Below are 71,773 nucleotides of genomic sequence, written 5' to 3'. Positions count from 1 at the left end.
TTTTCCGCGCGAAAAATTCCTTCATAGAAACATTCCAGATATCCCACGTGAAACTGAGGGTAACAGTTTTGCCTCGTTTTGTTTGCTGGTCCAACATGATTGCGGAAATATCACTTTCGTCCTAAACATGAGCGGTACTAGCGATGTCTGGCATGCTGGCGCCTCTATACAGAAATACTTGGTCATAATTTCGCGGTCATGCGGGTTATATCGGAAATGAAATACTTCTATCTACTGAGAACGAATTATTTACGAGCCTTATTGAAAGACAGAGGATGTCATTGAGGATGCTGAAGCTCCGAATTCACAAGAAATACAATTTCTCCATCCACGACTTAAATACGGCTCACACATAGGATACAGCTGTCTTAGTGAAAACAAATACTACTATGAAGATAATCAACTTATTTATAATAAAAAGCAATATTGCGAATCCTCGAAGTGCCATTAGATGCTTTGTTCTCTTACCATCTCAGAGGAGAGACAAAGTGTGCAATGGTAACACCAACAGGCGCATTTTAAGGATTAGTGGCCATATTCAGATATATCGTTTCCTTTGGTTATTGTCGCCGTGAACAAATACGGATACGTTTGGCTGCTGCTCATAATTAGGTCAATGCAATGTAGATAATACAATCTATCTCGCAAATAGAGCTGACAACTTGCGTGGGCCGTGCGAATTATTCGACCGTTAGCAAGCACTATATTTTTTGGGCTCAGATCTAGCTGGATGGGGCAGGCGTGGTTTATCCAAACTTTTTTCATCATAAGAATCCAGTTTAAGTTATTGGAAATTGGCTAACTTCTTGTTGAAAGCTACGCGGGAACTTGAGTGGCAAGCCAGTACGGCAAAGGCGCCACAGACGCGATTAAAGCGATTAAAACATGATAAATCTGTAAACAAAGCGTATTTACCTTCGCGTATAGCGGCTAACGTTGAAAAAACATCAACAGCATCAAGGTAAAGTTTATCCTTTCGCGGTTAACGGCTGTTGCGCCTCTCATGTAAGTTTGGGATGACTAATTTAAAACAACATAAATATTGGCCATATGAATGGATAGCTTTCGAACGGGTCGCTATTCAATTTATCCGACGCCAACTGGCCCGTTCAATCGATCCATAATTTCACGGTCGATAAACTCTCTGTTGCTTTTTAATAAGTGATAAAGGGGACGAGATCTTCGACTCTTTCATATCCACACATATAAAAAATACATCTTTTTACATAAATATATGTATATTAAACAACTTCCCAATGAACGAATGTTTAAAAAAAACCTTGTATTTATAAAAGAAAGAAGAACTGTTTCTTACGAGTCTGTTCTACATTTTATAATTTAACATTTTAATAGCTCAATTACTCGAATATGGGAATTATAAATAAAGGTTGACATGAATCCTATGTATTTCCATGTTATTCAACCTCATCATCTCGGGTCCTGTAACTTTCTGTTTGTCGCTTACTCAGACTATATAAATAAAATTTATCCGTACAATATTTAGTATAAAAGTTCATTTAATTCCAGTCACGCTTCAGACAACTCTGACGTAGCATGGTATTACTAAAAGTAGATTTCTTTTTGTGAGGAAAACTTAATCCTTTGATTGGTATACGTGTAACTAAGTAACAATGACATAATGCAATTGATCGTCCATTTCAGGAAGTCTGTGGACCGTATGTATGGACCTGTATGAGCACGGCGAGTCTTTAAGCAGCGATTTAGCATTCCCCGTTTATAATGACCTCTTCCGAAGTTTCTATCCGCTGTATTCTTGGGCATACTGATGATGCTTTTCGACCACAAAGTCGCGGTCTTATATATATATATATATATATATGTGTTTTATTTGAATTTTGCTTTCTCGTATTATATTTTAAAAAATAAATATATTTTTATAACTTTCTTGAGTAGTCGTAGTTGTGCTTTTTGTCGATAAAGTCGAAAGCGTAAATTCGAGACTCTTATTTACGCTGCTTTGTGAAACTTATGCTGATGTTATAACTCAACTTACGGAAAATTGAAAAAGCTTTTAGCGGTAACATTGGTCTCGCGCATTTATATACTTGCGCCATGCATACTGCTGCTCTGTAGTGCTACGAGACATAACATCGAACCACTTATTCGAAAGTTTTATAAAAAAAAAAAATAACAAAGATAACGACGTGCATTAAAATTGATGTGTTTATGATGATAGATAGATAGATTTGGTCATCTTATCTTCGGCTTATCGCGCAATCCTAAGCTGGCTATTTTGAAAAAAAAAAACCCTGAAGAAATCTCGTCTTCTTCTTTCTAGCATGCAAATAACTTTATTTTAACGTTTTCACTTCATTTTTTTTTGATAATTCATTACTGTTATTAATGTCTATTTTGTTTGTTCGTAAGCTGTCTGAACAGTTTTTTTTTTCACACTGTGCACGTGATCATATTAATCTGATTTTATCGTCATTGTATTTGCTATCAGTCTCTTCCAGTGCTTTCTGGCTGTTTCTTTTCTATTTGCCGCCTCCGTTACTCTTCATTGTTATTTGATTATACCGAAAATAATGCGGCCGCTCCGATCACAGATATCGTTGCTCTATTTCGCAACGATTACTCGTTATTGATAAATACGCTAGACATCGGTAAACATTGCGATTCATCTACAGTAAAGAACACAATAGCACAATTTAGGCACAGCACGGTCACCACTCGTTCCAGATCTTTAGCAGACAGTTTCGTTACGCTATGAATGGATGAATTTTACTTCGTTGCCATATATGATGATGATCTTGATTTTGCATGTGCAAAATCGAACACGAACAATCGCTTCATTGAGATCGCCTTGGATAGGTAGACGCAGCCAGTTCTCCCTCTTTAGTGGCTCGAACCAAAATATCTCGTTGAAGTCATTCAGCGCTGGTTTTGTCGAACGCGTTGAGCGCCTCACATTTTCGACGCTCTCGAGTCTCGCTGGATACTACTTGAAAACGCAAGCTCCATATGTCTAATGCTAAAATCAGCGGGCAAGGTCAGATTGATATAGAAGCAATGGTCGACCCAGTCAGTAATCATTTTTTCAACTGGACGATTTTTCGCATAGTTAAGTTCTCTATCAGCACAGCATCAACAACTGAGACTTTGTTATATCGTACTAGCTTCACCTAATTCGATTATATTTGCTACAGCATAGTAGCTTTATAACTTTACTTATTCTGACATGTGATCATTTATCATACGTATCCTTCTATCCCTGTATCGTTGATCTAACCAGTCCTGTTTCGTATACTTTTTTTCGTTTGCTTGTTTATGTCTGCGTTCCTTATCTATGCTAGGTTGTTGTCCATGTTATTGTTGTGGGTGTTGTTTAATGGCGGTGTTATTTCCTACATCATATCACTGTGCTTCATTGTTTCAACTCAGTCTATCAAACAGATACTTTATTTGGCTTGTTAATACACATTCTGTAGTTGGTCTGCTATCAGCCGTACGTGCTATAGTGTTATTACTTGCACAGTAATTAGATGATGCTCTGTGCGGACAGGAGTGTTCTAGATCATTATCATTTATTAGTCATCGGCGTATCATTCATTCGATCAGCCGGACCTTTGTTTGTTTGCCCTCACAGCTTATTATTGATGAGGAGTCCAACGATGTCTACGTATGCCCAGTATAGATGAGAGTAACCCATCATTGAACCCACACCAGTGGGTTCAATGATGGGTTACTTCTCTGTACCTTCTACCTTCTTCTGTACCTGGGTACCTTCTCTGTACAATAAGTACTATGCTACCATAACAATCAATTAAAATTGCCTAATGGTAAACGACACTTCCACAATGATCATTCAAGGTGCCTAACGTTGAGAAGAACAATAAAGTGATAATTTTAATAACATTTTCTTCTTTTTTCCGTAGTTTCTAATAGGAGGGGGTCGTAGACGAAACATGTTCAAGTGATGTAAAATAGCTTATTTCTGGATTGACCATGAGACTTACAATAACGCTGCGGTATTTTTAGTTTAGAACAACAACAACAGCAGCAGCAGCAACAACAACAACAACAACAACAACAATGATAATAGTAATAATAATAGAATAAAGCAGATATGATCATCTACACCATTGAAAGGCCTCTATTAATTAAATGTTGAATCGCTTCTGAATTGTTGGCTTAAGTTTATACAAAAAAACAAAAGCTAAAGTAATTCACAATCTAAACCGTCGATAGATATGTATGTCGGCGTGCGGCGGGAACAAAAAACAGCTCACTTCAACCGTGCTTTTACCTAATAGTAATTAGTGTTACTATTATTAATGAGTGGCGGTATTAAACAATGCCGAACTAATGAATTTTGAATTTAATATTGACGCACACCCCTCTATATCTAATGTGGTCATGTAAGCAACATGACGGCCTGATAAGTACGTGACGTCCGCTGTTCTTCTTATACCATTTACCCGAAGTTCGTACGTTTCACGTCTTCTGCTTGACAGTCTAATTAGCAACCGGTGGCTTTCCCGTGTTCGTTACTCTAAAACAACTCTTCGTAGGTGGAGCACTATATTCTTCACGTGAAACTCAATGACTGTTCACATTTATCGTCGTCTCTCCTCAGTTGAACCTATCCAAAAACGCTTACCTCGTGCACCCACGAAGCCAGGAACTCCGCCCTTTTTACCACGAGCCCCTGCACAAGTAGATCAGCACAGAAGTCATATAAGTACAGTTAGATATGACATTCAAATATATGTAGGCTAAAATTGATTACGATTGTTGTTACTATAATTAGTGTCGTATATTACAATATTCGTCAGAATAAAAAACGGCACTCATGAGGACAACGCTTGCTAAAAGATTATTTCACGGCTGAGAACTAGTTCCATTTGAGGCCTTCTGATATACGTAGAAAGGCAAAAAGCATTCCATAGCCAGCACTCAGAAGGATAAGTCCTTGCAACAAAAAACCTCTTCATCTTTCCGAGCATTTGGAAGGTTATGAGAAAGTGTTGAAAGTTTGCCTGGCTCCTAGATAAAGTTCTTAACGAGACAGGAAATCGATTTTGAACAGGAGTGCTCGACCTAAAATTGTAAAGCTAATTTTCATTGTGCTAGCGAATAGCCAGTATCGCTTTCAGATTGACGTTTTTATTACATATGGTGTAGAAAGTGTTTCTTTCAGGTATTACACGGCATGACGGTCTGAGGAAAATGCCGAACTTGTGATTGATATGGAGGAGCACGGGAAGACGTCAGATCTACGCGAAAATCATAATTCTCAATGAGTCAGGTAATCTACATCGTACCGCTGTGCATCATCATTGTCATTGTTAGTAGTTTCTATGGTTATTTTGTATATTGGATACGACAAGAACAAAGTCATACGATTATGCCGAAGATCTAAACTCTATTAATGTTATTATATTTCACGAAAACGCAGACCGTGCCAGTTGGTGGCCTGTGAAGCTGTGCTCGAAATGTACACTCAAATCAACGAAAACAGTATCGCTTTCAGCGTTATTTCCTTTAGCGTACTAAGGCCGGCAGCGCTCTAGGTATAACTGAGACGAAGAATCATTTTCACATACACTGATTTTTTGTGTGTCAATAAGTTTTTAGTCCTCCATAAGTAACGAGCATCAACGCCACTAGATAAGTAGCAGAACTTCGCCTGATTATTGAAAAGAGAAGCTCCTAATCCGGGGCTATGTTTTTAAAAATCGGGGCTCTAGGTCATATATTCTGGAACAGTAGAACCTCCACACTCACCCACAAATCCAGGTGCAGGGCCGCCGATTGACCTTTTTGCGCCTCCGTACAGCAAATCATCGTAAAGGTATCGAGCCTGTTGAGATGAAGGAAAAATTCTCGACAAGATGTTCAATAATTTTGTCTAAAAAGAGAAAACAAAAAATACTAACCTTATTTTTCCTCCTCATTCGATGTATTCGTCAGCAACACAAGCCTGACAACGATTCATTTGGTTAGGGAATAAAGATAATATCAGTGAGGCTACGTAACCCTTCGATCGAAAGATACAGCGGGCATATCATAGCATCTGGAAAGTTAGTTAATTTTCTTAACTAAACTGAAAATAACCCGGCAAGGCTGGCGATTGATTACGTAAAAGAGGTTAGCCTTACCTTAAGTCATAATTTTACTGATTGACTTTATCTATTAAAATAAAATTAAAAATTTCACAATACTGTTTTTCAGATCGTTAATTCCTGTTCCTGCCTGATTGAAACAGTTAGCTTTGTCTAGCTTCGATACAATTGTCCCGATGATGTCGTAGTGAATAACGTGCTTGACTGTCAAGCTTGGTAAGTTTGAATTCTAACATATACACATCTCGCTTCGTGCTGGACACCAGTCGTCTGTCTGAAAGAACGCCTAATGGCGGTACGGGACATAAAACTAGAAACATTTAAAGATATTAAACACAATTAGAATACGATAAGGGACTCGTATAGTTGGCCGCCCTCAAGACTATCTTTTTGGCTGAAGTTTCTGTACGAAGATACGTAGAGAAATTCAAATCGGGAAAATTATAGGGCACAATGGGAGCGCTTGGCCCTGATTTACTTGTAAGGCTGAACGTCTTTTACCTCTGTTAGGCGTTCCGGAGAAAGAGTTAAGTCATATATGTAGGTTATGCACAGAAGGGTGTATTTACTGCTATTGTTGCTATTATGTAAAAACGTATGTCGTAGTTTTAGCCGAAGTTTGATCACTTCCTCACCGCCGAAGATTTGTCTAGTAGTTGTGTACGTTAAAAATAACCATCCCGCGTCGAAATAAAAAGATCCTGTAGTTAAAAATAGTGCTCACAACTGTATGTAATTCTTAGCTTGCCTCAGCTGTGAGTACCGCTGCAAACAATGCAAATTTGTTACTTTCCTATTCAACCTATTAATGGGTGGCTAGGGAGAGGTAGCGCTTGGACGCGAATAACTGTCATTCTCGCCAGATAAAACAGAAACGTGGTTCCCTTTATCTGAATTTCAAGCATGACCTTTTTGAACACGAAAGTGAGTATAAATAGTTAACCAATCAATAATAAATTAATGCTATGTCGTCGAATAAAATGTATTTATTCCCAAAAAAGTGTCATATATATATATATATATATATATATATATATATATACAGGATAAGGCGAAAGTCCCTTGAATCTTTATTTGAAATATATGCGATATATAGAGATACAACGCATATCTATCAAGTGGTTTTGGCCTTACCTGATGTATATATTAAATCATTTTTCACCATTATAATATTAAGACCCGGTTTCTGTAGTGGATAGTATTAGGCACAATGGTTATGTCGAATTTACTTTTTGCTTTTCCAACCTCAACCTATTTTCAACGAATACTTTTCCTGAAAGCTATGTGTAAATGTAATACTGTATACATGTTTTTGCGTAACCTTATCGTTTAATCAACTCGGATAATAGGATAGATAAAAGGGTTATTTTGGCCTTCAGCAAAATCACAGTCGGTATAGTGGAGGTCCACGATATATACACGGCACAATAGTACGAACCGACCTTCACAATTAATGTTAGCAGAGTCCCGCGACCAATTGCTCTACCATGTGTAAATCTGCAGAGGAGGTTTAACAGTAAGGGTGACCTCCTTGAAAGGCCCTGAAGCGTTTGTCATATTTGCTCCTTTACAATTATAAGTTCGCGGACCTCGAATGACTAGTTACTCAAAGAAGTGGAAGGTAAACTTGTTAGTCTAGTGCAGTATATGTTCAAACTGGTTTTTGGTCGTGACAGAAAGATTTATTTGGCAATGATCATATCATGTAGTTGGTATCATGTGCATGGGTTACGTCTAGCATACGTATTAACGCCAAATGGACAACGGCTACAAGGATATCAAACAACAATTCGATGCTGACTTACTTTTTCTTATCCCTAAGAAGTTTTAGCTATGTATATCTGAATATACTTCATACTTGAATACAAGAATATATGTAATTGCACAGGCCGTGAAAAAAGGAACCGTATATTTATGGCAACACCTGTTCTAGCTCTTCGTTGTAATGGGGCTGTTCGGTATGCGCGTGCATGCTCATGCGATGAGCAGACCTTGATAAGCAACCCTGGCACATGGGTGTATACATTATTCCGGCTTTTGAAAAAAGTGTACGAAGGCGGCAAACAGAGGTCCAAAGGAATTTCTGGGGTATAATGGCATAATCTGTTCCACGTTTGTCAAAGTCTGACGGGCAGACTGACTATCTAGTCACTTGGACATTTCGAAAAATTAACCGATTTCAGAAATCCGGAAATGAGCGTTGAAAAAAATAATTATTTTTTGTTTTACAATACAATGATTCATTCGATGTCATTTTAGCGATGTTCTTTTCAAGTTCACTTTTTGCGTCATGACTTATTTGGAACACGTGTAATCAGGCAATAGAAATCAGCTTATATTAACTGATAACAGAAGATTACAAAGAGAAAAAATATTCTATTATCACAGTAACACAGATGCAGTAAACGTTAGTATACTAAGGACAACTTGGTAAGCTGAGTGACTCTATCTAAATGTGGAAATCTACTGGATTGTAAAGAAAAGTACGCTTACTCGCAGGCGGTGTTTCTCAGTGGCTACAAAAAGCGGTTTAGTCTATTTTTTGTCTAAAGTTTATTTGTTTTTCGTTGGAAACCGCCATTAGCGCTTTGCCAGTATCATAACCTATATGTTTTCTGAAACTGAAAATTGTGACTTTTTATTAGACTTTTATAGACGGATTTATGTGACAAACATATAATGTGAGGTTGGTTTTTACGCCTCAGTGCCATGAGCAGATGTATGCGAAATTTCTGCAAGCCTCTTTGTACTTTCAGCGCCCGTACGACGAAACAGTCATCGGCTCGAATGTAAGAACAATTTCGTGCTACGTACCGTGCTAAACGTCATCCTTACCAGTCGACGTGTATATGAGCGTAAGCGTTTTGTCGATGACACAAAGAGCGCGTGCATCACCTACCTAACTATTTCGGTGGTAATTTGCCGCCCTAGTTTCGCCTTTCTTATGGTTCGTCGTCTCCGACTTGGGACAACGTCTTTAGTGCCGCTGTCAGTTTGAATCTAATGTTGTTTACAGTTAAAATTAATGGGGCTCGCATATGGTGAGTGCGTCATCCAGAACTTATATTTCGTTGCACATTTCTACTCATACTACTAGGAAATATCGTAAACTGGTCCTGATTTCGAGTAAGTCAGGACTTTCGACTACATAAATAAGGTTTGGCGACGACATCTTTCGCGTTACAATGCTTTAAGGATAGGCTCCCCACATTTCATGACGCAATTAAGATTATTAAGACTGGCTACAGTATTAGCAGAGTTCATAATCTGGCTATAACTTAAGCATGTTTTAAATTCGCACATTTGCATTGAAAAAAGTCAAGACGTACTAAAAGATGGTTGGGGATGAGTATAAATTGCATTAACTATAATTGTATTGTTCAGCCATGAAAGTCACTTGAGCAGTTCTTTCATTTTCAAACAACTAGTTTTTTCACGGCAGCCTTAGTATTTTATGAGTTCGTAGACGGCCTTGTTAGCGCACTGACCACAAACAATCTGAGACACATGCAGACTTCGTTTTTTTTGTGTTTTAGTAATAATGTCTTTATTAATTTATGAAAACTCACTATTACAACCTTATTATTTATTAAGCCTTATTTTTATAATAAAGCTTATTATACTTAGGAGGTGAATAATCCTTCATTTATCAGTTCTAATATCAAATGGCAGTAATCAAGCCGATAAACAACGATCAGTCTTTTCTTGAAAGCATTTTTAGTTGTGATTTTTTATCGAGTTCGCTAATTCTATCCTCCAACGAAATCAACGAGGCTTTGTTCCTTATACGCGCTACATATTTTCATCCGGTGTTACGCACAAATTAATAAGTTTTTCCTTCAAATGATATTAAACTTCTTATATTTCATAGAAATTATCTTGTAATAAGCCTCTGAACAAACTCTGTGGAATGAGAGATAAGAAATTGGTGTCGGGTGGCGTCGCACAAGCGACTAACGACATCGGTCATCGTTGTCTTTCCATCTCTCAGGTTTGAAAGTTTTACTTTTTCAGAATCCTCTTCTATAATAGCCGTTTCTACCCGTCACTGTTTCAAATTTAACGCGCGGGAGTGACTTTTTACATAGACCCAGCAGATGGGAAATACTATGTATAGATTCTGTTGAGTGGAAGCGCTAAAGCATTATTTGTTTAAAGCTCATCCAAGGCACAGACGACAACAAAGGAGTATGCACCAGGTACTGAGAATCGCCTACTGCGATAAAAAAAAAAATGCGCGACGTTACCAATATGAATTGTGCTACTAAGTTAAGTTGTAAGCTTTAATTTCCCCTAAAAGGAGATGACGTATTACCGTGTAGGTTACGTATACTTCTTATATTCTCCAGAAAATGTTATAAAATGCCTGTACAGCGTGAGTGTTTGATAGAGTTCTGTTAAAAATGAAATGTCTATATACGTAATAGGCTATAAAAGTAACACATAAAAGTAAACACTCAGTATGTTGATATTATGAACGTTCTGATAGTTTCAATGCCACATATATGTCTACTCTAAGATTATAAGGAAATAGAATAAAAAAATGACAGTTTAAAGTATATCTAATTATCCGGATATTAACCAGACGAGAATTGCTGAGTCACATCGTTACGAAATCCATATTACTTTTGAATGAATAAGCTTTATATTGCTACATTCAGTAATGTCACCTACACTTTGGCGGTGCACATCAGCGTACTAGAAACAACCAAGTAAAATGATTTACCGACGCCTTTGCACCTAGAAACCTAGGTTAAACTTAGGGCGTCATCTGACAACATAAAGCTAGCCTAACAAAGCATTACGGCTATCTGGTATAGCTGCCGCTGTGCGCGACACCGCTCCATTGTCTCCAATTGCACCATAGTCCATCATCTCCAATTTTTTTGTTAGAACGTTTGGTAGCGTCATCATTTTACGTTTAAAGTGGATGTTTCCTGGGAGGAGCTGGAGTGAGAATAGAGAGTGACTAGGAAGCAGTAAGAACGCAGCGAATATACGGAAGTATTCCGGTACTAATAGTGACAAAAAACGACAACAAGCGAGCGATCTTGCTTTTTACTAAAATCTAGGTGCTGTCTGCTGTTGACTCGCGCGTGCATACCCTAAAGATTACCGCACCTTAGAATTCTAATAACAGTTATGAACTAGGATGCAATAGTAAAACACATTTATTTCTCGCAGGCCGCCTTTTAGACAAACGCAGACTCGAACCCGCCTTCGATTCTTTCTGCCTGGACGTACCGTTCAAAACTCACTGGAGTCCTTCGACTTTAACTAAGGTGTAACATCGCTAATTTCGCGTGGCTAGAATATACGGCAGACATAGTTTTCAGGCTACTTTGCTTGCTCGACGGTCAGATCTATGTCTACAGCTGAAGTAGCAAACGTGAGGTAGAACAACGGCGGAATTGGGGAGGACTGGGTCGATGCAGGCTAACGGGTGTGAAACGCAAGCAACTTCTGGGGTAATCGAATTGAGTCAATGAAAAACTCTCTAAGATAATTCAGAACAGAATCAATCTAGCGGGAGATAATATTGTGGCTTGTGTACGTATAGATATGCAGATCTCTAACTATGGGTGGCGTTCTCAGCGCAAACATGGCACAAAGAACACAATTAGCAAAGTATAAGTGGTAATTTAAGTATAAGAATTGAGTCGGCAAGGTTATAAATGAAACTAGACGACGTAATTAAAGCTCAATGATTTCTTCGAACTCGTACGATTTTAGGGCATATTTTTTTAGAGGAGTTCTGGAGGATGAAGTTATTCACTGACAATTACCAGGAGGACATCTTGCCTAGAAGACTGGGATAGCATGAGTGTCACACTTTGCAAAAGAAAGACTTTCTTCACGAATGACGTTTTTCGCGTAAATACTTTTAGAAGCTGTTGAAAGAGCCGTGACCTTTATTCACTGTAGATATTACTACGTCCCCTTCCATGACACATTAAAAAAAAATAGGTACCACAGCTAATGTTGTTCATTGAGCCTATTGAGCCTATTGTTGCCTATTGAGAAAATTCTAGTTGTAGAAGGTATGAATCTTAACAAAAAAGAAAAGTTAGAATGTATTCTCAATGTGCGAATGATAGACAGAATGTGGAGCTCCCAGATCATCTTTGTCAACCTTTATGCGGAATGCAAAAAAACGTTCGTGTTTTACCGGCCGCATTACGTCAGCAGAAGACGTGTTCTGAGGGATGTTATTAATTAACAAATTGGAAAGGACGGCATTCAGAGGATGAGTGTTGCGTCAGACACGACTAGCTCTTTGGACATAGCCGTTACAGGTGGCACAAAGTTTTCCTAGTAAGGTAAAATATGGCTTCTAAGAGGTACATGTTTAAGAACAGCCACAGTAAACATTGCTAATGGCCTGGTTAGATATGCAAGCGTGGAAGCAGCGTTTACTTATAATAAGTAAATGCTTGTTTATGACAGGTCGCAGTATATGTAGAATACAAGCCAAATATCATGTTTGCAATTACAGCAGGAAAATAATAACAAAAGGTAAACAAATATTTATAGCCTTGCGTATTGAATAACGTTTATGTATCACTCAAGTTTCTTAGCTCTGGCTAAGCCTGACAGAATCAACGGTTAGAATATTTCTACACGAGAAGAGGGGGCTTCGATGGAGCGACGTCCTTAGTAGATTGTCAACATAAGTGGGGCAAATTGTCGCGGGCACGTACATCACCGATTTAATAACAGCGTTCGCCAGCTGTTGCTCGGGAAGTTACGAGAGGTTAAGTATATAAGATATACAATAGTAGCCATTTGCAACTTAAACTTCTGAACGAATTATAAAGTAAACAAAGTGATTAATTAGTCAGTTAACGATGAGTTTTCGCTCTAGTTTAGATCAACTTAGCATTTTCCATCATATTCAGATAATTTAGCTATTGATTTAGATGTTTAGTCAACCATTTAGTATAGTAGCTATGATGTAATAGTATATCAAATATACATGTATAAACTTGTGTTCAATAATTTGACCTTGCACAGCTGAGAACAACAGATGTGGGCGCGCTATTTCGATACGATTTCACCCTGATGCGCCAGTTTCTGTTTTGCCAAACAAACGAGTGGTTTCAATGTACGACGTAGGTATGCGTACTCCAGAAAATACACTCAGCCGTTAGTGCCATTTGATACATTATCGTATTAGCAGTCGTTTCATTTTTATATTTACGTAAGGTTTTCAGCCTTTCAGCAAGAACGGACAGCATTAATCTACGAAGAGCCTACGATGTTTAACCGCGGGTATGGTGTCGCTTCGTTAGTGATGGCTACACGCGTCTATGTGGCAATCCATGTCGGTAGTCTTTTTAAATACTGAGGCCGGTTTTTCATAAATTAAGGTGAACCAATCCCAAAAGTTGAACTTGATTAACCTCTAATGAAAAGAAGGCATGTATGTGACCTCTGGATGCTGAGTAAGCTTTAGTATTATAGCGCTACATACATAAATTCGGGGGCAACACGAATAGACTGAACAGCCTCTATGAACAGGCAGCATTGTTATTTTCTATTCAGAACGGGTCATCAACACAATTCTAACGATTTAATAATCGTTATAATAAAAATATAATAAATTTAAAAATCGCTGAATATTTCGAGAATTGCGCATCGAAGTCTTCTCAGTTTATATGCGATGAAAAAAAACTAGCTGAATATTAATAACTTATTTTTAAATCGTTTATATTATATATTTCGTGTGGTTATTAATGCCCATTTCTGAATATTCAACTATGTCCGCGTCAAGCATTTGTTCGTTTACTAAGCAATGCAAGTATATTTATATGACTAGGCGCGACGTAAGTGATGAATGATTTTTTTTTGGAACAGAACGTTCCAGAGCATGCGTGAGCGGTGCAAGGCAAAGAGAAATTTGCGTAACGCCAAAAGTAAAACATTACAATGAATTTTGTCCGGATCGGTACGAGTGGCGTGAATTATATATATTTGTTTTGATTTAGGTCTAATCGTTGGGTTGCTTCGTATCCATTGTATTTCGACTCCTCATTGGGATCAACTTGCTGGGTTTGCCCGGCACGTCATTCCTCCCATAGGGCTCCTCCTGAGTCATCGTAAATGATGTATTGCTCGCAAGCTAGAACAGCCATACTTCAGCATTACTAAAGCAAACCTGCGGCCATATCAGAGTTTTATTAAAATCAGGTTACACTCACAAGCTCGTACATGCACGGCATGTACTTTTGCTTTTGTAGCTTTCGTTCAACCACCTATTTCACAGTAAATAAAGCACTGCTTTAATTAATTAGGTGATATGAAGTGGTTTACCACAAAAGTTGCTGCAAAAGTTTATTCGAACGTGGCTCCGCCTACATAACCGTAATTCGAACCCGCCAATGCATAGCTTTTATAGAGTCAGAAACGGCGCCATCAGCGGCATATCTGCTTCACTGAACGTTACCACCATGGACCCTAGGTTACCATTTTGTAGTCCAGCATCATATCCTTCGCTACAAACTAACACATACTCTCTATATTTGACTGAATACCAGACCTGCTGTCTTATCAGAAATGTTCTCGCGACGTTTTAAACGGCACCATCATTTTCACATTCTTTGTCTTTCCTGCTAGTCGCTAAAGTGTTTGCCTTCTTATCTCTAGTCTCGACAGAAGACCAACTCTGCTAAGGCCCTGAACGTGCACCGACACCATTGGTGTTAATGTCACGGGACAGACCTCGAGGCCGTCCGGTCGTGGGCCCGAAAACAACAGGCCTGTAACGCAAAAATGAACGGGGCCTAAACACGGAGAGTAAGTTGCATAGTCATGTGTTTCTTACGCAGTCTCTGGAGCCAAAGCGTAGCGACCCACTTCATGCATCTACAGGTCATTTCAAATGAACGAGAGCTGAATTTTACGTTTACTCCAGCAACTTGTGAGTGATTCATAAGATATTATGTGTGGCCCGTGGGATTAGTGAATGTACGCGTATGGATGATCTTCAACTGTAAATCGGATGTCGATGAAGAAAAATTTAACTAAACAATTTTATTAACTATTGGAAGATAACTATTGTGTTCAATATCCATTGCGCGCTATAGTCTTTTGTCCTAATTTTTAAGTGTACTTCAAGTTGCAATGACAAATATTTACGAGTCGGAGAAGGTGTTTCAGTTTAAACAATTAAAATTTGCTATATTTTTTAGCTTTACTTTATATACAGGAATGGTGCATAGCATTAGCAAAATATATGCATGCACCATAAACTTGCACATTTCATTGACTTCCATTCATCGCCGTCCAATCCAGTCCTGTGTATAATGTCACGCAATCGTAAGAGATCTGCCGACTATAGGCTTCTAGATTCCTTAAAATGACCTTTTGAAATCCTACCGGAAAGCTTCGAAGTGCATCATACTTCGATGAAGCTTATTACAACCGCAGAAACTATATCACTATTTCAGACTATTAAGAACAAAGAGAAATTCTTTAAAAAAAAATTAATAAAATTCCAATGCGTATACTTTTTATATAAAAAATGACTAGAAACCAACATGGAGTGGAATAAAAGTATTTTGATTGTTTGGAAAAGTCGCTCTATATATATATATATATAAAACAAGTGGCAATGTAGCATTTCATACCTTTCCAGCCGTAGACAGGTGAGTTTACGATGACGACATGCTAAATAACGACTAAGCTTAACTTGCCGCATTTATATATGTGTTGTATATATATTGTAGTACCTCTGAATATAGCTGATACTGTAGCAACAGTTTTTAGCAAACAAATGCATACGTTTTTAATAGAAGCACACATCTAAAATAAATGAAATCAATATTTCTTTTATTTAAGCATCAATCGAAAGCCATAATAACATACAAAAAAAAAGCCAGTGATTTCACCAGCCCCTTTTAAACTTATAGTTGTAACACCACTCGTTGTAGGCCCTGATCGTCGGGCACAGGAGGTAGGCTCCGGATGAAAGACGATAAACGTGAAAAATGCGGTACAGAATATTAACATAACTTTTGATTATGGAGTTTTTTGTTTACTGGATCAAAAAGGACCATAAATAGAAACTACAAAATCGCACTACAGAGGCCACGATTATTGTGACAGTAAATCGTACATGCTTGCATGTTACGAACAAATTTAGCAGTACCAATGATTTAACGCGCGGCGTTCCTATATCAGCCAGTTTCCTGGGAGATATCAGATCACGAGTCTTTAAAATAACAAACGGCCGTGGACTATAAGCAATTTTTTTTGTTTTTCTGTTGTGTTCCATTTACTTTGCACAAATCTCAAGCATTTTACACAATAACTGCCAAAGTATAAGATTGTGTTCGAAACACATTATCCTATGTCTCGATCCTCTGCGTTCACTTCAGAATAGACAAACAATAATTTGGTGCAATATGTTCTATTTTCTCTGTGTTGGTTATTCTGTATACACTCGTAAAGATGCCATATCTATTACGTGCCGCAACAGATGAGTGGAGCTCGTTGATAAGCGTAAGCTTATTTCTCTTACAAAGTTAGCTGTAATGAGTGCCGGCCTACGTAAAGGCCTCCAGAGGCAAGAGATCTATCCGATTGTACGTCGTTTGTCATCGATAGCCCTTCCAGTTAAATGCAAGCCAGTCAAACACCCATATGAAGCTCATCATTCGGCGCGCAAGTCTCTGTTAGTGCGTGTACGCGCGGCCACGTTTTCTCAGTACCCATCAAAGTAATGCGGTAAACGACTGCGCGGTGCAAGGCAATGCTAATGAATGGAACTAAAGAGAAAAATGTTTCATTACGAGCGCTGAAGGAAACATACTCTTGACTACTCCCTGTTATTGATTGTGGCAGTCAGACACTTGGTAGCTTTTAAAGAAAACTATCCTTAAAGGCCTACCTTTCGAATTTGAATGTCATCTACGAAAGATGAAGAAGTGAAAAAAGGTTTCTGAAATACGCCTATATTTTACATACAAATGCGTTAATTCGATGCCTGTGTATCAAATTCAAGATGGCGGGCGGTGGTGTTAAGTCGATTGACAACTTATTTATGTGGCGGGAAAACACATATAAATCCTTTAAGAACAAATTAACAAGTTGATGAATGTTTAAAACACACAATGACAAAACATGCCTAAACATAAGCCGTGTCGTTCGCGACGAACATGCAGTATGTATTACATGTAACTTCAGAAACGTTGTAAGAAACCATCAGCAGAGACTATGTGGATCCTCTATAATAGTGCTGTTCCTATGGGCTAGCTACAGTGTGTCACCATTGTCTCAAGCGAATATCGTGAAAGGGAAATTCGTCTATTTTGATCGACCATATCATTTGGTGAAGCCCTAAAATGACCTGTTTTCAGTGGAACGTTGTTCAAGGTTCGGAGTACGGTTAACGAGTAGCTACAGATGTCCTCTCGTGTAGACCGCCATATTGTACAGTATCACTACTGCAGCCTTTTATCAAAATTTAATGGGCAACAATGTCGCGCGTTGCGTCTCGTGTAACCTGTCCTTTCCTATAGCTATATTAGGTTAGATTTTTGGCAGGTGGATGTTTTCAAAACAGGGGACCAAAAAAAGCTAGCCATGTCAAGTCGTAATTCGCACATGTGAATTTGTATAAAAAAAAGTGTTTTTTTTTACTGAGAAAGCTCCTTTAGAGGATAGTTTTTGAGATGTTCAAATGGTTTTTCTAAGGAATCGGAAGCGTTCCTTCACTGTTCCATTACATGTGTTGTAAAATCCACTGGACAAAGAACTTAACGGTTCTTAGGGTTTAAGTTAGTAATTATGTGAAAATCAATAGGCTTATCGTTACTGCAAAGATGCCACAATACTGGAATAATAATAGGAAAAAATGTTGTTCTACTCTTGTTTCTGTCTAGTGTCCTTCCAGTGTTGTGGACGGGTCGCAGTGATCAGAGTTCTTAGCTATACCTTCAATTAATTATTAGAAAACTTCCTGAATGCATCAAGCGCTTAAATTTAAAAAACCCGCACACCCCGTATATAGGTGACGAAAATATTATATCTAAAGATAAAGCGGTTCATTATGCTGGACGATTTCGCGGTCTTGCGCTTCCTTTTCGTGTTGTCATTGACTTACTTATCCCTAGTTATCCAGACTTCGGCTAAAAATCATACAAGTGATCTGTTCCGGTATTTACTAGTTATGAAAATCGGGATCTTTTCAATTGAACGTTATCGTATTAAATTCAAGCCTCTGAAAAATACGAATATCAGTACTTTGATAACGGGGGCACACTCTATGAAGCGTTACATCGATATGGTCTGTATTAAAGATTAAGTAGAAATAACACACTTAAGCTCCATTTCAAAACAAAGTTTGAAAGAAGACAAACTGTTCGTCAAACTTTTGTTCCAACTAATCATCGCTTGCAGTAATTAGCTGAATTATACTTAGTAGGATGAAAGTGCAGTATTTTCAATGCACTAGGCTATTTTTACAATTTAGTATTCGTTATTACTTCCTTTATTATGACACCGTTTGCGGCCATAGTCATTACTTATTGACGTCTTCCCACTTAAGCCCGTTTTGTCTGGACAGCTAACCCATTTTTAATGTCTTTCGGTTACAGTTTGAGAAGAAGACTTGATCCTTAATGGGTGTCTTTTCCTATTCCACTCGCGCTTCAGACTGTTATTCCTCTTTCTTATACATAACTGTACATACATCGCTGTTAATCTCAGTATATAATTTACGCATGCAGTTATGGAGCTGGTTTCTATCCAGCAATTGGTTATAGATACATAATGAGAAAATGCGACTTGCGCTTTTCTTTCACTATACGCAGTGATACCCTAAGATGGTTAGGTTGTACGGTGAACCCAGAAGCGGCCTGACGGGCCATTCGTTTTCAAAACGACTGTTCAATAAGATATCATCGAAAACACATTTGTTCACCGTTGTTTTCCCCGTTTTGTTCTGTTAATGGCTTTTGCAGTAATAATTTCGTCATATTGGTCGAGTATGGATTCTGCGGACAACAGTTGTTGGCAAAAAAGGAAAAAGCTATTACAAAAATTCAACAGTATACAGTGACAGAGCATAATGTTTATACGAACGCGAATGGGTGTTTGTGTGTAAGTTATATGTTATCCCTAATTGTTGTTTTATTATTCTAGTGGAACTGAGACTCTCTAGGCTCCTTGATACAGAGGTTTTGACTCTATATAAATACAGCACATTTTCTCTGGCCGGGCGAAGGGGCAACTCTTAGTTAAATCGAATACGGCTTCTTTTTCGTACATCCACAACAATTGAATTGCTATAGATAAATATGAGGAAGCTTCGACTGTCAAATAACATTACAGCATTGATATAGCAACTGATATACAAAAGATAGGCTAGAATTTTCCTGAGAATTTGAAAACAATGCCTAAAAAACTGTATAGTTGTAGCCAATTGTCCAGAAGCTCTTTTCAAATAGCCACTTAGGTACTGGCTGCAACAAGTAGCGAATATCTTTTATAACATATATATATATATATAACGATTTTTGTTTGTGTAACCTGCGTACCTCTCGGCTTTTGCGGTCACATGATCGACATAAGGATGACACAAACACGACTAGTGAAATTGTTTTTCTATATACCGTTATTTCGTTCGTAGATTTTGCGATAAATACTTCAGTTGAGACAAGTTTGCCGGTGGCAGACTCTTGCCACGATTAGTGGACACTGGGATAGAAAACTCGTGTCTGTGGAGAATTCAAGATTGCCTAGGCACGTGCCGAAGCGTAATAATTCGACATGCGGATTGCGTTATCACCAGGACCCTGTTAACTATATCTTTCAAGATAATAGTACGATAGAAATTATGCTTTCACGTCTAGTGAAAAAAAAAACCCTAAAAAAGTAACCATCGTCAGCGAATACGAGCTTTAAAAGAGAACACATCTTGTAAATTACCATTTATCAAAATTTACCGTCTACCCTCGTTTCAAATTTAAGTGTTTAACACAATATTTGAAAGACAGCAACGATCTATTTTCTTAAGAGGAAACAATCAAGGAGTTAGTTGTGTGCGATAATTTACTGAAAAGAACAAAACTAAGCTTGTCGAGCACCCCCCCCCCCCCTTGATGTATTAAATGTTTGGGGTGTAACCAAGACAAGGATACAGGCTAGACAGGGATTGTCAGCTTATCGTGAAATTGGATAATTAGACCTATCGATAAAAGCAACTGTACCAAGTCCCAACATTCAGGACGTTATCATGTGCTGCTATACGATTCCAGAACGTGTTCGCGCCAAAGTTTAAAACGACAGCATTGTATCTGCCAACTCTCGCCTTAGGCACATACAAAGAGTTTGTACAGAGTCGTTAATACAATAGCCGACGAGATGTAAGGGAATCAGAACACATCCGTTCGACGTCAATTGCGATAGCTAAACTTGACGTACGGTACTGCCTGATGTGTACATTTGCACGCAGATTTTAATGTTTCAATCTGTAAGAGTCAGCTAGTGGTACAGCTCAAGCGTGCGGGTCATGCAAAACATCATTTAGTTGTTGCAGACTAGCCGAAGGGCACCTGCAATACGGTCGTAAATTTGTATCCAACCATAAATCTTCGCACTGATCTGCATTTGCAATTTCCTCGACCAGTAAGGAGAAAAACTGTCGCACATGGATATACCATAATCCAGATTCATCGATTCCCGATATATCAGTTTCGAACTATGTTGAATGATATTACCTTTTCGAGCAAATAATATTCCAGAAGTAATGATTGGGGTTATATTTTACATATTATATTGTTCCGGCAATCGCATTATGATTTCTCGAAAAGTTTAAATATACACCAATCATTTTCGACAACCTTTTTTTTATATTCAGTGGACACAATCGCCAACTTCGCAATTGTAAGACGCCAAATCCTTTAAAGTTTGCTCTTGAAAGAACACTCTAAATAAAATAGAGCAGCGCTAATTCTGATGAACAGGACAACCGTGGCACCACTGCCGCGAGGAAGTTCCCGCCAAACTACTCCTTGAATAACTTGAGCATTCCGAACGCGCACGAACACGTAGCATTTGGGACTTAGGAATCTCATTAGGACAACGATTGCTCAAATACCGTAGAAAGTTCTTTAACATTTTTCTGTAATGAAACGCTGTAATAGTAAAGTACGTCCGTTGACGCCTTTTTCACACTATCGCTTATTCAAGCTCCATAAAACGTTCAATAAGTACATAAATAAGCAGCTTCTCGACTTTTTACTTATGGCGTACTCAAATTAACGCGTACTGCCTGACGGTTTTTCATCAATCTTTTTGCCCCCTAAGTAAGACTTACAGTTTTACGATTAGCTAATCGATTAATTTTATAACTACAAGACGCTAAAGGTGAAAATTCCAATGGAGGAACTTTCATATTCTTAGTACCTCGTGTATAGGACAGAGTTTTCGAAGCAAATTTCAATGACAACAGAGTAAGGGTTTTTTAATTCGTGCTCGAGTCTCTGTTTTTTTATCTTGGTATTTGCGTATGTTAATGTTTGTTCGCTACGATGCACAAAATTTTGTCTTGCCCCGTCCTGTTAGTCTCCTCAACGTGTACTACTTTAACTTCACGAATAGGAAGAACATATTTAATAGACTTGAGAACACATGAAAGGCCCTTCGATGACATCGGCTGGAGTCCTAATAAAGAGCAATTTGCTAAACATTTAGTTTTATAATTTCGTTTAAAACGTGGCGAAATGGCAATATGAATATTCAATATTCTGTTGGATCGCGCTCAGTACGCCATTGCAGAAGAAGTGAAACTTGCTTGTGCTCGTACGAAGATATCTTCACGCAGGCTAAATTACATACGCTACAAAATAGATATTCTACAGTCGTTACTTACTACCGTCTGTGCTATAGAGGTAGTTTCGTACTTAACCAACCTGAAGATGCGCTCGTCGCAAGGCCTTTTGTTGGAACCACCACGGGACATTCTAGCCCCATCTTTGCCTAGCATCCGATGAACTGTTTCTATTATTATTAGGAAGCATCTTATTAAGATGCTAGCTAGACACATTAAAGAAGTTAATGATTATGTTGGATTCCATTTGACTGTATATAATATCAGGGTCTACCGCTACCTGTATCCTAGTAAGTGTTACAGACATAATAAAAAAAATGAAAAGTGATGAAAATAAAAAATAACGTAGTCCAAAATAAGTCTTAAAACTATTCCTTTTATTATCCTTACCAGGTTATGTTTCAACTCCAGCTAAATTTGCTACAATGAGAACTCTATTCTAGTGTAGGATAAAAATGGTAAAACAAATAGAACAGTAATTCATACCAAATAAAAGGAATGCAGCTGAATTTTCATGTGCAAAAAAAAACATTTTACTATAAGTTGTCTACGCTTTCGGTTGAGTATGGACGGTTAAGTTCAATTTCTTTTTTACTCGCACTCAACTCAGATCGGCTCGAAGTTCTTCGCGTCCATTGAACTAACTTTATTAAGGCTTTAAAGTAAAACTAAAATCGCTCATATATGAATACCAGTATCACTAGGTGAGGAACAGTTCAGCTATCTGAGCTACGTTGGTGTCTAAGACATCTACACACACATACACGCAGAGGCACATTTTGTAAGCACATACCCAATCTAATTTACACAGCACAACCTATAATTACACAAAAGAAACACCCACTTGCAAAATTGCCCAACTGCCACATAAAGGTTACAAAAAAGTACAGAAACTTGTTTAACAAGGACTTGCAAAAGAGCAACTTATCCAATGACATTTTTAAAATTTGAAAAAGCACCTTGTTCAAGTTGTGCGTCTAACTTACCTTTTCAAAGCGTCCATCCATGGGACTTTCCAGATAGGGCGACCCATCATCTGCGCGTACGGTCATGACCGAAAACGCCGAGACAACGGCCGCTGCCAACACGAGCATCAAGGAGAGGTACAGACCGCTGGATGACATCCTGGCTGACACGCACGAACTGCCAACCTGCGCCACCCGTTAACGCTCTCGTCTGTTTTATACTTTGAAAAGAGAGAGGGCAATCGCAACAGTAGCGACCAATAGGAGCACGTCCTGCTGTCCAACAGGATTCCGGGGGTGTAGGGGGTAAGGATTCGGATGGAACGTTTGGCGGGCTATTTGCAAATTGGTCTCTAATGCCGGTTCTTCGCGTGGCGGGTGCGGATACTCGGCTTAGGCGACGGCGTGTGGGCCTTCCAATTCGACCGGCCGGTTTATCTGTTTGTCCATCGCGTATATTCTTATGTCTCTCTAACTATTCGTACGCTGCATGCAAGTTTGTTTAATGTCCACTGTATGGATAGAGGGGCGTGGGGACAGGGATTGGGTTGCGGTGATGCTATGTAGACTGCTACCAGTCAGTCAGAAGTGCAAGGTAAGCTAATCTCGGAAGGAAGACCGCATGGAAAGTCAGCGCCTAAGCAGCCACGCAAAAGAAATGTCTGTGCGTACTTCATACTCTTTTGACTAGAGTAATCTCAATAGATGGACAAGGGTGGCGTTAACAATTCACCTTTTATATATAACGTTCGACGTCTGGAATAATATTAGAATCCGTTCCGAACGAAAGCCTAAGAACGGCGAATTGGGATTTACCAGGTAAAGGTCTCTTGATACGAATATTTTAGCGATGAAGTGTGATCGGAGTTCCTCGTGTGCTCGTCTGTGTGACATATTACAAGAAAGATATGTATATCGCTTTCCCTAGATTATCCGTGTAATGTCTGGGTAGTTAGGAACGAGGTATTGGAATTCGAGTTGTGTTTCTAATTTAACGGGGACGTTTGACAAACACTTTATTATTGGTTTTGTAGAGTTCTTAGTTCAATTATTTACAGATCATTTTACTGATGTGGGAAAACGCAACGCTTCATCCAACGAGGTGGGCATATAGATGTTATGAGTAAGTAATGCACGGTTAGACCTATTTATCTAACCTATTCGATTTTTGAATACTAAACCAACACGTACCAGCTACAACTAAGTCAACAAATAACTCAGTCAACAGAGATGTAGCTTGATTTGAGTGTTTTACAATGGATCTCCAAAGAAAAACAGCATTTAACGGCAGCAGTAATAAGGCTCCTTAGAAAAATCACCTTAGACGAACCTGTTACCGCAACAGGTTCAACAGTCAGGTCAAGAATCTTCTTCTGCTCAAAATTTTGTGCACCTAAACGTTGCAGATCATACCAATTGCGGTATTCAAATGATAGGTGGAATTCGGAATATTTCCCACCGATAATCAGCATCATGCATCATTTTTTCTTTACTTCGAATATATATTTCTTTTGAAAGATCTCAACAATCAGACAGTATTCCCGTGATAGACAATTTTCCCGTAGTGCACAAAGGACCCGTTTACTTTATACTATAAGAGAAGTGTAAAGTGAAAATTACTGGTAGAACATGAAGGCATAGTGCAGAAGTATTCTCAGTTAATTGTCTAAATAACTAACGGCAGTATCTGGCATACATAAAAAAAATGCTCATAGCATGTAAGCTGACATAAATACGTGCTGTTAAAATAGCCTCGTCGAGAATCATTTCCGAATGTCTATAGTTGGCAAACATTTCTGGCGATTTGTCAAGACCCAAATGTACTTACATACACTCAGAGTCTACGAGCACTGCAGAATACGTTCGTATCCAATCATGACTCACAATATTTATTATAGTGGAATGTTCGTGCATCGTTCGCCTCATAATTAACATAGGTTAAACTGATTCTGGAAACCTCATGCCCTATCTAGGCAAACTCAGCTCGTTAATATTTACTGGTACCGGGAACATTAGGAGGCATCTTTTCTGCACAAGCTTATTAGGATATCCAGGCTCGACCATTTGGGCCAGGGCTATTGATTAAAAGATGCTGAAAAGTTCGAAGTAAGAGAGTGCCAGTGAGCAGCAAATAGTTGTTGCAAAACCCACTTATTTACCTGACAACATTGACCTGTTCACTACTAGATGGCCTGGATGCGAAAGGTTAATTGGTCTAATCAAGATCGAACAAATCTATTTCGACATTATTCTGCACTGAAAGGGTATTGATCCATGGGCTACCAGACAGTATAAAACAGGTAGGCAAAGTGACAAAAACGTTCAGTACAACAAGAGACAACTTTGCCAGTTGAGCCAATAATCGAATTCGGTCCTCTAGGTTTGCTTCGTATACACTTCGTATATACCAAGTCTGTATCCTCCGTTCAGTCGATCTATCTCGACATGGTTTCCATTCCTGGCAAAATTAATTGCCCAAAATTCTAGTTATTTAAAGAAGTTGCAACGGCACATTTGCAGATATATATATGCCAAATTTTTCCCACAGATAGGGTAACGGGATGCAGCGATGGACGCGCTAACGTTGATCAAATGAAATCCGGCAAGTACCTCGAATGGCGGCCTATCCACCAAAACGATTATTGTAGATATTGATACAGAATAAGCACATTGCTGGATAAAATACGAAAGCTAGCACACATTGACTTTGCAGTTCAAAGATGGCCGCGTGATGCTGTGCGAGGAGAGAAAAAGGGTTTACCAGTGGTCTGTTGGAAAGTGTGGGGTGTTGCTATAGAGAATGTGATCATCGTTTAGCGCATACATTAAAAACCAATGAAAAATACTCGAGCCAAATATACAGACAGGCAAATTCGGTTGTGATGGACAATCTACTCTAAAGTGTGGCAATCTACTGTCCACCAAACCCAGTACCGTAAATATATGAGGATACTTTAAATCTCGCAGAATTGATGCCATATGCATTTGTGTGTGTAACAAACAATCAGTAGGACTTTGATTATTCTGAATGCAGAAGTTCTTCTTCTAAATATCGACGGCGGTCCAATGATAACGTAAGGACAATCGCCTAGCTGACCCAGATAGTACAGCAAATGAACTCTTGAGCTTCAGGACACCAGGGGAAAGCCACTTGGAGCTAAAATGACTATTTGGTTAGTGCCTGAAGGTGAACGCTGAAGCCATAAGGAGTATTTTTAGCGTCGAGATAAATGAGAATAGATCCGAAAAATTTCGTAAACATGTCAATGAGTAATAGACCAAGCGCTACTTGCATCCAATACAATTAGCTAATAACATTTTAATAATGATTTATTCGCCTGTTAAACACTTAATGAGTATAGGTTAAGAACAGGCATCTACCTAACAGTGCAGAGAACATACAAGGGTAGTAAAAGTTCTCCAGAAAAAGAGTTTCCACATCGAGTAAACTAGAGAGTTCATCAGCGAAGTTTCTACACAATTTTTCCAATAACGTAAACTGGAGTTTATAAGTTTTTATATTTTTTCGCATTGGCACCTATAACCGTCATATGATTTATTAGATAAAGAAAAGATGCTAACCACTTTCGTGTCAGAAACCTTACAGACACATACGTACAATTTGTTCAGGCTAAAGGCAGTCTGAAGAAACACTTAGCAGTAGTACTGGCTGTAGCAATAAATAATAATAAAACATTTATTATGATTATAGAATAATAGTCAGTTATTTGCAAGAGATACAGTAAGAACAAGGATTTTGTGTACGGAAACGTTTTTTTATTTCTATGCACATACGAGGGTAGGACACTCGAGCTAGTTGGTACGCACGACGGCGAAAGCGTGACAAAATAGATCGAAGTTCGGATGATAAGTATCATCGCATTGCACATATCAAATCGAGAACGTTTTTGGGTGCGTCGCATGACATAATGCGCCTTCGCTCGTTTCGTTGATTCTGTGCGTTCTGATCTGAACGCGTAGACATCCTGCGTTCGATACCGTCGGGTTTTTGGCATGAGCTGGATTCGGCAAATGGATAATCGATCATTGCATCTATTGATAACAGATTGAAATACCTGTTATACGCCTGTATGTGCACTATAACTTCGCTGTACGCACATTTACGACGATAAAAGCTTTGCTTGGGTAATTTTAGAGAACGAAGATCGCGCAAATAGTACGCAGGAATCATTGCTCAAAGCTAATGGTTTGTCCTAGGAATCGCAGTGCCTTACTTCGTCTGCTGCAAACCTAATCTTAAAATGATGTAACTTATGAATGGTACTATAATTGTATCCCGGAGTTGTTATGTACGCTACCACTGCTGTATGCTTTGTATTCAAGCTTGGTTATTGAAATGCAAATTTCAAAAACAATGTAACTACCGTATTCGCGACTCAGGTGAGTGGAGTACAGGGAAAAACCGTTGTATGTCATAGCGCTACAGACTGTTTCCGCCGCACACAAATCTTGCTTCATATATGAAAATCTGAATAGGGAAGAATAAGCGTTTTTTTTTTACCTAATCAGTGAAGATTATATGAGTATAAATTTTGCGGTAATTCATTTCCACATGTTTAATACACCTAAGATACACAGTTCTCACATACATGTTTTTAATCTATGCACCTCCGACGATTTTCGTACAAAAGTCTAACCCTGATTTTTAAAAGCCACTACCGTTATAAAACTGATCACTGAAAGAATAATTCTAGGTAAAGCTCGTGGTCTGAAAGCTTGTAGCTTATCTTATTATATAATCCTTTCCCTCTTTTGCACAGTCACTCCAATCACTGCCATTATCATAGTCTATATTAAAAAATCTAATGGAGTTACACAGATTACGTCGTGATGGTTTGCCTGCCAACACAAGCGGCAAATTCGATCATCCACGATGTATCTAGACTTCACTGTACTTTTCCGCCTTTAATGTGTTTCATGGCCTTTGTTTGCGTAGCTCCAGTGCTTACGATTTAAGTCCTACTTCTGATGCCGAAGGACAAGACAGCTACAAGACATCAACGATGGTAGAGGCGGCAGCAGCGCCGTCAACAACAACGGCAATAGCCGAAATGGCAGCTGCGAAGGCTCCTAATGCATTCGTACCTGTCTCAATGTCCTGCTGCTCGGTCGGATAGTTGGGTCGCAATCGACAGGCTGTGTGTGCCTGTGGTGCAGCCAGTCCACTAGTTTATTGTTCACATGGAAAAGGACGAGATGAGCCACCCACATGGCTTTGTCCATGTCTCTCCTGTCGTCCAACTAAATGAAGAAGCAATAATATACAATTAGTGCCGACGTCTACCTACCCACTAGTGCGGCGGCAAAATGAGTTGCGTTACAAGTTAGGAGCACATTATGTGTCCTACTAGCTTGAGACTTTGCATACTGTGGGGACGGAGCGACGCAATGGGAAATTTACGTCGAAGAGACACGAGGCCTAACTTGACAAAATAACGGGAGTCAGCCCCCTCACCATTCTTTCACCCCGAAAAGTCTACAGAGGTCTTCGTCGCGAAAACAACGGTGAAACAGCCAAGTTCTTGTCTAACTACAAGAAACTGCTGGTGGTCGCTCCCGTAAAACTCGGGCAGGTATAGAGTCAACTATCATGCCAAAGCAAAGCGAGCTTTTCGATCCCGTAGTAACAGGGTATGACGGGTCTGGTACTGCAAATTGTGGGGATCTGTAATAATACCGCCAGCTCAGAAGTGTTACCAAGGAGATCAATGAGGCAAGTCCAGGTTAACTCTTGGGGACATCTGCCTCGCGTCATGATCGCCGCCGCTATACCGGAGAGAAAGCCATCATTGGGACATCATTATAACTATATAGTGCGCTATTAAATGAAGACCAAATGCTTCCATTCTGTAAATAGATGCATTCAACATTCGGCGATCAGGTTGGCGCTTTCGGTTGAGTTCTATAAGGTGCTGTTACAGAAATGTGTACGCATTCAACGACGATATATAATAATAAACATTATTCATCTCAATTTATACATTTAGATTTTCTAAACGCTGGTAACTGAACACAAATGCGATAGTATAATCGCTTCCAAAATATGTTGAAATGGTGGGCCATTGCTCTTACGAAAATTATTTTAATTGAAAAAAAAATGTTTATGTATACCCATTCTATAGTTAACAGTTTGCAGCATTAACGTGCACCCAGGAATTTTTATTATACTATGCTGTAAAAGCTTAGTGAATATATTACCAGTATAAGACGAGTGATCTTGCAATGAAATCCCGCTAGTCAAACGAAAATACAGGCCGAACTCAAGCCCGTTACAGAGGAGTCTACGAGCATGAAACTTATATTTATAAAAATAAAAATAGTAGATTTATTGTGGTGCTATAGACGAAGAAAGTTACATTCGACATAAACGAGCATATGGAGCAAATATAATCTTATGTGTCTCAAAAATATATATTTACCTTTCCTTTTAAAGACGCCTTAGTCCTTCTCCTTTTTTGGTTAAATAAGACTGTGCAATATACAAAGCTAGGACTAAGCTGAACTAGCTTCGGCTTCAAGTCTCAAGTATAGTAGTGCTTTACCTCGGACGGCTAGTTACAAGACGCAGTAACACCTATCGATAGGACTGACAGAACTCTGTCCCATATTAATTCCAATCGAACTTAGACTGTCGGCGAAACAATTGAGCATCAGAGCTGAACTTATAAGATAGCTAGGAAAGAAATTCCTGGTCATCAAATATTCAAAGACATGTCGATCCCATAGCATTTTTTCGTAAAACAGAAGCTTACAATAATCCAACCTATCCGTATTGTTATATTTTACGTTTTTGATATTATAGCTGTAATCGACGGAATTAATTTAATGTCAATGAAGAGAACTGAATACATACATACATACCTTCCACCAATATTTATAATAATCAGAATTGCTTTTAAGAAAGAAGTAACTGCGATTGTAGAAAGCACACCTTCAGCTCTACGGGAGCACATTTTATAAATATATCAAACGTTAAAGGAGTAGCGAATTAAAATTAGGATCCTGTTAGACTCGGTGCACGTAACCGATCTAAGGGATGTCCCAACGAGTTTCCCTTGATATTCAACCTATTGAAAAACCCTAGGGCCCTAAAACTCCAACTGTCTAAAAGCATTGAACGCTTTTATATTCCACCCATCAGTTTTTGGGTTTCGCAGCGGCGCGAAAATCTGCGATTATATTTATATGCTTTTCTTCTAGTTCATATGGGCCGAGTGTGGGGCTCAGTCTTGGCAGTTCGATTTACTTTAACACGGACCCCTTAGCTCTCGATTTCTCTATTGCGCAACGCTCCGAACCGCCTCGACTCTTCATTTAGCAAGATTACTTTGGTTTATGTCTAATCAGTTGGGGACTGACTGAGATGAAACACGTGTCAAGAAAATTAATATTTGCATAAAGCCATTTTTACTTCGTTCTTTTGACTGTTATCGAAATCTGCTCGCGTATACATTATTTACGATATTCGATGGCTGTATATTGGTGATTACCTAGCTGAAACAAAAGCTACACCTGTAATTACTAGTTTAAACAGGAACGGGTTGAAGCAATACTCAAAAAACGGCCTTATGCTATTGAGAGTTGTCACACATTATCTTGAACTAAAGTCTACCTGTTCCGTATATTCTATGGTTAATGAATACGGAGATTTGCGCTTCATCATTATGATCAGTACTACTGTTGTACTAATTACAATGTCGAGCTGGTAAGGCGTCTAGGATCCCGCACAGACACGATACTTCAGCGACAGGGTTAAGTGGTGCAGTTTGTGATTCCTCTCAGATAGGCAACGGACACGTCCAGCGTGCTATACAGAGATTTGATAAATCCGATCAGCGACGGGTAGACATCATAAAAACTTAGCATTGTTTTTTGATACACCACATCCCAGAGATTTCACGAATCACAGAGTTTGAAGGCAGGGATAATTGGAGATGCCAACAAGAGATAAAACCCCCGTCACTGGCCCAGAAAGAAAGAGGCATTCTTGATTAAAGCTCATCATTACTGGTGACTAGCAGATGTACTTTATCCACTAGTATAAGCTATTCCGATTTGGTTTTTCGTATAAAAAAAGCTAATAAATAATGAAATGATGAGCGTGAGAGTAATATTAAAAAATCAAGATCGCTTAATTTTATTAGCTGGGATGGACATATGCACGTTCTTTCAAGCGGGGCTTATTTCTTAAAGATCGACTCATAACTCAACGTTGGACAAAATTCGTATATTGAAACCTAACAATTTTCTCGTAAAAAATGGTAAATGAGTTTGTAACTCATCTGCCGTGAAAAATTATCGTTTTATTTTTAGTATTTCGTTTGCCTAAGTGTCGATGAGCGTATGTAAGAACGAAAACTCAGCAGCGAAGGCATGCAGTGTCCTGGCATAAGAAGCCGGCCTAAGCCCCCAGTAATTGGCAACGAGAACAGAATGTTTGTCTTTACAATGAAGGCAAAAAGGTTTGATCGTCTGCCGCCAATAGCGTTATCGGCGTATTTTATAACAAGCATTAAGTTTAAAGTATCAGCCGATGCTTGGCCTATGAAAGACGGAAAACCGGAAGTATCTATATTTACTCACTGCTACTGGCCTTAACGCATTTCAACAATAAAAGTTGTCTATACCAATGACTCGAGCCTGATAACTCAAGACACAGCCTAATAAGATTGCGATTTTCCTCGTTGGCATCAATATGCCGTATATTGCGATCGAGGTTGATTCGAAATTATTTACCTATAAAGCGCATTAGTCGTATGCTTCCCTACTTGTTTGTTCCTTGCATGATTTCAAACTAATACTTATAGCATATTTTGTCTGTCGCTATAAGCTTGCTTAATATTAAACGCTGACAATAAACGATTCCAGAGACATCCGAGCTTTACTATTCAGGCAATGGAGTTAGTACTCTATGATACCGTTAAGTATAATTGGCCGCCGTAGCTTCCAACGACGATTGAACGACTAAAACCCAGCCGTGTGATATGCCCTTTGCCAACTATCCGGATCGCACAGTTTCACGGTTTAGTGATGTGCTGTCTAAGATCTTTAAAATTTCCGATTTAGTCAACAAGATATCACAAATCTGAGGCTTATGTATATAATTAGGCTTACCAGAGTAAGACAAACATAACGAGACATATTGCTAGACTACTTTCCAATAAATCAACTAAAGTCAGATAAAGGTATCGATCAGTGCTGATTTCAATCTTTCTCTGATTGTCACATAGGGAAGCGCCATTGTATTAGCTATTTAGTATAATAAATTACAAATTGCATGCCGTCATCGCGCTACAGAAGATGCAAAAGTTTCAGGGGAGTTGGTAATGTATGGTTGCCGTAATCGCAAAGAATAATTAAATTCTCGTAACGAACATCTCGTCCGTCTACCCATTTGAATATCCGAAACGAGGTTGGGAAGTTGCGTATTAGCATAAACAAAAATTTGTGCCCCTGATAATATCAAAAATATTTATTTTTACGTCTGTGCCCTACGTACTTGTGTTATTTTTCAATGTGCTATGGACGAGCGGTTCAAGGGCGGATCACCCACTGTCCTCTATATAATATGAGAGCCAAATTGAATAACCACAGATCTTTTTATGAGCACCCTCTTTTATATTAAGGTTGAAATGATCATTATCCTGTAAATAAGCACGCTTAATGCTTTACGAAATTACCCATTCATAGTTGCAGAAAGATATTCTTCACGACTTCCGTTAGAATTTCTACTTTACTTTAGAACTTTATTAAACAATAGCAACTGAACTTGTATGAGCTATTCTAGTACACAACTTCTACATCGTTTTGCATAGTTTGTGTAGATAACGATAATTAGTTCGTAATCTGACTGAAAAAGATGTGCGCTTTCAAATCTGTCATTGATCGAAGCATTTTGGGTTGCCCCATCACCAGTATGGCCCTTCTCTTAAATCCAATAGTCGCAATATCACAGTGGAATGCATTTCCATATAATTAAACTAACAAATTCAACCAAGGAAATGAAAAAAAAGATGCCGAAATATAAAAAAACTTCCTCAACAGGATCTTCTGCGTTAGAATATATAATATTACAAACTTGAACGCTGATGGTGTTTTTCTATACTGCAGACCAAAGGTTAAACTTCGATCAACCTAGCACTTCAGATATGCATCCAACTTAGAATGGAATAAGGTCAGCGTACGTCTACGTCATCTGGCTTGGCTCGGAGGCGAACTAAACGACCATGTCAATTCTATCACACGATCTTCTGGCATATTCACTATCGAGAAGCTATGGAATAAGCATTCCCTTATACCGAAATGTCTAGCAAAACTATCTATTGTGGATTACATAGAATTTGCGATGTAAATCAATATAGAAGTAAAAAGACGCTGAAGATAGGCAGACTCGTTTTATCAAAATAAACAGATAATTGCTATGTCACCGAGTTCGTCTCGTTATATATGCTTGTTCTATTCATAATCCCTTACGATTTCTGTTGTAGAAATTGTAAGGGGTTACGAAAAATTGTAAAAGAGCGTTATCGTTACCTTGTCAGAACAAAGCTAGTAATGCGTGGTGACCGCGTTAGACCGTAAGCGAGCTTCCTCCAATAGAATAAGTAAGTAAGCTAAAGCAAAATCCGTAAAAGAATTATGATGGGAACATTACAAATAGCACCTTGTATAACGATGCCATATGAGATCGATGTGCTTTAAACTTGAACGTTCCTGTTACAAGGCATCTTTAATCATAGTGATCTTCCATTAGCTACTTCAATGCAGTAGTAGCCGAAGTATCGATGACATGGTTTATGAAGATCAAAAGCCCCTTCGGATTATCGGCATTAACAAGCACAATAAACGATAATTGCAGCGACCAATCCTTAGTACAGAAGCCGATCGTATACAGTTCACAACGTATATTCATTCTCTCACAACAGCAAATTTACCCCGTGATAAAAATCGAAGAATACCTATTTGATTTTTTATGTCAGGATTGCAATGTTTCTGAAATGCCTAAAAGGTTTCATAAACGGCGCACGATGCTAACAAGGATAGATAAATGGATAAGACCTTGGCATAACATAAGTTTCACCATCAATAACTATTACAATATTGAATCAAGCATACACCATACACCAGAAGGCTAGTTCCAATGTCGATCAACTTGGGATTTCAAAATTGTAATAAACTCCAACTTGTTTAATTAAGAAATGGTCCAAAATCGTGTGCACGTCTGCAGTATTCTGTCTACGTCGTGTACTAACCAACACGACTATACCAGCGTATCCATCGCGGACACTTTTGCTAGAATCCTATTACGTGGCTCACTGGCAAATCTGCCAGACGTTCTTTGTCCAAAATGTATAATGGCGAGAATATGTTGCGATACTCATTCTTCTAGTTCTACTACGTGTATTAGAATCGACAGTAGTAATTAACTTAATCGATATAAAAATAAAAGCACGCTACCTTAATGATTATGGATCCGTTCCTTTTATTCAACTATGACAATAACTTGTCCCTTAGTCGAGGATCGTCAAGGTTCAGAATCAAATCAACCGATATCTAAAAATCACTGTCTGAAAACTGGATGAGTACTGTCTGTAGTGAAAACGAAACAAACTTTCGAAAATTCGAGGCCTTAGTCATTTCCTTCCTTAGAGAACCTTCTGCTCAGCTATAGTCTTGCAACTGATTAACGCTTAACGCCTCTTCACGCCTACCTGAATGATCTGATGTAGTACGCGAGCTCGATATTACGAAACACATTTATCTTTTCGACCAGCGTCTTTGCCGTTGTTTCGGCGCTTCGAACGACTGTAGCTTTCCATCCCTGGACTTTGAAGAACGGTATTCTTGTTATTGAAATTGTGACTGTAATAAATCGCAGAATCTTCACCGTTCTCTTTGCAAAAGAGTCCTGCATGCATACACGTCTCCAAAAGGACGAAATGGAATCGCATAGGTAGATCAAACCGCCTGAGGCAAATGTAGGAGATGCCGTTGACGTACTTACGCGGTTCACTTCCGTATCAGTACTTTTTTTAGCTACGGGGTGGCGCTGGGCTCGATGTCTCGTTTGTCCTGTACCCACAAGTCAAAGGTGAAGACAATCCCTTGTGTCACTTTTAACTCCAAAAGTTCGCAGCTCGCTTAGTAGATAGATCCCTTTCAACGAAGCATGGTAATGACAGCCAGGTAACGAATGCCCGAAGAACCAGCAACTTCAGTGTATTAACCAGGAGCGAACGAATAGCTTATTCGGTATTATTCCTGTCTCGGGATGACGAATAATGTTTTTGCCAATAGCAGAAACGTGATCTAGACCGAATGGGCTAACTTATATCACTAATACAGATGATCTATTATTTTTGCATACGCAGGAACGAACATCGCGCAGCTTGCTGACAATATCCTCTGATAACTAATCATTGAAAATATAATTTAAACACAATCTATTTATTAACCCGGTAATCCACAACAGGCTTGAGCGGGACATGATAAGCGGCGAATAATTCTTTTCGGTGGATGCAACGAATCTAAATGGTCACCAGAACTGCAGGCCATCTACTGCGCTGGACGTATCTTCTTTTTGTGGCTTTCGATCCTTTATTTTGTCTTTGATGCCAACCCGAAATTACTCCTTGAAGTATTATTATACGAAGCTCCGCAGGTTGGCAAAGATGAAGTTGGGCACAAATTTTCTAGAAATATCTGCAGTTATTTGTGTTGCATTATGCCCCGAGAGGATAGCGCAGTTAGCAGAGTTTAATTGTTGCAGAATTTAATAATAAGGAATTGGTTTTTACCGGTAAGTGCCAATTGCGGTTGCCGCAGAGAGACTATGGCCGACAGAAAAAAGCGAATACTATGACCGTTGTCGCTATTTGCCGGTGATTTATGCTTTTCTTTTTAGGAATAATAGATACTAATGAATAGAACGATTTTGATAAATAGCGTTCTTCCCACGTTAAGTGAAAACAAGCAGAGCCTAGTGATGAGCAAATTAGGGATTCAACTCAACGGAAATAATACCTTTTTCCGCACAAATCCATCAAAAACAAGCGCTCAGCTTGGACTGAAATTCTTGATTCAGGCCACCATCTAAACCAAGTTTTACCAAGTCAAACTCTAAGATATTTTCTCCAGTACTAAATCTATTTAATGAAATATATCTAATTTTAGATCGCATCAAAACGTACGTACATAGGCCAATGGACAGAGATAATGGGTGCCACTTTCTGCAATAAAAACTTGTCGACATTGCGCAAGGGAGGCTGAGCCTTTTACCGTAACGCAATCTATGATGATTCGAACACAGTATATGATCACTGTTTTTAATAGAAAATGCTCCTTTGTCACGGATATGTTAAAAAAAAGCCTCGGACTTATGTGAAAACGTAACATACCGCTGTTTGCTAGGCAACTCAAACAATGACTATGTTAAACTTTTAATCAGTTGTGGTCGTTGCTTTGCTAGATACTACATCTAGAGAACATTATAAATCAGTTTAACTAAAATGCTGAAATACGATTGGTCGTTTGTGGATGTATGTTTATATAGTACACCCATATAATATTTTTTTGTATTTCTGTGATAATTCTCTCGTAAAGCAATGGCATTATGAAAATAGATTGAAATATAACCAATTCAAAATTTTATTAGTTTATACGACAGAAAGTGCGATCTTAGAGGTATAGGCAGTGGGTTGATTTATTAATTATAAAAAAAAAATTCGAAGTAAATACGTTAACAATTAGAACTTCTATTACTTTGATGCCTGTCAATATGTCGATAGCTCACGCGTCGTGTGGGACGTTAACCTGCCTAAATATTCGAACTGAAGATCTTAATAATTAGCATGAAGGGAAACATCTTTTTCTAAAAATATTAGAAATACGTGTATTTACACCGGTATTTTTCAAGTACTCCGAAAGTAAACGTTTTAACGACCTTTGTCCAATGATCAATACGTTTCCGCATCATTTGTCCGCGTATTACAATACCGTCTAGATAACTCTAGTGATCTATATTTCAGCTAGCGCTAGATCCATCATTTGTTGCTGAAATGTTTTACAGCAAGAGGTATCCAACTTTATTAGATATTGATTGGTAGATTTTGTATTTGTTCTCCGACATTATGGATATTCTTATGTATCTAGCAATTTTTATTTTGTATTTATATATTTATAAGAGTTTTACTTATCTTCCAAGCAGATACGTCTTAAAAACTACACACTAATAGTTATGAAACGTTATTCCATCTTCCAGTGATGCTAATAACTATGGGACCATCGAGTAAGAACTTTAGATTTATCAAAGAGGAATGACACATTACGAGTGCATGAAACACAAGAAAAATGTGTGATGAAATTAAGCTCTCACCGACCATTGTCTAGAGTGCCCCCTTCGAAGACGCTTCTGATCATATTGTTTTTTGATGAACTCTACTGATGTACGCTATCTGCTACTTGAATGGAGCAGTACCAATTAAATATTCTTTCAAATTATACTCATTAATGGATAAAACGATTCAAAACTAAAACGTTTCCCTTAAAGCTTCTCCCCAAAAAAGCAAAGAAGAGGCGAATTGCATAATACTACAAAGAATAGTCGTATGAAAAGGTAAGGCCAAATTATTCAATCATAGGTAATTAAAGTGCCTTAATTTGAATCCTTTTGTATAGGCCGTAAAGCTGCTGAAATGTTTGAAATACTTTACCCGCGGTACATAACGGTAACACAATAAAGAAAGCACGGTAATAGATTACGAAAAGAAAATATGCTAGTTCCAGTCTAAACGGATTTTTCAGTGTCAACAACTATTATAAATGCTAATGCTCGTACTACGTTCACAGAGTGCACCAGAAAAAAACCTTAATAAGCCTCGTTGTATTCATTACGTTAATTAAGCTACCAAATGATTTAGTTGCGAGCGTTTTGAGAGAATTAAACGTTCCCCAAAATCTGAAAGAGGGTCAAAGCAGTACTTATCCCGGAAGGGTGTGTTTCTCGCAGAATCATGTGTACTCTGGGAAGCCTTTCTAGTAAAATGGAATCTATCAAAAAAAAAACTAATTCAGTATTTTGCTGAAAAGTACGCTTCTATATTACCTATCCAGTGTGGTTTCAGAAAACACCGCAGTTACTAACAGCAATAAATCGTGATATTACAGAGGTAAATGTCATAAAAGTTTTCGCATGCAAAACTAGGGATTTGTTCTTCGCTGGTTCACTCAGCATCAAAAACCAGTCTTCTCACCTCTCGTGGAAAAGCATTTTGAAATCTCTTGATAGAAAGAGGGACCGTATCTACTCAAAGCTGTCTCTAAAAAATGTTCAGCTCCATTCTTCCAAACCGAAAAAGTAAGCCTTTCGATAACTGCAAGGGCACCTCAGGACTCAATTTTAGGCCCGTCATTAAACAACTTTGCCTATGACGATGTTCTTCGGCATAGAGATTCTCTAGTAGCTGTGGATTTGATTACGTATGCCGATGACCATAACGAAGAAAAAGGGCGGACCTGAAATATTGGGAACTAACGAAGTTTTATCAAAAATTTATGGATGACAGAATATGGTCTGACACAGGTTTCAGCCAGGAGCAAAGGGCTTTTACCGGTCAGCAAAGAGAAGTATAAATCGATTAGGCTTTCCTTGAACGGTAGAGTAATTAAAATGGAAAAAATGATTATATACATCAGGGTACACTTAGAAAGGACAATGAATGGTACATCTTAGAACCGACAAACAAAGGCCTCCAAAATGACGGGGTAACTTGCTAGGATGGTGCCAAACATATGTCCCAACGGAAGAAAAATTCTTTATGTCGATCACCAAATTTACGACTGGGGTTCCCAGCTGGTATGTGTCAACGTAGATCCAGGCGGAAAATAGGGCGCTAACGTATTCTTGCATTGAATCGATGGGACCGAAATCAACAATGGCCAATAATGTGGTAGCTGGGAAGAAAACACTGCGCAGAAAAAAAGACAACCGAGGTTCAAATGACCTAAGATGTGTTAAAGGTATGCAGCCTGATAAATACGTAGACGAGAGTGCACCATATACTCCTTCAGCGTCGGATAAGTTGAAAGAGCAGAAAATAAAGTCCTGCACAAAACTAGCGCGACCGGCAGGGAGCGATCGGCCGAGACGAAATTAACAAATCAACAAGCCCCTTTTGTATACCTGCCAACTTCGGTTTAAAGTAATCATGCAATTAGTCCGGAATTAACACTTAAGCACACGAGGTTTAGAATTCAGTGGACGGATGTCCCACAATGCGGATACCTCGGCGGTGAAATACGCTTTGTGCAATGTATAACCCTTTAACCTCCTTAAAAAACCGAGCAATTTAAACGTGTAAAACAAAACGAAATCAAATTTGTGCACGTCCACGTCATTTTGTGTGTATTAAAAACAAGGTAGCACGAATGTGTTTGCTGATAATGGGTTAGCAGACAATTTTTTAGAACACTACCGTGTAACACATTGGCACAACCAGTAATTGTAAAGGTTGGACTAAATATTTTAGGTCTGATTTTTGACTACCGTTCCCCTTGTAAAATTTGCTTCTTCTACACAAACGCCTTAGGTTGACGGGCCAATTCGCACCCTGAGCGAATGGCAGTAGCGAATCGGGTTTACTGACGCTCGTGGGTAAAGAAAGTTTCGTCTGGATTAAGACACCTGCGAATTAAACGTGGGACAAATGTACAGATATGGTGGTGTAGGCCGATCCCAGAGGTGAAGTCGAAGACAAGTCGGATTTCGTTCTGGTATATCAACGGCAAGGGTATAAAGCTGGCTTTGATTCCCCGTTTGTTCTATAAAAAGGAAGGGAAAATGGATAGAATTTTCTTAACCCAACTCTTGTTGTGTAGTAAAAATAACAGTTTGACCTCATTAGGAAAACTAATGGTAAAACTCAACTTTTGCTTATTGTTAGAAATGGTGAAAAAAAACTATAAGCGCAAAAATGTACTTGGATCCACTGTTATAATAACTTAAATCGTCTTCTAACAAAAAATATTCACAAGCTTTCAAAAACTAAATTTTCGAGTCAACAGAACGAGATATTATGAAAGCACAAAATATCTAATGGGTATTAAATGAAATTAAACATTTTGTTATTAACATTTGATTTGTAGCGATATTGCATTTACTAGACGTGGTGACAAACTTTAACTATGATTCGTTTGTAAAGTAGCAACCTATCACCACTAAGACTTTCTACTCAACCTTTTCTTAGATCTGAATGGCGCAGAACGCCACCGTCATATTCATTGACTCGTTTTTCTGTTGTCTCTAAATTGCACACCGGTGGTCATAAATAACCATATTTACGACTATAGACTAATATGTCAACTAATCTCTTATTCACTGAATTCTTCATATATATGTATGTATATGAGTCCAATGGCTGAACCATTCGAATCACCTGAGGCAAAACACAACTTAAAGACAACAATATTGGCAACATATTCAAAATAATTTTACCGTTGCCTTTAATTATTTCATTTACGATAGATATTCATTCCTTTATTGTCCTTTATCACAGTTGTTATTAGAACAAGCTATATAATCAGTTTGTGAAACGTCTGACAGACGGAGCGGACATGAAATTTCAACGACAACGGTAAACGCATCGATTTGCTTTGTTTGTAAAATAAACAACAGCTAATGCCAGTTACATATCTATATTCATGGAGCTGCTAGCTGGATCCGATTAGAAAGCAGACAGACATCATAAAAACTTTGCGTTGTTTCCGGTCCCGCACACCCCTGCAATTTTACCAGGACAATCGAGCGCATAGGTCACAAAAAGGATAAGATCCCCAATTATTACCTCCAGCAGGGAGATACCTCTTGTAACTTTGTCCTTGAAATAATATATGCTATGTATAATTCAGGTTACTCTAATAATATTATCTCTAGAATAAAATACTTGTACTCACAGGGAAGCTAAAATAGTTAACAACTTGATATCTACAATGATTTTATTCTATTTTGTAAGGCCCATTGACCTTGTTATAGGTTCATTTAACACGTTCAGCTTATATTCTATAGTACAACCTGTGGAAATTCATGGTAGCTTAATTGACATACGTCTGATCCTAGTTATTGAGTATTAAAAAATAATTTCTTACAAAGTCCAGTTTCCGGATCTGAAGGATCAGTTGATAGCAGACTTAAGTTGTTCCTGTCGGATCTAACCCACTGCAACCACTGAGCATCTTGCATCCCGACGATATAAAGTAATCTATGCGCTCGTATGAACTAAAATGTACGAAACTCAAAACTGAGTAGAATTACAGTTAGAATATAGTTTTGTTTATTCACATATAGCTATACACAGTACGTTCTCCAGATCGCGATCCGACATTGGCTTCCCATCTGTTTTTATCGTTATTAATTTTTATTGGAAATATCAATTATACAACTTATTTATCTATATTACATAATATCATCAAGTGCGCACTTCATCTCATGTTGTTGTTGCTTTTCCATGATTGAGAAGTTGTATACATCTACTATACATACACTGTGTTCAGTTCATCGTCTATCGTCATCTGCTGGCTAAGAACAAACAAACTCCAATTCGAATGGTTCCACCACGGTGTCTTTGCAACGCCATTTCCAAAGGCATCCGAGCTAAATTATTCAGACGACGGAGCCGCTGCTCCGAGAATACACCGCACTATACGATTGCTACGTCGAATAAGCCGTCATAGCTCCAACCAACCATGCAGGCAATAGAATAGGCCAATTATTGTCAGTATTCACATAAAACAATCTATCAAAGTACAAGGACAGATCAGCAACTAAATCACACCTTCGTGGTTAGACTATGATTCAAAGGAGAGCCAGTAGAAGTCTTGCGCTCCAATATGCGTCGCATACATATGCATTGGAGAAAAGCTATTACGACACTAATTTTTCGTAGCCTTCAGATATTATGCACCATCTTTCGAATCGACACCTTCGATAAATAAAATTATGATAACATGCCAACATGACGAACATGTGTGCACTCATATTATAAGAATTAAATTATAAGAACCGTTTGTCCCTCAGTCAGGTATTATTAAGGTTCCCAATCGAGTAAACATTTAAAAAAATCCACCAGAGCACCGGTGCTGCATTGAATCTTCTCCTAGTAGTTCGTACCTTTGAGTACTAATCGAACTTTTGTAGTGAGAGCTTGGACAGTAACATTACCATTAAAACATACTGCCATTATATATTATTTTATATTATAACATACTGTCTATAACGTAAAACCTGTACAGAAGCGTACACTTGATACAGTCAATTATTAAAGCAGTTATTAAATCCTAGTGATGCAAGTCTCTTCGTATTAATTTGGCAGCAAGCGTCAACCCACTGTCTGGTCAGCTACGATCCTACCGCTCGTTAAAGCTTGACGCCTTTCTACGCCTTCCTGAACGATCTGATCTAACATGCGGGCTCTCCGTAGCGGGCAATGTTCTACTTTGTGTGCGCTATCCCCACCACCATTTTGGCACTCCGGACAGTTGTAGGTCCGCAGTCCTGGGCAGAGAACGACGCCGTTCTCGTCCTTGACATTATGACTGCGATAAATTCCGGAATCGGCCCCGCTTTCCTTACAAACGACGCAGAATTTGCCTCGGTTACGCGGGCGCCTGTTTGTAGGCCGACGAACGGTGTATTCGGAGGGTGGAGGCGGTGGAGTGGGCTCACCGATGTCGGTAGGTAAAGCTTCACCCGGATCAAGCCTTCTTCGAATTGGACGTGGAGCAAATGTAGGAGAAGCTGATGGTGTTAGCCCGCTCGTGTTGGTCAGTGTTGGGGACGCTGTAAGAGCCGAGTCGTATTCCGCTTCATCATTAATCCTGTCAAACGCAAAAAAAAGTAAGAAGGATCTGTTACAGTTCATGTAGCGTACTAATAATCAATGACTTACTGGTATAATTGATTATTGCTGAAAATAGTTATGCGGTAACGAATTGATTTTCCTTAGCTGTGCAGAGCATATTAAAGCAATGTACAGTAAAATACCGGTTCACCATTTTTTTTAATAATTAGTAAATAACTATGCACTCAAAACTCCACGGCATATGTCACTTTATCGGCGTTGCATCTGTGCATATTTCTGTATATGCTTCATTTGACTATGCAGAAAACAAAGATTACCACGTGAAGTCATAAACTAATGCACGTAACTTGAGTGAGTGCCTTTTCAACGTGCAACTAGACGCAAAAAACACTGTTGTGAGTTTGGATAAATTTAAAGACGCTGAACAATCGAGTAACCATTAACAGAAGCACTTTTTCCATATTTGACATTATACTGCGGGAATTTGGCCCCAGGAAAACAAATATTGGCATCTATATAAAGATTCACATGGTACTGAACAGCTTGTTTTTACTCTGCTGGCGTTAGTGATAATCGTCTCACCAAGGAGGTGTATAGCGAGTGTAACCCTCTGGAGTGAAGTCTGTCCATTGGCGAACGTAAGTGGACATCGCGCCGCGACTGTTGCCAAGGGTCGGCATACTGTTGTGCTTCGCGTGCATCGAATTCTCAGAAAAAGGCAGAAGGCTTCGTTTCTTCCACTGATGGTAGTGAGTTGGAAAACTCTGCATCGTAGCCACTTCAAAATGAGGAAACGGTCTTTGCCTGTAGCAGAAAAGAAAAATATATCCAACATTGAACTAGATCGATCTTTACCTATACTATGCAAAGTTAGAGTGCGCCAGATTGACTGGGCTGTGTGAAATGAAATACAAACTGATGCCACTGGTGCACTCATAAACATAACAATGTATACCACACAAACACAAATCAACTTTTCTATACAAATTAAGTAAGTGTTGGTTATTTTTCAAGTTAGTCAAGGTGTTTGTTTCTCAATCATTTAAGCAATCTCTATATTTTTTTTTAAATACGGCTCATAAAAATTAGAGTAATCTGAATATACCTCTGTTTTATCTGAATATATGTTTGTTTTAAACGTAACCATAGGACCTTTTATACGAGACCATTATTTATGGTACTGCTTTGTCAATTTGTACCTGTAGCAGGCGAGCTTGACGTACTGTTTATCGATGTACGATCTGAGTGTACTCGAATTTAAGAGATCAAAGGAGAAAAGCATTGATTAGAAGAGGTTGTACCATACAGATGTATTACTAAACGGTTTTCTGACTACTACCCTTATGTTAGATGGAAAAACTTATACATAATCATAATAGACACTAAATTAGTTGGTAAGAAGCAGGATCCCGAGAATTCAATACTAGGCTAAATTAGAATTAGGCTAAAGAGTGCACGCTATTGCTTTTTCTTATCAACACATTCAAACAATTTCATTTTCAATATATCATGATGGCAATGCGGAAGCATATTAGTTCATCTATGTTGTCTCCAGAAAATCCCGTGACTTCCGCATTTCTGGTCGCGACGAGGTCATTTTAGGAAATATAACAGCGAGATGAAAAGTTTTATAAAAACACATACGCTTGCATCCGAAGAAAAACGCTTTTCTATTAATCGTTATATTCGTGGCTCAGTTTATCGTGACACTCCACACTCTCTCTGTACTCCCACTTCGAACGGGTTCTGAGATCGCAATCACACACATACGCAAACTGCCTTTGCTTAGATGTCAAAGACAAAATATTGACTAAAGTACACTCAGGCACGTCAGTCACATTAGATAAGCACGACGATCCAGTGGCACGACCGCCTCCGCTTCTTATACGAGAGCAACTTCACCACTTGGCAATCCACGCAACGCAAATGACAGAATATGAAGCACCACGCAGTGAGTACGTAGGTATCGTACATCTAAATGTCAACTGTGATTAACAATTACGAATCGAATCAACCATTTATTGTATAAAATCCAACTGTAAATATGTAATCAAGTTGCTCGCAGTGTATATATGTGTATGTTCCTGATTTCAATAGTAGAACCACAAGGAACTCTAGACAAGGAAAATTAATGCGAACCTATCCAGGCATTAGAATCAAAACAAGATGCACGCTCTAAAACTCGTACCATGCCTGCGGTCAGAGACAACCAGGATGACGAGAAGAAAGTACTGACGATTTATTTTCCTTTTATATTAGAACTCCACGCTGGCTCACTTTTTCGATGTCATGTATCGCTATTTAATTTATGTTATTAAAAGCCAGGTTAAGCAACTTTCGACGAAATCAAAGCCATTTCTAATCGCGCCTCACACGCATGTCACCAGAACTAGATAAAAATTTCCATTTATATACCAGCCACGTAGATGTACATTATTCGCACCCAACCTATGGACCGTGAGTGGTCAATTTAATTTAAAACAAATTAATTACTGTAATTCTAAAATCTATTCCACTGATTTACAGAGCTTTATCTGGTCAGGAATATCTATACTATTATCAGTTTTTTTGTACTATATACAGTTCGGCTATTTTCTTTGTGAGGACAAATTCCTATTTCACCGTATAGCAGCAAGGGCTTATTTAACTAGCAATTTAACCGGGGTGAGATTTGCTGGATCTAATTCCGTTTTCTCAACATACCTATGAAATGGCGTAGCAACCATACACCATTAGCTATTGATTCAATCTTTCTTGCTTTCGCACGCATCATTTCCGGTCCTTAATTACCGTGAGATTCAATACTTGTCAACGTTCTTTGTTGACACTAAAATTCACACCATTTCATCTTCAATTTTGAATTAACGAAATATTAATCTCATGTTCTATCGCATTGTGACGACACGACCGGTGCAAATATACATAGTAGGAGATCATGGCCTCTAATTCGAGTTTTCCTAACTTGGTTAATTCTTGTAGTTTTGTAAAAAAAATACCGAGCCTTTTTTTTACTTAGACTCGTTATCAAGACCTAATGGAATTCCATTAAATAACGATTAAAAATCCGCAAGGTGTATTCAAAAATCTTAAGGAAGCGCTTTGCAAAAGCAATTGAAAGCCTCCAGTCATGCTCTTCCTGCATGCCATGGCCACATTCGTAAATGCGGTAACCGATTTCAGAAAGATAGCTCCAGCCATTCAGAGTGAGTGCATTCGACACCTTGGTTAGAAACCGAGATAAACTTTGCTAGTTCGAGCTGCGTCCAGCTACATAATGCTCTGGCATAAAACAGCACTGTAGGTGTGATTTCCTGTCAAGGTTTGGGAATGTATTGTCAGTACGTCAATCGAGACTGTGGCTCACTTATTCAAGAGAGAGTTACTGGTTCGTTTCTTTATATACACGTTTTCCTTATGACGGATTAGGTAGCGTGTTTGCCTGCTAAATATGAGGGATACGGGTGGTTAGGGTTCGAATACACACACACTTCGTTTAGTGGTGGGAACCAGCTGTCTGATGGAACGCCCAACGGCGGTACCGAACGTAAGGATCGAAATATTTAGGGGCATATCCAAGTATTGTGCCGGTAAGTACATTTTTAATAACTTTTCAAAATAAACAAGACAAAAGGATCAACAGTTATATTGCAGTTATTTCATGATTCAATAATGGTTGCAATGTCTGAAGTATATTCGTTATCGAAACGTTGTGCGAAGTGATTTGTGGTAGCTGTATATATTGTCCGCTCATAATACGGTGCGTATAGAATCCTACTGAGAATCTTCAATAAAGGGCAATATAAACTATACTTAGCTTTTGCTCAGCTGAAACCGTTTTTGTAAAAAAATGTATGATCTTGTGTATATACAAGTATACTAAATTTTTACCTTGACCTCAGGTTTCAAAGATGGTTACATGAAGTGGCAAAGAATAGAATTTTCGAGAACTACTCTATTTAATGTTATTTTACTCATGTCAAAAAGCTTTGCAAGAAACCAGGAATATTTTTCGCCCTTGCGGTGAAGATGCTGCAGCTAGGAACTCTAAATTTGCTTACCATTGTTGAACACACTCTTTGGCTACCCTTTTTTCGTGTGAACAAGTCTTTCAAATCACATGCTCGGTATAATATCAAACACATTTGCCAATAAGAAAAGGCACCCGAAATTTATGAATCTACATAGTAATCATACAAGCAGCTTTATTTTTTCGTCAACCCTAAAATTTGAATCAATGTAACCGCATGCATAGTTATCATGACAACGCCCTCAAAGGGACGCATATGATTTACCAAGACCACACTGTCTAATCAATTGAACAATTATTCTGCTAATAGTATTCGAAGCAATCTTACTTGAATATTAGAGGTTTAATGGAATGTATTCTTGAAACAAAATATTCCCTATATATATATATATATATATATATATATATATAAAGACAATTCCTAAACTTGAGAAATAAGAATTATCGTAAATCACGTTTTTTTTCTGTCTTTAGAATCCAAATTCCAGGTGTAAAATCTCTGATTCGACCAAAAATAATTGCAATAAGCTTCTAAACTTTTTACTCTTCTCCCTTTAAAACAGGTTCCATTAAAGTCGTTAAGGTACACTGGTTATCACGCTGAAATAACTGCTGTTAAGATTGATGTAGATAACAATAATTGTATAGAAATACAAGACATGATAGTGGCGGCGAGACAAAGTGATAAACGACAGCAAAATGGGTAGTGAAACTTTTTTTGGAAAGCTACGCAGACCACCTAATCTGGTCGCTTAACAGATACAACGGTATGCAAATCGTACTACAATAACCAGAGCCACAACAATACATATTTGCAACCAGGAATCTAAATCCTTTTTATATCAAATGGTGACGTAATTACGATCAATGTGTAGAAATTATGAGGCCATGACGCACGGTGTCGTTAGTCGGTGCTCTATCTTTTTTCAGAGATGAGCCGTATTCAGCAGAGGTCATTCAAATAGTCAACTGAACGAACGTTCCGAGACAAAAGTAATCACTCTTCAAACTCGCCTTCGTGAAGAAGTGTTCAAAAAAGACGCAGCAAAAGTCGATACAAGCGTACGATATATATGTATATACGGCCATATTGCATCGACTGAACACACCTATTCAAGAGTAGATCTATTAGACAACGCTGTCATCCTCCTCCACGCTACCAATCGCGAAGGTCATTGAGTTTAAGCGAGACGTTATCTTACGCGCACTATATTTCCCAAAGCTAGAACGTAGCGATCACCAGTTTTTGGCAAACGCAATTGGTAGCAATACTTGGCGATGAAGAAAACCTCAAAAACTGGCTGAACCAGTTGTGCAACACCAGATCTGAAAATCTTATATGGAAAAGGTAAATTGGTTGAGAGATGCGAGGAGGTGCTAGTGTTACAGTGAACACATATAAAATTGTTGCTAAAACCCTAGTCAGACGATGGGTTTTTTTTATTTCAGCAGAAAGTGGCATTGTTTTTCGGACAATCTAATGTATCATTTAAAACAGTCCGGTTAGAATTAGAACGATAAAAATCCTAGAATTATTAAAAATTTCACCAATTTTATAATACTAGATGAATGTGTACTCTTTATTCATTGATTTACCATATGATAAAACAGTGCATTCTACGACATACGGAAGAACTAAAATTCATATAATTTTCAAAGAAATTTTCTTAGCATCAGCAATCTGAATAAACGAAATGCATCTTCATTTGTAATAAGTCTTTCATCATTGGACCTTTATCATTTGATCAGTTTCTTCAGTGAGGCGATCATCTTTCCGACTCCGTCATGGATCAGGTGAAACTGGTTCGTCTCAAACATGAAAGCCGGTGTACTTACAACCTTTTAAAAAGACAAAACACACCACAGAGGACCACAATTAAGTTTAAAGTTACGTCTGATTTAAATTACCGAAGGTTATGTTTGCTAAGGACAGACACTTTTTTTTGGCCCCAGGTCTGCCTGTTCTCCACGAAAACATCGTCAAATATTCGTAACATTATATTAACTCGTTATATTACACGCAATTTGAGCGAATCTAGATGCAACAGTACAAAGAAACGAAAGCTTGGTACAGCTCGTTCATAAAATGATTCCCATTTTTGTTCTCTACGACAAATCTCAAAACTCGATCTATCAGCATTACAGCAATATTGATGAGGACCTTTTATTTGTAGACCTTGCAGATAAGATTGCAATAAGACAGCCATCCGGTTTTTCTGTAGTCCACTTATAGTTTGAGGGAATTTATTCTCATAGATTCTACGTACTGAAGTTTTATCGCGGTTATCTATTCTTAATTGTAGCGTATAATAATTATTATCTTGATCTATAGGTAATTGCATAGAGGGTATCAAGGAGCTTAATACTATACCTTATTCTGTTCATCGACGCAAACCTCATCGACGCGGCAGTTCGTATGTTTTGCCCCCCAAGATTCAGCTGCTTGCGCGGCACCACAGTATGGCCATTTGCCTGAGCCGTCGTCTATTACACAAAGCCCCAGAGAATAGAACGCGACAAATACGATTATACTGGATCGCTAACATATAAGATTTCCCGATATGATTTCACGTGTTCACATTGGTCCTTTAGGTTCTCATGTGGTTTTAGGGCGGCTTTGCAGAGGATTGTCTCAGCTTTTTTTGAAAGATACAATCATAATAAAAGGTCGTAATAAATAATACGATATGATCTGCACGTCGCCTAGACTTGCGGAGTTGACAAAATACAATCTTTATCTGATGAATGATATCCTTGTGTCACAAATCATAGAATAGGACTTATGAACTATAAAGCTAGTGACAATATGCCTATCTGATCGCTCTTAGCTGGTGCCAATCATAGCGGGTCTACTTGTTTCATTTATGTATAGCTATAAAAACAAACGATCGACTGTCAGACAGCACCTACACTAGTCGGTTTTGCGTTGTCGTGTGCGAGCTGAATATCAAATTAAAGAATGTCGGTTTAACTCTGTCATAAGGTTCATTAGATTTTAGGTAGTAGGATTTTTCCCAATAATCTGAATTTTGTAGAACTCTTTAAAATGAATAGCTTGTGAGCAATGTCCACCGTTAGTTTTTACAGCTGTTTAGTCACGCTTGTTGCGATCAATGCTTTTGTGACTCTTTCTTCAACCTCCATGGTAAAAGGCCTGCCTCACGTCGGATTATAAAATTAAGGCATGCAAAGGAATCAACTATTTGGAGGTCTTCTTCGTGCGTAAAACGGGTCGTTTTCGCCAAGCCTTACCTCCCTACTAAACTTTTTGGCTACTGTCTTACCCTTGTAAGCGTCCGTGATATAGCTGTTTAAGATTAGTAATATTTCATCAATCTTGACACATGAACGCAGGCCGGGAAGTGCCACTTAACGTAAATAGGTTCCAAGTTTGTGTTTAAGCTAAAAAAAGGCAGCTTGTCAACTGATGATAAATCCATAAGGTGAAGTAGAATAAGGTTTTTACTTACACCCTTTGCTAGCAAAAAGATTTTCAAATAATTTTTAGAGACACACAAAGAAAATATATTTTGAAAGCTCCGTCAAATTGAATGCATACCTTTATCCATCCCAAGAGTAATCTTTACTCCTGGGATAACTTTGGCAGCTAGCACAGGGGCGATACAGCAGAATGCAAGCGGTTTTCCGGCCGACTGGAAAGCCTTAATAGTTTTTTCGACGAGAGGATCCACAGAACAATTTGCCCCCTCCGTCGCAAATGTGCTTCTATGATGTTGTATCAGATAAAGTCAATCAACAATTGTATGTAAGCAATATAGAAAAAGATATTTAATGTGTACAGCGAACTGCGTAAAACTGCAGTAAGTGTACAATTTTAAAAATCATGCCACATTCATAGTTAAGTTCTGCAACGATAGTATTTGACGTAGAACTCAAAACACTTACCTAGAATCGTAGAATAAATATACGTGCAGTGCTCATTTAAGATATACTACTTAACCAGGTATATAGAATAAAAAAATAATCAACTCACAAGTTTTTCGCAACTCCAAATCCTCCAGGGAAGACGATAGCATCGACGTTTTGAGGTTTTAAATCTGACAAAGGCTGAATTTTGCCGCGTGCGATCCTTGCAGATTCCGCCAGGACATTTCTACCAAAGAAGAACGAAAAGGAGTTACGTGTGCCTCAGTGGAATATTGCGTTCAAAAGTCTAAACTTTTCTTAGTTATAAAACGAATGTCTCGGAGTTACATTAGGGTGACAATAATGGTTTCTACTTGCATATAATACAAATTGTACATTTGATCTTAGTACACTGAAAGTTGAAACAGAAAAGTCTAGAAGTCAACCTGAAAAAGCAAGTTAATACATCTCATATAGAAAAAGCGACCTTACCTTTGTTGGTCAGAAGGCTCTCCTTTAGAGTGATCGACGGTGTGCATTTGTGACTTGTCCGGTGCAAAGCAGATCGGCTCCAAACCCGCTCTCGTTAACTGTACGAGACATCTATAATCAAACAAAAAATACTGTAGGAAACCATATTTTACTCCATTTAGAACTATATCTATTAGGTTTCACCTGGAAAAAACTAGTATCACAGTGTAATAGCTTTACGTTGTTAAACAATGATCGATTTAGGTACTAACTAATAAACATAACGCATACAGCGAGTTCGTACCATCATAGATAGCACCGGGCTATCTATGATGGTACGAACGCCTAAGGGTGGATGCGAACAAATGCTCTTTATCGAAATTATCGATACAGTTCAGATAACAACTTCAAAATGAAACTTTGTCCTCGGAGCATGCTTCAATACACTATCCTTAGAGAGAAAAATGAGTTGTATTATAACGTAAAATGCAATCTTTTTAACAGTAAAAGAAAGAAAAGTATCGCCAGTTTAGGTCGTTATTTATGCTTCGCACTACCATGCGGAAATATATATAATATTTAAGTTTAATGTGCACGACACGACAAATATCGTGTGATACTCAACGAAGATTTCAGCAGTGGGCAGTACTTTTATAGTTTTGACTGGTTTCTGTATATCGTGACGTCAACATAGTTTTTCTCAAAGAGCTAAACATTCTGTGAAAAACCTAGCTCAGTCAGAATCTATTAGACCCCGTTTTGTACTGCCCTCTATCGTTCAATGACAAGTGTTTGGATTCTGCAAGTAAACATTGCATATATATCAGGCCTATGATCGTACTTCAATAAGTCAGTTTACTAAATGGCAGCTATAGGATTATTGGGATGTACATCTAAGCCTAGTGCCAGCAGAACTTTGTTAATCAGTCATTTATTTATGGCTTCGCCAAAATATTGTTAGTCATAATTTTTTAATACTCAATTCTTTTAGAAATATTCGTAAATTATCCTTGGCACACTATTACTTTCGTCTTGCTCTACAACATATACTGTATGAAATATCACATTCTATCAACGCGTCTCTGAACGCGTAGTCTTGACCAAAAACTTCGGTTTTGTCGAGATTCATGTGCAATAGTTTATGATAGTAAATGATTATAAACAACGGCTAGGAAATGGGATAACAACATCATTTCCAAAAACATTTGCAAATGGTTTGGCTTCTTAACGACTGTTTGAAAACAAGTTTACTAGCCTTCTTTCCAGATCAGAGTTTACGAGGACACGAAAATTTTAAAGGTTCAATGATATTCTACGTTCAACAGTATGTCTCCATCGGTGGGTCTTCACCGATAGGTCACCGACAAGGGTAAATGCCCTTACTTTAGGATATATTAACCTATTAGTCAGTTAATATTTATTGAGTTATCAAAGTTATATTTACGGAACTTCGACTGAATACTTACAAAATATGTTCGAAATAGCCCCTATAGGTAATTGGCTTTCAACAGGCTGATGAGATTAAGAAATTGCGGCTGTTACAAAAAACGTTTTCACATCCTCTAAAAACGATCAGATATAATTAGACTGCTGATATGTAGAGTAATCTGCAATAACCCACTTAAAATATCTAAAAAAAATAAGTGCTTTCATCATTGGTACCAACTTCTTTTGCTACAATTGTGCGGCGCCTTCCTGAAATTGATGGCAGTAATTTGACGATCATCATGAAAAATGCACGATACCCCCACGCATATTATAATTTGCATATAAAGAACACTGATTGCAGATTGCGTATCTACCCAGATAAGTTTAAGATTATTCGGGAGAAATCGATCATTTTTGCAGTTCTAATGGTTTCAAATTTCTGCCAGGTTCATCCATTATTTCTTATTCTTCCATTGCATCTTTTTTCATTGTACGTCTTACCTATCCAAACGATTTCTTTTCATTGTCAAAACTGGTGACACCATTTACCTGCCTTTATAATTTACTTAACGACAACTTACCCCCTGGAATTATGTAGAACAAACTGATTCGCTATGAATATTTGAACTCCAAGTCTTAATTGTAAGAAAAAGCGCAGAATAGTTGAAACCCACTTGTTGCACTAATACTTTTCTGCGGGACGAAACTTCTAATAATATCCTTGCACCCATTATAGTACATTCAGGTCGCTCATCAATATCGACTTATGTTTGGTTGAATCATAGGAAAAGCACTTGATTCTAACCGAATTTACAAATGATCAATCTTATATCTGAATTGCTAATGTCGAAAAACCAGATATTTTTTACTTATTACCATAACTGGCTTATATTGTAATGCTTCAAATCAGTCTATCAGAAAAGCTTGTACAGATTACCGAAATCCTCTCGTGAACTATCTAAACATGATATAACCTGATACCCAAAATAATAGAGTTAAAGCTTTCGAATGCTGACTATTGCTTCGAGTTCTCTATCGTTGAGTTTTTTTCCATTGGCCCAAATTTCGTGGCTGAAATAAGCATTCCAACTACGTAACAATATGTAAACAGCTCCCGCTTTAGCAAAGTAGCTCCCGCTCTAGTAAAATTCCATTAAATTGAGGCGAAATTGCATGCAACTTACGCCGATGCTTCGTGAATCTCGCTACCATCGTAGACTCCGGACCCAGACAGCACCTGTCAACGAGATATGACAAAATGCACAGACACACACCAACCGAATCTTGCTCATTAATTTTCCCCGAACTCTTTTCTATATCTGTCACTTTTTAAAGCTAAATAAAGTGTCCATAATGGTGTCTTCGACGGCCTTACGTACGATCTAACACGGGAATAATCATAGCCATGAAGATCGCGTAGCTAACAAATGAAAACATGAGCGAATGCAATACAGGTATATACACAAAACTCATTTATTTACGAATAATAATAATGTTTATACCAGCACAGCTACCGGCAAAATGTAGTTTGCTTTGTGTTGTAGCAGTAGCTCTTCATATTGGGCTTCATTTTCGCTTTGCTGGCAGAAACCAGCTTAGCCAAGACGTGAATGGGTGTGTGTGTGTGTATGTTAATATATATATATATATATATATATATATATATATATATTGGATATAAGTTTTAATGGTAGATACCTTTTTCGTATGACGGCGGTACGCATAGACGTCAATCGAAGGGCGCGCATCGAAAAAACGAAAGAGATCTTTGACTCGACGAGTCAAGAAGATACAACCATAGCTTGAACGTGTATGTGCTTCGAAAGTTGTATCTATTGATCGAATCAAGTTTAAGTACTTTCACTGGCATACGCGATTCTTAATGTAACTTAGAATAATTTATTAGCCATGCAGTTCTCGTCTGAATCAAGCCTCAAATCTTAATGTTCCGTTTATAATTAAATAATAAACTATTGGTGCTAATAACTGTGTTCAAATCATTAACGACTGCGCCACCTTCGAGTGACGTCGCTACGTACCAAATGCCATTGGATCCTGTAATATGGTCCAGCTTTTAATTTGGCAGGACCAATAACAATGTTATGCTTTTTTGCATTAAATTGCCGCGATCTCATTAGCGACAAACAATAGCATTGGTCGTGTGTAAACGTTATCTGCTGGTCAATTAAGGCCCGCGGGTCCAGGCAAGTTACACGGGTGCTGGAGCGAGGTCTTCTTGACGACCTGATGTTTTTCTATCTGATGGTATTCGGTCATCGGCCGATCTGCAACACCGCAAGTGCCGATTCCTACCCGGCCGGCGACGCTTTCGGGTGTAGCAAAAATACTCTTTTTCGTGACACCCTTTTTCTTGTGTTGGGCTTTCGCGCTGAAGTTCTGCCAGATTTTCTTGTCGGCCTCGCGCTGCTGCTCAATCTCCTTAAGGCGTTCCTTTTTTTTCATGGCCTTCTGCTTCTTGTACTCCTTCTGCGCTGCCACATGGGCTTTTTTTCCACCTTTCGTTGCATGCCCCCCGCTGTTACGCGGCTTTAGCTCGCTCATGTGTACAGTCTCGTTGTTCGGGTATTCTTCGAAATCGACAGTAACCAGTCCATCGCTGCTGCTTATAGCCACGACGGTTGCATCATAGTAATTTCCATCTTCGGCCCAGGGGGCACTTACACGATCCCCAACTTGCCAACGGCCCGTGGAGCCAGCGGACCCGACAATCCCTGACCCACATACGCCGCCACTGTCCTCTGCATGGGTCACCGACCGGAGATCACTATTGCGAGAGCTAGCGGAGAGACTTTTTGTTAAGCTTATAACTTCACAAAGGTCTTCACGCAGTTTACGCAAGTCAGGGTCATCTGGATTGGATGCAAGCGCAGCCTCCACCTGTTGCAGTTGTACATGGTAGGTCTCTAGCTGAGTCTGAAGATCTTCTTTGTCTGCCATTTTTTCTATTGACTATTCCACAGCAGCAATTCGTATATTGACACAACTAACAGGATCTTTGTACCTCAAGGCTGTGATAAATCGGAACTCTATGAGCTCCAGAAAAACGAGATCGTCGAACGTGACTTGTTAAAGCACTTCGATCACAAACATAAAATGTACTACGCGAGTTGAAAGACTCGTCCGTCGCCAAGTTAACGCCGGACCATTCACGCGCGTTTAAGAGTCAGGCTGATATAGTTTACATATATCAGAGAGAAGAAAACTACTGTGCTGTGGATTCCTACACCAATCACACAAATATGCCCTATTGCATGGGCAGTGGCCGTATTTATCGATCAATTAAAGTCCTTTTTTCCTTGACAATGTTATATGGTTCTACAATGATCTGAAGGCAAAAAGATGTCAGCTTCCAAACTTGACAGCCTCTAAAAGCGTCTAATACACAGAGATCACGGCCGAACAACACAGCCAAGGAAACGCAAGGTTTAGATGACACTGAATGAAGTGGTTGATTGATGTATTCGGTGGTTACGTACGTACCACGGCAACCTTGTTCGAAGCGAACCGGCGCGAAATATGCAGTCCACTGAGGACGATCTTCGAGCTGAGCATCGCAGATGTCGCTGAGTTATTGTGCGCAAGCCAAGAAATCAAACAACACCACAAACGATTTCTTCGCTTGATGCCTAAAAATCCAATCGGTTTAAGCACGACTGCAGTGCGGCAGCACCGCTCTGAACGACGCTTGACACCCAACCTCAACTCAACAGTCACTCGTAAATAATACTGGCTGCTCTGCTGCTTAAAGTTTTAACCTTAACTATATATATCTATAAACTCGCTAATGACGAGCGCGATCATCACGTAGCTGACGACAGGCCAGGAATTAACAACAACACAGACCACAACAAACACAAGCCCAAGGCTGAGTACAGTGACGAGATGGCGCCAGCCTCGCTGACCGGGCGTTTGGCCCACGTATAGGCTTTTGGTGTAAAGGCGGCAATTTTTAAAAGTGACGATCCATCAGAGAAATTCTCCAACAGCACGCTCCATGCTGCGCTCTTCGATTCCCTATCGCCTGGAAAATAGCTATTCGCTGCTATCACGATGGAAAGAGATCGCCCGCTTGGAGAGGCTGGCTTGAATTGCGCTTCCTGTTGCAGTAAAACAATGACACCTGCCTTATACAACAAGAGGTTCGCAAACTATTAAAGCAGAAATGCGTGGGGGATAGTGTGGTTGGATGTGTAAAAACCGGTGTCCTGTCTGTCTGTCACTGTGTGTGTATCTATGTACTTCGTTGTTCCGTGAATAGTAGCTGAAGAGCTACCTGCAAGGTACGCCCCAGTCGCCCCTAACCAATCATCCCTTTCCCTTATTGCTCTTTCTCCAGATGTTCGCATGTTTCTATCGCCACCGCCGCTATCACTGCTGTCGCTGACACTGCTCCTGTTGCGGGGCCGCCACTGCAAGTGCAACTAGAACCAGCCGTCAGCTGGTGTGTAGATTGTGCGGTTGCCTTAACGCATGGGCCACCAGTTTTATACAGGAGGATAGATAGGGGGCTGTATACGAGTTATTGACAATTGCTGCCGCGGAAGCCGCAGGCACTATGTGTATTGGCCAATGTCTCTTAGTGAGAAAATTTGTCACGAATTTCAAGAGCCCTCCGAGAAAAAACTAGGTGACAGCGAACAAAATTTTGTGTACGTTTGTTGCCGATCGGTGTGAGCGAAGTGGCAAATAATGCTGAACGATTGTTTTTCAATAATATGTGTCACAATTATGCGCGTGTAAATGTTTAATAACGACTTTATCTTCGGCTTTGAGTGTAATTCACTATTCACCCTATTGTAGCGATAACTGTCATTCTAGTTCCAGCGAACAGGGGTGAGTGTGCGTGTGTGTGTGTGAGTGTGTGTGAGTCCGAGGGGCACCTGATTTGACTTCCGCCGATGTCGGATACGGCTACGGATGAGGGTTCCACCCCAACGGTGGTGAAAGTCAGCCCCCGGCTTATCCCTGGAATACTTAATCCTGGCAATAAGGATGCTCTCGATTGGTGAGTTAGTCAATTAGTCCGTCGTACAGCAACGTTGCATAGTGAAAACATCGAGCCTGCCTTGATCGTGTAGTAAGTAGATAAGACGCGAAAAAAAATGTTTAGGGCAATAATGTGGGATGGTAACTTTACATATTAGAGAATATTCAACGTTTAATTTATGGACCACCATTACTACATCAATGAACTTCGCAGTGATTTGATGAAATTACTTTTACCGTATTTATAGGTAGTAAGTCCGTATAAGAACTTTGCACGCAAATAACATGAACGTCGACTAATTAACGTGCAATCAATCGTTCAGTGCTTACTATATGCCGTTTCAGCTGCGTAAATATTGTCCCGATTGCTTTAGATTTAGGCATATTCGTTACGTGACATATTTATATTTACTGCATTTTACCTCATAAGAAGTAGTAAAAGTGCTAATCACGTAGTAGAAACATGCAAAGAATATCAATGCAGTAGTGTAATAGGTAATAGACAAGATGGGAAGGAACATTATGTGTAAAATAACCTACTTTTGATATAAACGCATGCAATAAATGTTTGCATACGGACTATACGTTGTAAGCCTCAAAAAGAATCGCCATTAAACCGGATCAGATCTACTTCTTCTAGAGTAACTTCTCTTCGCTAGTACGTACAACGATAAGTATCACGCACGCAAGTGCTTGAACCACTAGTGTCTGAAGTCAGCTCCCCTCGACTGGCCAGGAAGTAATTAGCATGTCTAAGATGACCTTCACATGAGCGAATCAGTTATTCCAGACCATGTATAAAGTATTTTTTTTTTAATTCACGTCGTTTGTCCTACATATTTCTATCCCATTTATTAGATTCTAACAGGGCAATTCTAGGAGCTATTAGCTGGGATTTTTTCGGGTGGAGGTGATGAGCGTTACGGATCCTTGTACGTAACATAGAAAGAGACCAGCCACAGAAAGATTAGCTAAAGGAACTCACTAAGATGGCGCTTTGGAGTGGGACAGGATAATGAGCGTAGATGAGATGCTCATGGTGAACGATTTTCGAACTGTAGGCTCTGATAGATATTGTGTTTTTTTAGTAGAATGTTGGTCGGAATACAAACAGGAGTTTCAGAGAAAGGCTGCTAGATATCATGTGCTAACCGAGAGAAATGTACAATACGGCTGCTGATATTCTACTAATTGTGTTAAAGTACATAAAACAAGTTCGAATAACGAGTATAAACTTTACCTTTGAAAACCTGGTTCATATATAAAGGGTCAAGTCTTTGTAAACGATTAACGTGCTTTTCACTTTTAAAATTATGGCTGAAAATATCGTAATAAGCTCAACAAAAGAAATACATTTTTAATTTTATACTGGTGCATGTATGACTGTTATGTACAGCGTAAATAATAATGATAGTAACTGTATAGAAAGGATTAAACCTCTGGCTAAAAAAAAGTCAGATGCCTTTTGTCAAGCCCGCCAAAGTGTGTATACCACAGGCAGATGTGATCAAATAAAGAATTATTTATTTCGTTGAGTATTCTCTAATTGAATGTTTACGTACATCTTATTTGTATTTACCTTGGTTGTTTTTAGGGGGCCGCAGGGTCTGGTCGCATATGGAAGCCAAAGTAACATTGTCGTTTTAGATTCCCGTAGTGTGACCACCGTCCAATGTCTTCAGGGAGGAGGCAGGCATGATGTCACCCGAATCCGATGGTCCCGTCATCTGCACTACCATGACAAAGTAAGGGATTTATGATTGAAGCACGCTATTATGACAGGCTAAACCGATGAACTATTAATAGCTTCTGTTACTAATTATATATTTTTCCCTAAGGTGTTTTTCTTTCTACGTTGTGCTTAGTGCTAATTCAAATGTAACAAACGTTGGCAAAATGCTTTTATCATTTGTATTGTTGTTGTATTGTGACTTCTGGAACAATGTATATCTAGAAAATTTATTATGTATTCATAATAAATCTTTGGGTTTGTTGTACTGCGGCGTATAGGCGCGACCATATACATTAAGATTGGCCGCGGCAGATAGTGCCGGTGTAGTAACTGTTTGGAACGTGGCTACGGGAACGATCAAAGCCGAACTTGCTCAACCTGGCCATAAGACAGTCATTGGTAAGATATAATGATAATGCCGAGCGATCTTTTAATCATCTTTGTGACGTACGCTTAAAACATTTCAATATTCAGTTGATCTGCTATTAAAATAGAATCATACTCCCTTGAGGCTGGAGGCTGTTTAATAAAGCCAAAATATACTTACCAAATGGGCTTTCCGTCGTGCTTCTGAATAATTGACAGTAGTACGTGAGATTTCTGTAACGAAGATGTGCCTCTGCAGTTGGCTGACATGCTGTAATTTTTGTGTTAATAATAAATGCATTGTATTGTCCCGCGGCAAGAACTGAGAAGATACTTTTTGACTTTTTTTTTTTTGTTTAAGATATGCATTGGATGGCATATAATGACGCATCCTACCCATTGCTGCTGGTCCTTTACGAACACTCATACCTTGTTCTGTGGGACACTGAACGTGAACTTCTGGTTTGGAAGAAAGATTTCCTTCGAGAAGCAGGTGGAGAAAAGTTCACAGCATTTTCCGTCGACCCCTTTTCGGAAGCTTCCATTGCCTGTGAGTTGGCTTTATGTTAAGCTGGTGACGAGCAAAGATCCAGATGTCGGTAAAACTACGTTACTGAACGAGCCAAAAAAGATCGAAGAGAAAATGACTCATGGTAAAATCAGCTTGCGAGAAAGTCCTGTCACAGTCAAGCTCCCTTGCTTTCTTTCTCTTTTTGACGAGTCATTAGTTTTAAGAAAGTACCGTTTGGACGTTTCCAGTATTTCCCTTAATTAGCATTTTGCTATGGGGTACTTGAGATGTTGTTGTTTTATGTTTGCTTATTAATGCTCAAGGAAAGAGGATTAGCGTATATTTGTAAAAGTACAAGCTGTATACTATTATAATCTGTGTAGACTGGTTTTGCTTAACCATAATCGAGCATACATTTATTTAACTAAGAAACAGAGGTCTATCGAAAAAAAGTTGATTCTTTAAAACTCAGTTAATTCTTGTTGGATTGATATTAACACTATATTATGCGAAACGCGTGCTTCTATATTTGTCTGCTCTGGTTCTTTCCATAGTGGTAACGTTGGAGCACTTATGGTTGGTGGACGATCTCAATCCGGCCAGGGCACCTCAAGCTCCCTTACGAAGGCTTGATGTGAACCTTCCGCATGCACCAGGAGGTGGGACGAACAGTCAGGCTCAGACACCTACTGAAAACCCCAGGAGAAGCAGATTGCTCAGTGGTAAGTCTCTGCTACTTAGACAACTTCACGTGGTATTCCGTAAGTACTGTAAGTACGTGGTTCAAATAAACTGCACACCGGAATCGCTAATAAATACCTAGGTCTAAGATTTTTGCCAAGTGCCATTTTATTTTATTTGTTTATTCATCCAAATATGGCTTGTGTAGTGAGTACTATACGCTGGGTAAACCTATCTACTACACAAGTGATTGGTTGTTTAACTGTAGAACATATACTACGTTTGAATTAAGTTTGATTCAATACACAGATAGGACACATATATTGAGGCTCCTAATGTAGAATCACGTAAACGTACTTTTGGCTTAAAGCTTTTATTCCAATTCTTGTATAACGTGTATACAAAATATTAATCCTACGCTCAATTGTTCAATGTCGTATCCCGGTGTCCACCTATATATAGGTGTTCAGGCAATGTTTCAGGGAGCGAATTCATCACAAGCTAATGCTGGCACAACGGTCTCAGGGTCCCACAGTCACCATGGAAGTGGAGCTAGTGGCAGTGGGGCTGGCGGTGATCAGCCTTCAAGCGAAATGGACCTTATGCCGGGAGGGTATGGCAACCTCACCGATTGTCAAGCCGTATTGCACGATCCCGCCCATAGGTACCAACTAGTGCTCGTTTTTCCAAGGCATGTCGTCGTTGTAGACTTTGTTATACAGCAGGTAGGTGCTGGATAATAGTAAAAAAATAGCCTGTTAGCCTTTTCTTTTTCTATAAATATATGCGTAGAGAATTTCTATAGTATTAGAGAATAGTAATTGCCGTCTTGATGCTCTTGCAAGTCACACCTGATTAATTCATTAAGGCGCACTGACGAACAGTTAAATAAAATAGATTTTAGATACCTATACTTAGTGTTGCGACGGATTAATCAGGTTATACGGAGTCTGTAGACGAACTTCGATAGACAAATGTAAAACTACGTATGAATTCTTCAGCGGGACGCGCGCGTAGTTTCTGTTAAGATTTTCATATTTCGTTTGCGGAGCTACCTGTTTTATCCTTGTTAGCACAGAAGCTCAGGAACCTGGTCTCAATATACTCTAATTATCAATTACCGAAAAACAAAAACATATATTTTTGTATATAATGTATATATATAATTAAATCTGATGTTCCATGATCTAACGTTTACAGGTTATAGGAACGGCGGTTGTTGAACGGAGTTTGGCGGGCCTATTCGCTGTTCGCATTTGTCGACTCACGGGTCGTTTGGTGTGCCTTCATGATTCGGGTGTGATAACTGTGCGACAGCGAAAACCGTTTACACTTCCACAGGGGGTCGACGATTCTAAATCACAACTAGGCAGCTCTGGTCAGTTAAAATAACTGCTAGCAGATCTTTTTCGTGTAGCTATTTTGAAATGCCTACTTTACGGCAGTGTATAGTACTCAAAATACACGTTGGTTTCTACCGATATGTTTATTTCCCTACTGTAATTCAAGATAACCGATATAGCGCTTTGTTTGTGACACAAACCGATAAAGCTGGTTTGGCTTGGCATTATAAAATAGACTTCTGTAAATAGAGTTCCCCATTCACAACATTGCATAATACGTAACTTCACTTATCATAGCTGGTAACGTGTAGCAATACATGCGGATCAACGGCTGAGATATGAAATGCTTGTAGGTGGCTCTGATGGATCTCGGTTATGTGGCGAATCAGATAGCAGCGGTACTATTTCTCTTCTTACCCCATCGTGGCTTCATCAGTCTGCTCGAGCAGCGCAATTTGATGTCCACTACGATACGTTAACTACATCAGATCCGTATCGAATGGTTACAAGAAATTCGCGCATTGTTGCTTTTGCGCTCTGCCCAACTCAGCAGGTACGTTTTGCAATTTCATCATAAACATTCGTAGCAAGTTGTTTCTTCATTGAGTTAACATCTCACGTTTGTTTTACGCAAATTGGTATTGCTTGATCGAGAATTTGACATCTTGTTTTAGCTTTTAGATATTTCACAGAAATTTGCAGTTTACTAAAATTATTAAATCGTTTTTTGTTTCCACATTAGACCGATTCTAATGACGATAGAAAAATCTTGTGGGGCGAAAGCCTTCGAGCGGCAATAGTACTACAGGACGGTAGGACACTTTTCTACAAGATGCTGCCGCCTGCCAAGGATTCCAAATTAGTGCGTATTCTTAAAATCTGTTTTTTATAGATTGACATAACTACCAATTGTATAGTCACAGTTCCTCAGCCGACGTCATACGATGCTTATGTTGTGAGGATATGCTTGATACCTATCGAACAATTGCATGTTTTGAAGAGCTGATTTTGCTTATTATGTCTGCAATGTGGTGATCAAAAAAAAACGCTACCTTCGCAGGACGTGAGGAGCATTCGAAGCAATGAATGTTAATTAATGTTTTTCTCTTAATCGATATGCTCGCTTCATATTTTACAAATAGTGGTCATACGCACTGCACTGTTCAATGAGGTCAACGAATTTCAGGGTAAACGACGGTTGGTGCTCACGGCCGCCTTGGAGACGCTTTCAACGTTGCCACATTGTATGAAGATGTGCCCACCTGTCACATTTAAAAACTGGAAGACTTACCGTCCGCTTCTGGCTTGCGCTGTCGGTACGGGGAACGTACAGGTAATTCTCTAAATCTCCTAGTAGCTTCTCGACGGCAAAACGGGGTTTCAAATTTATGATAAAAAAAAGGATCGGTCGTAATTGAGGCGAGAAGGTTAGCTGATGTCAGAAAATCGTTTATTGGAGACAGAATCTCAAAGTCGCAGAAAGTAGAGAAGTGGAAAAAGTAGAAAGTAGAACATTAATGCATTTCTAAAACAAACATTTACATTTTTGTGTATAAGCTTTTTCTACGGAAGCTGTGGGACGCTTGTGAACTTGATGTACCCCAAAGGTTTTTATCATGTATTCATCATTTCTGACACATGCGTTTTGACGTTAGCGATTCCATTAATATTCATTATATCCAACTAGGTCTTAAACGTTGCAACTGGAGCCGTCGAACGTAATATCTGCGTTCACACAACAGCTGTTAGGGGTATTGAGTGGACCGGGCTCACCAGTTTTCTATCATTTGCTAACGCGACGCTACAGGTGAAGAAATGATTTTTTTGTTTGCTATTTTTCAACATCGGTGTCTTTCTGATACTTGCAGATTAACATCATCATAGCAGTTGCGACTTTTACTTTAGCGCACACTAACAATGTTCGATTACATAGGGCAAATAATTAATAAAAATAATTTACTTTTGTGTACGTAGAATGCATATATATATATATATATATATATATATATGCAGGCTAGTGGCTATGTCAGAGGGAAACATAATCTACTATCAAAGTAATCTGGGCTGCCCTTAACTAACGGTTAGTATGATCGTCGAAGATACCTAGTAGATTGCTATATGGATATTGTGATTATAGTAACGAATTTTTTTATTCTCGTTGCCATCGTTGTCGTTGCAATAAAGGTGCAGTCAACGCAAAACAGCAACATAAAGAATGAACTAAATTTGACTGAAGTTACCTCAGGGCGAGTTCGACAGATTCGATCAGATCGAGCGGACGAGAAACCGATAGAGCTTGTGGCGGTCTCCAAATACGGGTGCGTGGTGAAAATCACTTGGAAAATACTAAGCTTTAAACAGACTTATGCAGCGCCTTATAATAACAGCGTATCTCGTGCACAACATGCACGAACGACCTTTTTTTCGAGACGCAAGCAAAACATATGATGGTTCTCAAACGTTTGTATTTAACTAATCGACCCAATTAAATAAGCTTTGGCCTAAAAGGGAGCTGAATAACGTGAACATATATGTCGATACATTCGTGGGATCGGGAGTAAATAGACACATTTAAAACATTTGTATTTTGTAAACAGGACTGGTAATCAGAAATTAACTGCAATGGAAACCAGTTGATTTAATGTCTGTGTTGCTAGCTAACTTTTCGCATTTATATTAGCGTTACTTCTGGCATTCTGGTTTGCTGCTGTTTTGACTCAGGCAATACTTCATTGTAGCCTTCAAGGATCAACCGTTTGAACTTTGGGATCTACGCAATCTCAGCCTCCTCTCGACAGTGTCGCAAAACTTTCGCAGCATCTCATGCCTTGAATGGAGCCCTCGGTCAGCCTTACGGCGTAAACATTCCGAAATGGGCGAAGAGGCTGGCATAGCTTCGCCGCCTAAACAGACCGAGCCCATCTTCCTGAAGCCTCCAGCTAATGATCAACAAGACACACAAGCAGTTGAAAATGGAAAAAAAACTAGCAAGGGACAACATCAGCAATTTGTAAAGGAGCACTTTCTCGCGATCGATGCCCAGAGCAAGGTAAAGAGTTTCAACACTTTTTAGTGGATAGGTTCCTCGAGCGTTACGCCAAATACTACCATGACCTAATACTTACTCGTTTAACTAATTTATTTAACTCTTGACTAATTGATAAGCACTATAGAGTGGTGTAAGAGAAACGTTTGCTTGTCTGAGTAAGCGAGTGGATATCACTGTAGTTAAACTCACCCAACAATCTTAGACTTTGGAAAATGGAGAGCAACATTATACGAGACACTTTTTTCGTTATTGTAGGTCTGCTTCTTCACTGTGGAAGGATCTGTGTTAAAAAGCAATATGCGCATACTTGTGCCTGTTTCTTCTGGTTCAATAACATGCACGGCGTGGAAGGCAAGTGTGATAGGTTCGAGTTGTTTCATTCTAATGCTTAGTTTATGTATCCTGGGTTTATGCAGTTCCTTGTGAAAAACGTATTTAGCCTGCTTCAGACTTCTGTCGTCGAGATAAAATAGTAGCCAAACAAAAGAAAAAATGTCTGTACATCTCCAACTCTAAGCTTTTGGATATCGGTTACGGTAGGCCGTTAGCAACGACGATAATCTTATGATGATCATAATGATGACGAAGGTTAGAGGATTCAATCAAGTCAGTATGTTGCTATAGGACCTATCATAGCTACATCTCGTGTAAGATAACGCCGTGCAAATGTCTCAATCGCTAAACTGTTAATTACTGTGTGTGTCACCGTAAAAATTAACACGTCCATTATATATCAGACAGCATGTTAAATATGTGATAATTATGGCAATAACACCAGTATGCATTTATTTTGTGCTCAAATAAAATATATATTTTTTCTTAAATACAATACCATTAATTTATCATTCTGTTGTACGTATGTGCGACTCAATTGATAGGCTGACAAATTAGTGCTAGGCGATTCAGATGGTAACCTGTCGCTCTGGGACATAACAACTAAAAAAAGTGAGACCACACCGTCGCAGCGCGGTGCCGTCCGCAAGGTGGTTTTCGCTCCTGGTAGGGGAAACATGAAGATCATTGTTTTGTTCCAAGACGCAGTAGAGCTATGGGAAGCAACAGCGGATCATACGGTATGTTCAGGATAGACAAGTTTTTTTAAACACTTCATGGACATGAAACGATACCAAATGAGGTATATTTTAATGTATAAGTTCGAGTGAGAGCTCATTATTGCAGTATATCGAGAACGATTCTTTGCTATTAGTATCTCCGTTGTGTGTTTGCTCATTTCGTAGATGAATCGTCTAACATCATTGAAAACTGGCCGAGGCGAAGTCTCACATGTAGATTGGGCCGGCTCTATGCGACCTCTTCTTGCCTGGGCCAATGGCACAATCACCATTATGGACATGGAGCTCAAACCGCATCCAGCAAGCTCGATTGCCGATTACTTCTTCGAAGAGATGCCATTCTTGCCAGCTATCCTCTCGCCAAACTCAGCGTTGCATCTCAAAGCCATTTTGCAACATCTGCCGTGCAGTCAACAGGAAGTTGATCCCCTGGCTGTCATGTCATCACTGCGAAGTTTTGTAAACAGCGAAGATACGGCTTTAGCGCGAAGCATGTTGGCCGATCTAGAGCCCGAAGTATGGGAGGCATTGGTAAAGGCGAGCGTCGCTGAGCGCGCACTAATTATTGCCAGGTAATTAATGCTAAGCTAAAATACTAGGATACAAATAGCGTTTTGATCGCAATCCTTCGGTGAGATTACGTTCATTTGTTGAAGCCTGATATATAAGCAAAAGCAGGCTTGCAATATAGATGGATTTAGAACAGTGAGGAAAAGTCAGACTTCCAGTTCTAGAGGGTCGTAGGCTTACAGTGAAACAGCATCCGTTCCAATTAGAAATATATTTTTGTTTTTACTGTCTTTAGATCTACGTTATTTTCCATTGTCGCTATTTTGTAACTGTAATGCCATTTTACCATATGCTACGTAAACATCTAAAACTGAGGATAGAACCTGGCTTCTAGAACACGACACTGATAAATATACCACTAGTTACTACAGTGCTAGCTGATTCAGTCGACTTGATTATAAGGGCCACACCTGCAATGTTTTATTACGCCTGCGCATAATCTTCATGGGTGCTAATTTATCTCAGGCTATTTGGCGATGATGAAGCTATTCGTTTTTGGACCATGTTTGAGTCGTTGGTTGATCCGGTTAGAAGAAGTCTTCCACCGTCCTTTGATCTTCTTCTACCGCAAAAGGAGTACCGTCGAACACAGCTATACCGGGCGATGCTGCACGAGAGTAAACGAGGAAGCAATTACCAGGTAAGCATAACTATTGTTTTCAGGCGAACATCATAAACTGAAAAATATAAATAATGTTCAAAAGCTAAATTACGAAAAAAATTTAAATTGGGGGAATTGTCAAACAATACGTATAGATGCAATATTCTGTTTGTCCGGTTCTGCAGGGAATGAAGGTAAAGTTGTTACTAATCAATCAGTATATTAGAATCTTAGAGCGAAATAGCTATGGGCTACTTCCAGTTCATTACTAGACATTATACGAAGCTGATCGAGTTCGTCTTTGATAAATAATAACAATCTCTTGTTCTTGGATACATGTTAATATAGCTCACACAATGTTGCCTTGACGAATTTCTTCTTCTGGGCGATACTGATCGAGCTGTGCAGTTGCTGCTTGAAACGGAGCCGCCGAACCCACACTTCACCCATGATGCGCTGAGGTAATTTCAATTTAGACAAACTCTGTATATTTATATACATGATGTGCATACGTCCCAGATGTGCTAGAAGAACTGCTTGAAGTAAAGGTACAAGTTGTTGGCTGACATGTTAAGAAGGCTTTCGCCGTTGTTTAGTTGGATTTTGACTAGGATTCAACTGTACAATAGAGAATACGTTACAAAATGGGTGTAAAGATATTGCTTTTACATTAAATCAACGTCACATGTTTAACGTCGGGTATTCGCGCCAGGCTTTAAACACAAAATGAAATGTGTTAATGCGCGGTTTCGAATGGATTACTTACCTTACGTTCAGTGGCAGAAATGGTGGCAAACATATTACCATTGAACCGCCTTTTAATATCTATAATATAAGAAATAAATCATCATCTTCTTGTATTCCTTTAGAAAGTTTATGGATGTATTTATTGTTATGTCTATATGAGCCTATTTGAATGACATATCTTCCTATTTTTGCTGCTTATGTTCTTGTTGATCTATGGGTTTCAGAGCTTGCTTAATCGCTTGTCTCAAAACAGAGAACGCGTCACAGTCTTCGGTGGTGAAGCTCGTGGCGACCAACCTGATCGCGTCCGGAGACACTCAGCTAGGTGTACAACTTCTTTGTGTAATCAACAAAGCCCTTGACGCTTGTAGATACCTACAAAGTAACGCACAGTGGGATAAGAGCGTATGGCTCGCCAAGGTACGACCTGTTATGGTACCCTTCTAACGAACAATTAGCAGGTAGCATCTAAAATGCAATATGTATGTCAATGAAACTATATAGACAGCACAGCCGACTAGGAAAAGACAAAGTCTATGGGCTAGAAAAGCGATGAAACGGCGGATGCGGGTCGAAGACTGCAAAGTGACGGTCAAATGGCGAATGTTGCGTATTCATCTTGAAGCTTATTAGGCAGGCGATGGACGTACATATTGTAGCACTTTATTTGATGGAACTTTATAAACTGTTTAATATATTTGGGCAACCACGTCGTCTTTTTGCTCGCTGGCTTACCTAATTAATTTTTCGCACACAGACGGGTGAAGGTATTAATATTCCTTATAGGGGTAAGTGATTACATACATTGTATCATCTTACCTTGTTTCGATTTCATATATATACTTATGTACATCGTTATGTGAAGTATCACCTATTTTGATATTACATATTTCAGAGATCGGTAAGCTATATTTAATATTTTGGGTACTTGTTGCTACTTTCCGAGGTGTTGTCTGTCTCTTAGTGCGCCTACCTACGGGCGATATCCTGACAGACTTTTTCATTTCGTTAAGATTGTGGTTAAGTCATTTTTATTTAATAGAGCCGAATTAGCTAATAAATCACACCTTATCACTGCATTACGAGTACTGGTGCCGTTTTTCAGACCTTCTGGTAAAGCCAACGAAGAGACGTGGCCCAATATTCAGCGTAACCATATATTCTATTCGGTTTATATTTGCACCGGTGGTGTTTCTGGTAACGATGACAGTCTTTTGAAGCTTACTTCAAGAAGACCAACTCGCAGGAGAATTTGACGTATTTTGTATAATACAGCATGCGATACTAATTAGGCCCCTTTGTAATTCGAGGTCACTATCGCCGTTCGGGATCAAATACGTTACCCACTAAGCTATCATTAGGACTAGGCCCTCCTAACCTAGTGTGTATGTACAGTATGTATACATGTTTATATATGGCTATTACAAGCGAATTCTACAGGGAATTTGAAATTGAATGGTAGATTTTGAGAAATAAAAACTCTAAGTATTTTTATACTAAAAAATGTTTTTTGCCCCACTTGGAATAACTCAGTTTTCACTCATTAGGAGATTAAAGTGTTAAAGACCAACAAAAAGGTGATTAAACGTCGGAATAGGAAAAACAAAAACACATTGCTGCAATTAAGAGGGCTTTTGACGAAAGCAAAATTTGGAGCCTTGAAGTGGGACCAGGCGAGAAAATGGCGTCCCCGTGGAAAGGCAGCGATAGGCATCATCGCCATGCCTTTATTACTTCCTAAATTAAACAAAGGAATATTCAAAGTTGATTTTAAGACACCTATTGTCCCGATCTAGCTTCAAGTGACTATGGGACCTTTTATGCCTTAAAAGGGCCAGTGGAGGGCAAGCATATCCCATTATCGATTCACTCCGAAAAGCCATAGATAGAAAATTACATATAGGAACACTAATTGTAGATATTTGGTTTTCCAGAAAGTGCTGGAACGGTCAGGCGTGTATGCAAAGTGACAGAGAGTACCTTTATTATATAGTAAAAAAGCATAACGCTAGTTTCAAGGTTATTTAAAAACGCCCGCCGAGTCTGCTCCGATATATATATATAGGAGAGCACTGGTTCATAACACATAGTACAAAAATCAACACCCGTTTCTTTTTTTCAACCTGTTTCATTTAATCGGGTCGTTTCTGTTCATCAGTGTTCACTATCACGCGTCGAGCAGTGTGACGTCGTGTGCAAATGGGCAGAGCATCTATCGCTAGTGGCGACTAATCAGCGCACGAAGGCTGCGGTAGCATTACTTTCAGTTGCGGAGGTGGGCCGCTGTATTCAGCTCCTGGCAGCAAATCAAATGCTAGAAAGAGCCATGTTGCTGGCTGATGCAGCCGAGGAAGCCGGACTTCAGATTGAGTGGGACAAAATAAAGGGTAAGTAGATAACAGACGAACTGAAGGTGAAGACAGCCCGGACTTATAAAGACTCTGACAGTGTTTCAGTCTTGCAGAGCTCTTGTGCGTTTGTATAAGTCTTCTGTTCCTAGAGTGTATGACCTAAAAACTGCTTGGAGTTAAACCATGATCCCGATAATAGAGCAGGAGCTGATATTCCGTACTTGCTCTACTAATATGTCTGTACCATATATAATAGGCTTGGTCTGATGAATGATTAACTGTCGTTTTTGTCTTCATCATTGGATGAACGATACAGTGGAATGACAGAGTATATTGACTCACGTTAACATGTTATTTGCTCGTTGCAGAGGAATACCGCCCAGCCGCTCTTCGACTGAAGTACGCCCGATACCTACACGCAATAGGAAACTCTGAGGCGGCGCTATCCTTCTGCATGAAGGCTCTCGACATGCCCGAAGCTGAGGATCTTAAGAAAGAGATTGAAATTATTCTCGAAGATAGCACATCACTGATAGCACATCATCGTCACCTTCAGTTAACGCGACAACGTGCGTCTTTACGTCGAACTCCACACTCACAATTAGCACTTATTAATGATTAATACACACTTTAAGCGGCGTGACGCAACGGCCAAATAGAGGGGCCGCTAGTGAGCACAGGATTGCAATAAATACATTTTAATGTGTTCGTTGCCCTATGTCATATGCATATACACTTAGCACAAAACTATTAGTAGCGTTATGGCATGAAATAAGAAAAGGGAGATGAGCCGTCACCGTTGGTCCTTTTAGTTATGTCACCGAAGGATGGAGAGGACAAGACAAAAATATAACATCTGGATCTAAGCGAAAGAAAAGGACGTCCTAAGAACTGATGGATTAAATTCATTGAGAGTACTTAATAATATTGAAAGATGATTGGAAGCCCAGATTCGTGGCACGTACTGAATTATTGAATAATTATGTTATAGACTAGTGAATATTGCTAGCAGAATAGACTTGTGTACAGGTTTGAAACAAGAAGATATATTTTCGTGGAGTCTAGGAATGGCACTAGCCCCGTCCGCCGTGCGGGCAGGTTACTTGGCGCCGATGGGAAAATGCGTCGTATAAATGTGTTTAGAGATGAAATAATATCACTATATATCATAAATGCGAGAAAAAAT

General features: G+C 39.0%; 6 protein-coding genes across 12 annotated transcripts in view; 2 read left to right on the top strand and 4 right to left on the bottom strand.

Moving 5' to 3' along the window:
• The window catches only part of zyd (sodium/potassium/calcium exchanger zydeco), a 16,849-nt gene extending 14,939 nt beyond the window's left edge, over positions 1 to 1,910 (top strand). The window contains exon 12 of the transcript XR_002673968.2: positions 1,663 to 1,910. The gene's annotated coding sequence lies outside the window, so the exon portion shown is untranslated. The remainder of the gene's footprint in view (positions 1 to 1,662) is intronic.
• Positions 1,911 to 2,275: 365 nt separating this feature from the next.
• On the bottom strand, positions 2,276 to 23,074 carry LOC111251926 (uncharacterized). Its single transcript, XM_022809071.2, has 3 exons — positions 22,911 to 23,074; positions 5,752 to 5,827; positions 2,276 to 4,672 (listed from the first exon to the last, which is right to left on the bottom strand). The coding sequence occupies exons 1-3, from the start codon at positions 23,046 to 23,048 to the stop codon at positions 4,581 to 4,583; spliced, it is 306 nt and encodes a 101-aa protein (XP_022664806.2). The 5' UTR covers positions 23,049 to 23,074; the 3' UTR covers positions 2,276 to 4,580.
• An 18,139-nt stretch (positions 23,075 to 41,213) lies between these two features.
• On the bottom strand, positions 41,214 to 44,565 carry LOC111250928 (uncharacterized). Its single transcript, XM_022806925.2, has 3 exons — positions 44,408 to 44,565; positions 43,346 to 43,567; positions 41,214 to 42,779 (listed from the first exon to the last, which is right to left on the bottom strand). The coding sequence occupies exons 1-3, from the start codon at positions 44,413 to 44,415 to the stop codon at positions 42,281 to 42,283; spliced, it is 729 nt and encodes a 242-aa protein (XP_022662660.1). The 5' UTR covers positions 44,416 to 44,565; the 3' UTR covers positions 41,214 to 42,280.
• A 3,776-nt stretch (positions 44,566 to 48,341) lies between these two features.
• LOC111250927 (putative glutamine amidotransferase-like class 1 domain-containing protein 3B, mitochondrial) lies at positions 48,342 to 56,429 on the bottom strand. Of its 2 annotated transcripts, XM_022806924.2 has the most exons (7): positions 56,058 to 56,420; positions 53,741 to 53,793; positions 51,150 to 51,260; positions 50,785 to 50,904; positions 50,350 to 50,516; positions 49,162 to 49,274; positions 48,342 to 48,629 (listed from the first exon to the last, which is right to left on the bottom strand). In XM_022806924.2, the coding sequence occupies exons 1-7, from the start codon at positions 56,127 to 56,129 to the stop codon at positions 48,528 to 48,530; spliced, it is 738 nt and encodes a 245-aa protein (XP_022662659.1). In that variant the 5' UTR covers positions 56,130 to 56,420; the 3' UTR covers positions 48,342 to 48,527. The 2 variants fall into 2 exon arrangements, with proteins under 2 accessions (XP_022662659.1, XP_086846095.1); XM_086989969.1 differs by lacking the exons at positions 48,342 to 48,629; positions 49,162 to 49,274 and adding an exon at positions 49,281 to 49,426 and having other exon boundaries at positions 56,058 to 56,429.
• Positions 54,001 to 56,051, bottom strand: Spf30 (survival of motor neuron-related-splicing factor 30). Its single transcript, XM_022806923.2, has one exon. It carries the CDS (start codon positions 55,512 to 55,514, stop codon positions 54,738 to 54,740), a length of 777 nt encoding a protein of 258 aa, XP_022662658.1. The 5' UTR covers positions 55,515 to 56,051; the 3' UTR covers positions 54,001 to 54,737.
• A 504-nt stretch (positions 56,430 to 56,933) lies between the features above and the next one.
• Positions 56,934 to 71,536, top strand: LOC111250924 (WD repeat-containing protein 11-like). Of its 6 annotated transcripts, none has more exons than XM_086989964.1 (21): positions 56,935 to 57,582; positions 59,158 to 59,308; positions 59,574 to 59,694; positions 60,023 to 60,211; positions 60,727 to 60,894; positions 61,316 to 61,578; positions 62,054 to 62,231; positions 62,550 to 62,749; positions 62,939 to 63,058; positions 63,368 to 63,529; positions 63,884 to 64,003; positions 64,387 to 64,514; positions 64,918 to 65,245; positions 65,501 to 65,596; positions 66,124 to 66,318; positions 66,484 to 66,890; positions 67,354 to 67,528; positions 67,838 to 67,950; positions 68,461 to 68,656; positions 70,395 to 70,623; positions 70,956 to 71,536. In XM_086989964.1, the coding sequence occupies exons 1-21, from the start codon at positions 57,476 to 57,478 to the stop codon at positions 71,207 to 71,209; spliced, it is 3,900 nt and encodes a 1,299-aa protein (XP_086846090.1). In that variant the 5' UTR covers positions 56,935 to 57,475; the 3' UTR covers positions 71,210 to 71,536. The 6 variants fall into 6 exon arrangements, with proteins under 6 accessions (XP_086846091.1, XP_086846090.1, XP_086846093.1 ...); XM_086989967.1 differs by having other exon boundaries at positions 64,381 to 64,514; positions 67,898 to 67,950; XM_086989963.1 differs by having other exon boundaries at positions 56,936 to 57,582; positions 64,381 to 64,514.
• Positions 71,537 to 71,773: the final 237 nt, after the last annotated feature.

The sequence above is a fragment of the Varroa destructor genome, unplaced genomic scaffold (assembly GCF_002443255.2).
Source record: "Varroa destructor unplaced genomic scaffold, Vdes_3.0 BEIS01000005.1, whole genome shotgun sequence".
NCBI lineage: Eukaryota > Metazoa > Arthropoda > Arachnida > Mesostigmata > Varroidae > Varroa > Varroa destructor.
This window is presented reverse-complemented; position numbering and strand designations above follow the sequence as displayed.

Coding starts and splice junctions, on each gene's coding strand:
- LOC111251926 (XM_022809071.2), bottom strand. CDS start 23,048: ATGTCATCCAGCGGTCTGTACCTCTCCTTGATGCTCGTGTTGGCAGCG. Junction 5,828..22,910: donor TGGATGGACGCTTTGAAAAG/GTAAGTTAGACG, acceptor TCATCTCAACAG/GCTCGATACCTTTACGATGA. Junction 4,673..5,751: donor CCCTGCACCTGGATTTGTGG/GTGAGTGTGGAG, acceptor CTACTTGTGCAG/GGGCTCGTGGTAAAAAGGGC.
- LOC111250924 (XM_086989963.1), top strand. CDS start 57,476: ATGTCGGATACGGCTACGGATGAGGGTTCCACCCCAACGGTGGTGAAA. Junction 63,059..63,367: donor CTGCCAAGGATTCCAAATTA/GTGCGTATTCTT, acceptor CTGTTCAATGAG/GTCAACGAATTTCAGGGTAA. Junction 68,657..70,394: donor AGAGCGTATGGCTCGCCAAG/GTACGACCTGTT, acceptor TCTGTTCATCAG/TGTTCACTATCACGCGTCGA.
- Spf30 (XM_022806923.2), bottom strand. CDS start 55,514: ATGGCAGACAAAGAAGATCTTCAGACTCAGCTAGAGACCTACCATGTA.
- LOC111250927 (XM_022806924.2), bottom strand. CDS start 56,129: ATGCTCAGCTCGAAGATCGTCCTCAGTGGACTGCATATTTCGCGCCGG. Junction 53,794..56,057: donor CTTCGAACAAGGTTGCCGTG/GTACGTACGTAA, acceptor TCTCGTTGACAG/GTGCTGTCTGGGTCCGGAGT. Junction 48,630..49,161: donor GCGTCGATGAACAGAATAAG/GTATAGTATTAA, acceptor TCTTTTTAAAAG/GTTGTAAGTACACCGGCTTT.
- LOC111250928 (XM_022806925.2), bottom strand. Junction 42,780..43,345: donor ACTCGCTATACACCTCCTTG/GTGAGACGATTA, acceptor TGCGTTTGACAG/GATTAATGATGAAGCGGAAT.